The 62,539-nt window shown below is 46.8% G+C and overlaps 3 protein-coding genes across 4 annotated transcripts; 1 reads left to right on the forward strand and 2 right to left on the reverse strand.

The window, feature by feature from the left end:
• Nucleotides 1-3,246: 3,246 nt before the first annotated feature.
• Nucleotides 3,247-14,978, reverse strand: TMEM127 (transmembrane protein 127). Of its 2 annotated transcripts, none has more exons than XM_084777874.1 (4): nt 14,827-14,978; nt 14,117-14,434; nt 6,245-6,409; nt 3,247-5,626 (listed from the first exon to the last, which is right to left on the reverse strand). In XM_084777874.1, exons 2-4 carry the CDS (start codon nt 14,358-14,360, stop codon nt 5,319-5,321), a joined length of 717 nt encoding a protein of 238 aa, XP_084634000.1. In that variant the 5' UTR covers nt 14,361-14,434; nt 14,827-14,978; the 3' UTR covers nt 3,247-5,318. The 2 variants fall into 2 exon arrangements, with proteins under 2 accessions (XP_084634000.1, XP_084634001.1); XM_084777875.1 differs by having other exon boundaries at nt 14,117-14,430; nt 14,827-14,972.
• Nucleotides 14,979-15,119: 141 nt separating this feature from the next.
• On the forward strand, nt 15,120-20,240 carry CIAO1 (cytosolic iron-sulfur assembly component 1). The gene is made up of 7 exons (XM_084777866.1): nt 15,120-15,429; nt 15,745-15,893; nt 16,362-16,473; nt 16,578-16,666; nt 17,011-17,212; nt 18,378-18,465; nt 19,646-20,240. Exons 1-7 carry the CDS (start codon nt 15,291-15,293, stop codon nt 19,887-19,889), a joined length of 1,023 nt encoding a protein of 340 aa, XP_084633992.1. The 5' UTR covers nt 15,120-15,290; the 3' UTR covers nt 19,890-20,240.
• A 2,682-nt stretch (nt 20,241-22,922) lies between these two features.
• Nucleotides 22,923-54,328, reverse strand: SNRNP200 (small nuclear ribonucleoprotein U5 subunit 200). Its single transcript, XM_084777861.1, has 45 exons — nt 54,135-54,328; nt 53,545-53,708; nt 52,397-52,568; nt 50,432-50,624; nt 49,866-49,921; nt 47,457-47,555; nt 46,366-46,518; nt 46,113-46,212; nt 45,750-45,886; nt 45,192-45,275; nt 44,944-45,117; nt 44,143-44,280; nt 43,635-43,790; nt 42,916-43,086; nt 40,594-40,787; nt 40,272-40,395; nt 37,817-37,966; nt 37,297-37,407; nt 36,440-36,571; nt 36,088-36,276; nt 35,592-35,789; nt 34,857-35,009; nt 34,668-34,748; nt 34,330-34,413; nt 33,807-33,913; nt 33,377-33,495; nt 32,948-33,102; nt 32,666-32,855; nt 32,301-32,474; nt 30,456-30,616; nt 29,658-29,885; nt 29,144-29,335; nt 28,879-29,057; nt 28,571-28,722; nt 27,732-27,840; nt 26,975-27,083; nt 26,271-26,460; nt 26,017-26,181; nt 25,744-25,865; nt 25,237-25,380; nt 24,968-25,144; nt 24,557-24,717; nt 24,393-24,474; nt 23,436-23,528; nt 22,923-23,332 (listed from the first exon to the last, which is right to left on the reverse strand). Exons 1-45 carry the CDS (start codon nt 54,177-54,179, stop codon nt 23,189-23,191), a joined length of 6,411 nt encoding a protein of 2,136 aa, XP_084633987.1. The 5' UTR covers nt 54,180-54,328; the 3' UTR covers nt 22,923-23,188.
• Nucleotides 54,329-62,539: the final 8,211 nt, after the last annotated feature.

Raw genomic sequence — 62,539 nt, forward strand, 5'->3', positions numbered from 1 at the left:
GTTCAGTTTCCAGCACCCACATGGCGGTTTCCAGCTGCCTCCCTGCCTATTATCACTATCAAGCTTAATCATTCTTGGAAACCTGAAGTCCCTTCTCCTTCATGAAGCCTTCCTTTCTAACTTACGTATCTTTCATCTTTTGAGATAGCCTCGCCCTGTAGCCTAGGTTGGCTTGGAAATTCCCATGTAGCCGAGGCTCCTCTCAAATTTATGGCAATCTTCCTGCCTCAGCCTCCTTTCTGAGTGCTGGGGTTACAGGGCTGAGTCACTACACCAGGTAGAGCTTTCACTGTCAGGTTTCAGTCTCACCAGTTTCTCTCTCTCCTGGTAACCGGTCAAGAAAAGCCTTCAGGCCAGGCGTGGTGGTGCATGCCTTTAATGCCAGCACTTGGGAGGCAGAGGCAAGCGGGTCACTGTGAGTTAGAGGCCAGCCTGGTCCTCCCCAAAGCTAGTCCAGACAGCCAGGGTTACACAGAGAAGGCCAGCTTGGTCTACAAAGTGAGTTCCAGGACAGCCAAGGCTACACTGAGAAGCCCTGTCTCAAAAAACTTTTTAAAAGGGGGGGGGGCGGCTGGAGAGATGGTTCAGTGGTTGAGAGCACTGGCTGCTCTTCCAGAGGACCCTGCTTCAATTCCCACCACCCAATTGGCAACTCACAACTGTCTGTAACTCCAGTTCCAGAGGATCTGACACCCTCCTACAGACATACATGCAGACAAAACACCAATGTACATAATATAAATAGTAAGAATAAACAACTAAACAGAGGCCAAGCATGGTAGCGCACGCCTTTAATCCCAGCACTCAGGAGGCAGAGGCAGGCGGATCGCTGTGAGTTCGAGGCCAGCCTGGACTACAAAGTGAGTCCAGGACAGTCAAGGCTACACAGAGAGACCTTGTCTCAAAAAACCAAAAAAAAAAAAAAAAAAAAAAAAAAAAAAAAAAAAAACTAAACAGAAAAATGTATAACCCCTCCACCACCATCCCACCACCCCAACCAAATAAAAAGCCAAGCAGTGCCACACCTTTAAACGCCAGCACTTGGGAGGCCAAGGCAGGTGGATTTCTAAATAAAAGATCTTTGTGGTCTACAGAGTGAGTTCCAGGATGGTCAGGGCTGTTACACAGAGAAACCCTGTATCAAAAATAAACAACAGAAAGTATGACCTTCTGGCCTAATGAATTTACAATTTAGGCCTGCTAACATAACAACAGATTTCCTTTGCTCTTCTGTTACACTGTAAGGAGGCAGATGGGAAGAATAAGGGGTTATCCTCATTGTCCACACAAAAGCCCACCCACCACCCTGAGGCCTTTACAAAATAGACCCTAAAGAAAACAGTGCAGTTAGAGATGCCACCTCCAAGGAGGCAGAACAGGTGAACATATGGGGTACATGGTCCACCTCACCAGATTGTTCTCTTGGGGAGCTGGTTGCCATTTTCAAGCGACGGTCAGGACGAGATGGTTCAAATGAGGACCATGTGCAGGCCCTGCATGTAAAGAGTGGACTGGAAACTGCTTCTTTGAAAGGGCTTGTATTTTCTAACTCCTCAGACACGTGGCACTGAAGGCCTCTACCTCCCCTTCAATATCTGGAAGAGGCCCCCTCACCAGGCGCTGGGTTTTCCCCCTCAGCAGAATGGACAGGACAGTCCACCATGACTCTCTTCTGAGGAAATAGTCCTTTCCACCAGTCCTGAGGCCATGCATTTCCCACAGCTCCTAAGTGAGGAACTGACATCTTAATTCTCAAACCCTCCCCTAAGAGTTGCTGCCTCCCTTCAGGCAGACTCATCCAAAAGGGAGTCCTGTCTCTGTGTCCTGCCTGAATCCATCACAATGGCTCCCACAAGAAAGGTACAGGAAGAACCAGACTACTTGAAAACAAAGGCTATAAAGTTTATTAGTTCTTTTGTGTCTCCCCAGAGAACTTTGTATTTCATGCTGTTCTGGCCCAGGGCACGGCACAGGCACCTCTGAGAAACCAGCTGAAGATTCTGGGGTTACCTAGAGAGAACTGCCAGTTGCAACAGCTGCTTTGTGTTTCCAAGGCCTCTCTTTGCTGTCCCTCTTGAGCTACACAGCCAGTCCCATCTTCTAGAACATATGACAGGGATGGAGTTCCTGGGCTCCTACTCAGCACCTGGCTGTGATCATTCTCTTCCTCTCCTCCCTGGCCTGAGAGCCAGTGTCTACCTGTCCCCCAATGCCCACTCTCAGGTGCTTTACTGAACATCACAATCCCTCCACTCCACCACATCTATAAAACTGGATCCCTTTGCTTTCAGCGCTCTCCCATGACTTCCCACCGTTTTGAGGAACATCAGATGGGCCTTTACCATTCCATTTCGTACCACATTCCTGGCCATCACTGCCATTCCCTTAAAGGGAATAGCCCCTCCCCCAAATTCTTTTTCACACCAACCCAGCTCCACCTGCTCCATCACCCCCCACACACCCTCAGGAAGCTGTTGATAATTTCTCTGGTTAGATCCAGCCTCCCATTTCCAGCATAGGACTTTCCGGAGGTGTCCAGGAGACTGCTCATTTCACTGTTTCTCGGTGGGTGAGTCTGTCTTTGGAGCTAAGGAAATACAATCCTGGGAAACAGGGTCCTCTCACATCCTATTTCTTCCATGGGGCTCAGTGTTTTGTGCATAATCAGTTGGACTCTTCATAGAAATGTCTGAATGGACACGAAATGGGATGATCACCAGTTTCCAAGACAGACATGCATCTTGCTAGGAATGGGCAACTTCCGAAAGAGAGTCCTAATGTTTTCACTAAATACACACTGGGGCCCAGTGCACGGGTTGAGAATGAATAAACTGAGAGTGTGGGCAGCCATCAAGGTCTTCCCCATCAACTGCCTGGAAGAGCTGCTCTGCAGGCCCTGCCCCCAGAACCATCTGTACTCTTAGGCGTCTCCCAGTAAGCACCAACAGAGGTCTGAAACAGCTTTTCCGCAGCTAGTCAGGACACATGGAAAAAGGCAGCCCAAGGTTTATAGTTGAGATCTTGGGCAGAGCCACCTACTGTTTTTAGCTTTGGGAATTTCCTCTGAAAGGTGTCAGGAGTGGGAGGCTCCCAGAAATCAAAATGTCATGCATGTGCAGGCGCATGCCAAGTCCCTCCTAACTTTGCTCTGTTACAAGCATCATCAGTGAATGTCTCCTGCTTCTCTGAAAGGAAGAGAGCACACATCTGGAAAATTGTAACAAAAATAACAGGCAGCCACTGGCATTTGTGTTCTCATTTGTAGTTTCTGGTTTTTGTTTTGCCTTTTAATTTTTTTCCTAGAAAAGAAAAACACAACCAGGGAAGTTTATATGACAAAGTATCAGTGTCAGAATGGCAGGGGAGAGAAAAAGGCCAGAGGAGTGGGAAACTAGTAAAAAGTGGGTTCCAAGCCACAAGGAGCTGTCCACAGGGTCAAGTCCTCCTTCACTTTGGCATGCATATTTGGTGCCTGTTTTCTGGTCTGCTCCCTCAGGTGCCACGTTAGAGAGAGCTGGCCACACACTTCAGAAACCTGCCAAGGATAAGCTCAGGACTTCACAGAAAGGCAGACTTAACTTAGCTCCTTGATTTTGCACTCAGGCATCACCTGGCAGCCTTTCTTGCCTCAGAAGGGTCTATAAGAATGGGAGAGTCATACCAGGGCACGCTTTGGCATTACAGCAGGAACTCCAAGCAGATGGTTTCTTATGGGCACACTTGGTCTTCATCTGCATAGGCATCTGTCCATATAGTCACCACTCTTTTTGGCCAGAGAATGGGGAGGTGGCAGTCTTCTTGTGGTCACAGTGCAATGACTGCTGTCTTACAGGTGGGAGGGGACTGGGATTCACCCCCCTTTCAGCTAGCACTAGACTGTCACTCCAAAGACGCTCATGACTGATCAAGAGCAGCTTGCCTATCTGGATCCACGCTGCAGGCTTCTCAAGTCCCACCTACCTTATGCCCCAGGTCTCCAGGCAAAAAAGCCAAAAATTAAAATAAAACAAAACAAAACTGGACCCAAGGCGAACAGAAAAGCTAGCGTAACAGCCCAGTAGCACACCGCAAGACCAGCAAACATTCCAGAAGGGGTGAGGGGCATGCAGCAAGCTGTAGCCCCAAGCCACAGTCTAGGGCCACACTGACTCTGAAGGCTACAGCCAGGCCTGCACATCTGACAGGGTCCTGACACCAACCTGGTGGGCCTCTCGGTGGAGTACCTATGGAGAGTGGAGGGTCCTGCCCTGTTTAGCCCCTCCCTGTACTGAGGCCAGGTTACATCTCAGTGCCACAGTTCTGAGGAGCACCATGCTGGCCAGCCAGCCAGGCCATAGTTCTCAGCCCCCCGGGGGCCATGTGGCCCTAGCTCCACAGAAAGGCTCCAGGGAGCCACAGCTGCCTGGAAGAAGGAGCCAGGACAGAAAGCCTGCATTCTGTTGGAGAGACTGGGAGGGGTGACAGTAGGCTCAGAGGGAGCTATGGTCCAAAACACTGTGGAGCCGTAAGGATGGGCTACATTTCTGAACAACAACACCGTATCCCTGCTTTAGAAGGAGGGTATGGCTGCTATTGCTTGGTTTTGTTTTTCCTTTTAAAGCCACTCACATTAAAAGGTGAAGGGGCTGGGCCACTCAGTCAATTCACTGGGGTCCTCGATAGGATCAGTCTCTTGCTTGGTTCTGCTTCCCTGCCTGGTTCCAACCATGGGAAGCCAGGGCAGGGCAGGAGAGCACCTCTGCCCCCCAACAGCAATTCTTTCTCTCAAGAAAACCAGAACACACATGAGGAGTGGTCCCCAGACTAAAGTGCAGAGAATCCACAAAGTGGACGGCTGGGCCTGGGGCACTCTAAAAGGAATGGGGGGTCAGCCCAGAGATACATAAGTGGTACACACGCTGGGCCTGGCAAAGTGAACTTCCATGGCACAGTCCCCTTCCCCTTGTGCCCTGTTGGCACCTCTCTCAGGGACTGTCCACTACCAGCAGCAACCCAAGGAAGGTCCCAGTCCCAAAGACATGGCCCACGGAGAGAGGAAACGTATCTGACCATCCCTGGTTTGGAAGGAGCTAATGAGTAGGAAAGGAGCAGAGGGCGCTGGGAGGGGAAAGACTGCATTATATAAAATTAGAGCCCCAGCTCTACAGAGCAGGGACACGTGGACAACCCTAAAGCCACAGAGTGTCTTCTCAGGAAGGTTTGGTGAAGATGGTCAGGGTCCTACCGGTGAGACCTGCTGGGGGAAGTGGCTCCTCTGGGTGTGAGAGGAGCTGTGGCACTGGGGGGAGGGCTGCTGAGGAAGAGAGCCCCGGCTGGCATTAGGGTGTGTAGGCAGGGGGGGGCTGGAACTGGTTGATGACCTCATACTCTGCTGGGTAGGGGTCATTCTCCTCCATCTCAGATAGTAGCTCCAGTGCTTGTTCTTCTTCCTCCGTCGGGTAGTGGCGCAGGAGGTTGGCTGCAGTAGCCAGGATTGAGGCTCCACCAGCTCCTGCAACCAGGTAGAAGCTAACAGCAAAGGTGACGTAGACTTGGGAGCCGTGGTACTTCTTATGCTGTTGCTGCTGGGCCAGGATGAGCTCAGAAGCCCAGTAGGAAAAGCCAATGACAGTAGCACACTGTAGAACTGGAAGAGAAGAACAGCACAGAAGGGGAGGGTCAGCATTTAGAATGCTTAAGGAGCCAATCACAGCCTCTCACCCAGGTCTCAGAGGACTTGCCTGGCCCAAGGCCCTAAGAACTTTCTTCGTTATGAGACTCTTGGCTTGGGACTTTGGACAATTATCTGACCCATTCTAATAAACAGGATCTATCTTAAGAATTAGTCTTTAAGCCGGGCGCCGAGGCACATGCCTGTAATCCCAGCACTCAGGGAGGCAGAGGCAGGTGGATTGCTGTGAGTTTGAGAAACACTGTCTTGAAAAACAAAACAAAAAGAAAAAATGAGAACCACATGGCTCTCTAAAAATGGCAAAGTTCATGGAGATTCAGGGCCTGGTGTAAGCATAGTGTTGAGATTATAGGCATGTGCCACCACACCAGCCTGAGCCATGAGATTCTTACTGAGTTCTAACATTCCCTCTAATGCTGGGCAAATTATTCACAAATGACGGATGCCAACACTAAGGGACCCCATGCCCTGAAAGGCTGCAGCTTATCACACAAGCCTTCCATGGAGAAACAGTCCCACATACCACCATGCCCAGGGCAGGTCCTCTCCCACCGGAGTATGGCCTGGGCTTACCAGTGAGGATGTGAGCGAAGGCATAACGACGAGTAATCTTCAGAGCTGGATGCTTGGGCCCAAAGACATCCAAAAGGAATGCAGAGAGACTGCACAGGATGCCCAGGAAGCAGAAGGCAGCGATGACCCTCAGAAGCAGCACCGTCTGGGGGTTCATGCAGAAATCTGTGCACAGAGAATGGAAGCTTTGTGCTCAAGAAACACCAAGGCAAGCAGTGCACTTGGGAGGTTCTTGGTCCACTCTCCCAGTCTCTGGGAGACAGAAGCCCTGGAGGGCACTGTGTGAGCTCCTGCCACCAGCTGCTCTGGAGAGGCAAGGGACTTCCATGCCACAACAGGAGTCACCTGCACACCTCAAGTCCTTTTTCCAACAAGACTAGCCTAGGGTGACTGTTCCATTGCACTTGCCATGGTCTTCTGTTTTTATTAATTTTTTTTCTTTTTTAAGATTTATTTATTTATTATGTATACAGTGTTCTTCCTGCATGTACACCTGCAGGCCAGAAAAGGGCACCAGATCTTATTATAGATGGTCGTAAGCCTCCATGTGGTTGCTGGGAATTAAACTCAGGACCTTTGGAAGAGCAGCCAGTGCTCTTAACCTCGGAGCCATCTCTCCAGCCCCTTTATTTCTTTTTGAGACAGGATTTCATGTATCTCAGGCTGACTTCAAACTTGCTGAGAAGGGATGACCTTGAACTTGTGACCTTCTTGCCTCTACCTCTGAAGGGCTAGAATTATAGGCATATACCACCACACATAATTTTATGGCACAAGCCTAGGGCTTTCTATATGCTAGTCACTTTACAAACTCAGTGCCTACCCCTCCCTCCTCCCCTCCCTCCCTTTCGCTTGTGAGACAATCTTGCTGTGTAGCCCAGGCTGGCTTCAAACTTGTGATCCTCCTGTCTCGGCCCTCCGAGGACTGGAATTACAGATGTGTGCCACTAGACCTAGCTTCAAACCATTTTTTCAGATCTTGACAATTAATTAAGCTGGCACAGTAAGCTATTTTGCTAGAGGTTACTTTGGGCCAACAGAGAAAGACCATTGATTTCTGAACTGAAACAGCCAGAGAAACCAAGGCCAGAGGTCAATAAATGCTTATTTTCCACTTATTCACTCATTCCTTTCTTTTTCACTCCAAAACAGACATTGAACTTGGAGACACTGAGCTAAGTGAAGTAAGTTAAGGCAAAGACAGAAGGACAAGTAGTATATGATTATGTTCACATGATGCCAAGAAGTCAGGACACTGACACCAAGAATGAGATGGTGGCTGCCAGGAGCTGAAGAAATGGAGGAGTCATGGAAAGGTTCTGGGAATGGACAATGGTGAAGACTCACAATGCCGCTGAGCTGGCCAGTGGTTAACTCTTGTAGTCCCAGCACTTGGGAGGTATTGCCAGGATGTTCAAGAGTTCAAGGCCAGTTTCCGCTACTTAGCAAATCTACAGGCAGCCTGGCTTCATGACTCCCTGTCTCAATCACCAAGCCCAGAACCAACCCCAAACTCAAGAAGACTAGGGTGAAGACACTGATAGCTGAAACACAAGCCAGCGATGGAAAAGCTAAGAAGTATACCACAAGGCCCTAGAAGGTTCAGAAACTACAGCATGTATGTACTACCAAAATAGGGGAGTAAACCAAGGAAAAGGAAGTGCTAAAACAGGAGAGGCAACATTCAGGAGTCCCCAGGGTGACAATCATGCACCCAAACAGAGCAATTTGTATTTCAACACCCTTTAAAATTTTCAATTAAACAATATTGTCAATCTCCTTTGATAGCTATGCTGTGATGGCTTCCAAACCATAGAACAGAATAAAGACTGATCCAAATAGGAACCAAAGGCAGAGTGTACAGGCCCACACCTTTAATCCCAGCACTTGGAGGCAGATCTGTGTTAGAAGCTAGCCTGGTCTACATAGTGAGTCCCAGGCCAGCCAGGGGTATGTATCAAGACCCTGCTAGCTAAATAAATAATAAAGTCTCCATTTCCTCTCCCTTCTCTTACTCAGGCATTGCCAAGTGCTTTTGTTTGAGCTGGTCAAATTCACAGGCTACAGGCTCCTTTCTTGAGCACTGATGTCAAATTCAGAATCTGAAAGTAATAATCTTCAATTTCTAGCACACATGCCCATCACCAAAGTGTTGCTGCAATCATGTACCAGGCTCCTAGAAGGTCTGGGACCATAGAAACTCCCCATACAAGTAGTCCAAATCTCCAGTCCCAAAAAACACCAGTACCAGACACCAGAGGAAGGTAGGAAAAACCCAGAAGCTAAGTGGTAGACCCACTGCCAACAAAAAGGATTCATTCCAGCAGATGCTGGCCTTCATGGATCTTGGGCAGTGGGAGATGCCAAGCATTTTGTGACTGACATGTGTACCAGCCTCGGACTCAGGATTCTACAGGTAGATGCTAGCTGGGCCCCGACAAGACCCAGATGCCTTCATCTGGCTGCCTTCAGAGCTATCTGTCATGATATTAACTGTTGAGCATCTCTTTGGGACCAAGTGTCCAGCTTGGGTGATTACCTATTGCCATGGAGCTTGCTCATGCATGAGTTCTGCCAGAAGCCAGCATTAGGCCTCAGTGCATCCAGCACTGCCTACTTCAGACAGCATTCTGAAGGGGCTCAGGAAGAAAAACTAGGGGAAGCAAGGGCTGACTCCTGGCTCTGATTTGAGCATCACTGAAAACTGAACCAGTTCTTTTTGGGGTTAGCATGGCATGTGGGAGTGCTGGGGCAGGACTCAAGTGTTCCAGTGCCACCAAGAAGGCCTGCCAGAGACACACTGGGCCATCATAGGCCACTCTGCAGTAGTTCACCTGCATTCTCAGCGCAGCCAAGCACTCTGTGTGAAGACACAAGACGCTTCAAAGACACTGGGTTTTGATGATGGTTGAACCCAGGATATTCTTTTATCCTTGAAAATATGTACCTAGGACTAGAGAGAGGGCTTAGAGGTTAAGAGCACTGGCTGCTCTTACAGAGAGACCCTAGATTAAATACCCAGCAACCACATGGTGGCTCACAACCATCTGTAATGAGATCTGGTGCCCTCTACTGCCATGTAGTTGTACATACAGAAACAACATTGTATATATAATAAATCAATCTTTAAAAAAGAAAATATGTACCTAATATATCCACACCTATGTGCTTTACAATTTTAAAACACTTTTATTTTAATAAATAAGATATGCACATGGTAAAACACCCTCCTCCCTCATCTGCCCTACCCTAGAGGCAAACATGGGGGAAGATATAGGAGCCTGTGTACACAGGTGGTCAAGCATTATCTTTGCTAAACCTGACTGCCACCCTGGAAGTCATCACATGGCTGAGATGGGGAGTCAGAGGCTTCAGAAGATTAAGTGACTTCTTTCAGGTCACACAGTGAGTGACTCCCAGACACTGCACTGTGCGGCTTGGAAACCGCTAAGCACCCACTGGCAGCTTTCGTTTTTTCCTTGATGGACATAATCCATCTCTAAGGAGGAGTATTGAAAAGAAGGGTCAGACGAGCTAGTATGAGCACTGTCCAAGACAGCAGCTGCTGAGCTCACGAAAAAGCAGCTTAAGGACTCAAACTCTATCAGCAGCAGCAACAACAAAAAGGCAAGAAAGGGTGGACCACTGAGTGATGAGCAGTGCCCGTTCAGGGACCTAGGACACTGAGTGATGAGCAGTGCCCGTTCAGGGACCTAGGACACTGAGTGATGAGCAGTGCCCGTTCAGGGACCTAGGACACTGAGTGATGAGCAGTGCTCGTTCAGGGACCTAGGGCAAAACAAGCTCTTACGGTGTTTGAAACTCTGCACGCCCAAGGGCAGCTGAGTACAATTCCAATCAGGGGTCAGGACAGAAAAACTCCACACCTGGCCAAATGCGAGGCTTACCACACACCACAGTCAATCTTCAGCAACTCACTAGATGGCTTCGTAATGGCTCAAATGAAAGCAGCAACACTCACCTCACCCACCACAGACAGGGTGGTGAAAGAGGGAAAGTAGTCATCTGTTCAGCCAGACTGTGTCACAGAGGAACAGCTTCTGACACCAAAGTCAAGCATGCTTTGTTTCAGCTCCTTCTCTACTCCAAAGCTATAGGGCTTAAGTGGCCCTCAACCTTCCTAATGCTGTACTCTTTTCTACAGTTCCTCATGTTGTGGTGACCCCTAACTGTAAAATTATTTTTGTTGCTACTTCATAACTATAATTTTCCTATTTTCTAGTGGTCTTAGGTGACCCTTATGAAAGAGTCATTTGACCCCCAAAGGGATCATGACCCACAACTTGAGAAACACTAGCTTAAGGGAAAAGCCAAATGTGAACTTCCCTTTGGGTGATGCTATCATTCACACAGAGGGGTGGGGCGGGGCAGGTGTTTTCTCATGAGGTAAGACCAGAAGACAGGTAGTTAGCCCTGATCAAGAGCATTTCCTGGGGCCAGAGATCTTAAAATCTCCAGCTTTCTTTCTTAAAATACCAGTATGGTAGCGAGGGCAAATAGCACTCCTTTCCCCAAGAGGCCTTCCAGAGACACAAAAGTCCCCAAAGGCTAGGTAGGTAGGTGAGAAAGGCCATGTGGGGCAGGAGCTTGACTTTACATTTGAGCCAGTGACTTGGTACACTACATTCCAGACACACAGCATATCCTAGCCTTCCCTCCAGTTGTGTTCTGACCTGTTTATTTTGGTAAACACTGCTTGACTGTCCCTTCTAGTCATCAGGGAAGAAGGCAGCTGCTATGTAATAAGATCCTAAGGAGCTGACTTTGACCAAGGTCATCGGTGAGTCACGGGGCTGGATGTTTTGAACGCTCCAGCTCTTCCGTGTCTACCTGTCAGTGGCTGACGCCCTCCTGGCCCATGTGTGCTGAAGGCTTCAAAGCCAAAGTGGTTTCAGACCAGCTCCCTGCTGTTCTTCCCTGCCTCCCCCTTCACAGGCGTTCCTGTGGGCTGGAGGAATCCCTACCGCCCCAGCCCCTCTGAGCACCGTCTCCCCAGCTTTGCATGCCTTCCCCGAAACTCTTGGCTTTCAGCCAAACTTGACGCGGACCACAGCAGGGTGCCGTAGTGACCAGATGGGTCACCTTACAAATTTCAAAGGTGCCAGCGAAGCTACCCGGGGAACTTTCTCCAAGGGCCTGGCGGTAGCAGCCATATCTGTCACCACCCATCAGGTACACAAGCCCTCCCTGGAAGACCCTTGGTCCTCCAGTGGCTGTTGTCAATCCTGAGACATTTGACATCTAATCCCCAACTTCCTCATTCTCCAGAACTGCTTCCGGAGGCTGGTGGTTGGGGGCTGCCTTTTGCTGGCTACACTAGAGAGGTAAAGGGCTTTCAGAGTCTCTGTTCTAGACACCAAAAGTCTGGGCTTAGTGAGAGGATTCAGAACAGAATCTGTTGAGCTGGCATTTGCTAAAGGCTTCATGGATCTGGTCACACTGCAAGGGTGGGTGGCTCTGCCTCAGGTTCACCAAGTCCAGCCTGAAACCTGAGAGGCAGTGTGGGGGCTAAACAGCACAGCTCTGGCTAGGCTTGTGATAAAAACCCAACCTAAGAGGCTTCAGCTTCCCAAGCTGCTTTCTTTGTGTGCCCCTTGTGGTGTATGTGCATTCCCTCACCCCTAATAAAAGCAAACAAACAAATAAAACCCAAAACAATAACAACAAACAAAATCCAATTAAAACAGTAAATAGTAAATTGAAGATAGCTCTAACAGAAAGGAAAACAAAACAAAACAAACTCAGAGGGCACTAAGGTGTGGACTTTTAAGTCACTACTTGGGTCCACTGTGTCTCTGAGTAGATTCCCTAAACTGGGACCTTTGTAAATAAGGATGAAATGGAGGCAAATGTGAAGTGTGCTCAGCACCATGCGTGGTGCACAGGCTTGCTTCGAGCCTTCTGGCCCACCTTACTATGTTACTGCAGAGACCTGGCAGGGGGTGTTTCCCTCCGTAAGCATCCTTATTTGCCCAGCCCAGCTGTGTTCCTTCCTGGGACTGGACTAAAAACCAGCACCCCGCCCCCCCACAGGATACTACACGCCTGAAGTCCACCAGGCACCACAAAACACAGAAGAAGAGACGTGCCAAGGGAACAGATTCTTGCTTTCTGCAACGGCTCACAAGGCCCAACTGCCAATGTTCCTATTTATAGACAGGAGCCAAGTGATCCTGGCTTATAATGGCCAAGGAGATGGGCAGAGCAGGCAAACCACACAAAAGCTAAGAGCTCTAAACGTGAGGCAAACACAATGTAAAAGTTAAGACAACTTGCACTAGGAACTGAATTTTATTTTAACATGCCTTTGGCAGGGATGTACACCAAGGCAGGGTATCACGAGATCCTTCTTTACAACAGCTCAAGTGAAACAGGATATAAACTTAACTAAGGACCGTTTTATTCTGGCATCAATTGATGGGAGGCAGTGTCAGGAGGGCAAGCCTGGGGAGCTCGCTCACTTGTCTTCCTGGATCTCTGAAACAAGGATGTAAGACCAGCTTGCCTCCTCTCCATCATTTGAATGTTATGACCCTCCTACCCATGGATGACGTGCAAAGGAAAAGCAACTCCTGAAACAGAAACACCACAGCGTCAAATGAAAAAGGCCCGAATGAAGGCGAGTGCAGAGAAATGGAAAAGCATTCAGATCTCAACTATGTAGCTTCTGTGCCATCAGGTATATGCTAACAAAAAACTGCCTATCAGGAGGCCATCCAGTATATTCTTGGTCTTAGAGAGCCAAACTCTGGAAGAGGGTGAAAAATATCTCAAATTGGAAGCCTTCATACTGTTCTCTAGAAATCATCCTAAAGCTCTGAATGTGCAAATGTGCAGAGAAGCAAACTGTTAAGAGAACTCAACCAAGAAAGACAACACTAGGTGACTTAGTGACAACACTAAGGCTTTCCAACTTAGACCTACGACAGTGTTTTTATTTCAATACAGAGGGAGACACTGACATTTTCACCACACCCCAGGGCCTGAGCCCTTCATGAGACACCTTGCTCATATCTAAGAGGGATGTACCAGAACCAAAGAGAGGCAAAGAAGAAATGTGAGAACTTCTGATAATAGTTTAAAGGACCTGAGAGCAACTAGATGTGACCACCTGGGGACAACTGACCATTTTTAGGTTAAAGATCAGGAAGTTCAGTCCTGCTTTCACACCACACAGACTGTATCCTCAATCCTAGAAATGGAGAAGCTACGAGGCCCCTGAGTCAGGCCCTCCTCTAAGCTCTGGACTCCTATTTCACCCAATAAACAGAATAGTTGCTTTCTTCTGCCTGCTGGTCTGGGAAATCCACTGATGAATAAAGCAACCTCTCAGTCAGGCATACTTGTAAGGGCACGAAAAACCAAATTGCAGCTGTTGAGTGTGGCAATGGAACGGATATCCGACGGCCTGGGATGCCACACGTTCCTGCTACTGGAAGTCCAATTATCAGAGAACATCAAGATATCTTTTACAATTAATCACATTACAGCTCTGTTTTCTCCATCAGTTAGGCTGCCCCAAACAACTTTTCTGTATCTCACAGGTCTGTTTAATACCTAACACCTTTATTTCTTCTACCTGTAAAGTGTCTTTCCTAGGGCAGTAAACCTAAAATAGCAGCGGTTTGGTTTAGTATGGCGGTAAGGAATAGGTGCTTGGCTGAATAACATCAGAATTAATGAGGGGCTAGACCCCCAAACAGAGCCACCTGGTGGGGATGGGCACCAAGCAAGAATGGGAGCTGTTTCTTTTAACAAATGAATGCCTCTGGTTATCTATGCTTCAGCCAGACGCTTATCCGTTCTGCACCACCCCTCAAACCGGGAGAGCAGGAGCTCATCGGCCCTCACCTTTCAGCAGATCCGGGTGCACGTAGCCCAGCACGTCCGAGACCCCTAGCTCCTGGCGGGAACAGGTGCCTCCGTGGATGTGCAACCAAGCGGGCTCCGCGAGGGCAGTGCACAGCGCCGTGATGGACAGGGCTCCAGGCAGGGCCGAGGCCAGGCTCCGCTCCGGCTGCTTGGGCAGAGCGCTGCTTCCCGGGCTTCTCCGCCGGCGCCCTCCCGGCATCCCTGCGCCTCCAGGGGCGTACATGCCCGGGGCCGCCCGCTGTAGCTCTGCGGTCGCTGCTGGTGGCCGCCGACCTCAGCGGGGCGCGCAGAGCCTATCTGTCCCGGGTGGAGAGCAACGCAATGGGCGGCTGGACCGGAGCTGTCAGGGCCCGCACCAGGGACTGCGGGGTGGGACCCAGGGCTGAGCACAGACCAAAGGACTGCGGGAATTCGGGGGGCGGGGACCAAGGGCTCTGGATGAGGGGTGCTGGACTAGGGCTCGGAGAGGGCAGGCTACTAGGTGGGCTGTGGACATGCCAGGATGAACGGGCGCAGTACCAGGGGTCGGCTACTGGCGTAGGGGCCGGAGGAGACTTGGACCCGGGTTATTGGACAGAGAGGTCCTGAGGGGCGGAGGATGCGGCTGGGCCGCCGGGATCCGGAATCCGTACTTTGAGGTTGCGACCTAAGCCACAGTGACCCTCCCTACTCTAGTCCCTACTCCTCACCGGTCAGCAGGCCTCAGGGCTGGGATGACGCCGCTCCGCCCGGTCACAGGCTTCTAAGCTGCCCGGGCCAAGCGATCCCAGGCCCCAAACCCGCAACGCCCAGACCGACCCGGGCCGATGTACTTCCGGCTTCCTTCAACCCCACCCTATCCTGGCCTCCTCCTCCTCCGGCACATCGCCCTGCCCTCCGTGCGCGTCACTGTGTGCGCGCGCCTCCTGTTCTAGCGCAGGGCATCGGGGGACTGGTAGTTCCGGACTGTCCCGCGAGGCTTCACATTGCGGAGGATGAGAGAAGTGACTACAAGTCCCAAAAGGCCGCGCGGCCTCAACAGAGGGCGCTTCAGTTCCCAAAGCTACCCCTCCGGCCGAAAGTGCATCTGGCGGCCGCGGGGTCCTTTAGTGGCCACCGCGTACCGCGCGTTGCTTCTCTCGGCGTCTTCCTTCCTCACCCTGAGGCCGCCGCCATGAAGGATTCGCTGGTGCTGCAGAGCCGTGTCTCGGCGCACCCGGACTCCCGCTGCTGGTTCCTGGCCTGGAACCCCACGGGGACCCTGTTGGCTTCGTGCGGCGGCGACCGTAAAATCCGCATCTGGGGCTCCGAGGGTAAGGCCTGGCTTGGCTTTATGATCCTGGGGCCGAGGAAGACGCTACTCTGTAAAGGGTTTGTCGGGGGAAGGAGGGTGAAAGCGTCAACAGACAGGCTGGGATTGTTGCGGTAACTGGGATATTTGCTGAGGCAGAAAAAATGAGCAAAGTACTCTGAGGAGCAGTTTGACTGTGTTAGGATCCCTCCCAGAGGAAGTAGTTGGTTGCATCCTTGTGATAGTGATTGAGTTTGTGGCCGCAACAGGGTCCCACTTTTAGTACCAGTTATTGAATGGCCTTGATGGTGCTCCAGAGCCTGTTCTCTGCCTGTAGGTGACAGCTGGGTTTGCAAGTCTGTCCTTTCTGAAGGCCATCAGCGCACCGTTAGGAAAGTGGCCTGGTCCCCCTGTGGAAATTACCTGGCCTCTGCCAGCTTTGATGCTACCACTTGCATTTGGAAGAAGAACCAGGATGATTTTGAGGTAACCAGGCTGGATGGGAGCGGATTTGTTACCTGTTTGCACCCCAGGGTTTGGTCAGCCTGGACCAGCTGGGCTTATGAGGTACATAATTATGAGCCTCATAATTAGTGTATAATTTTTACACTATAGAAATGGTAGCTCAGGGCTGGAGAGATGACTCAGATGCCTGCTTTTCCATAGGTACTGAGTTAGTTCAATTCCCAGCAACCACATAGTTGCTCACAACCATCAATAATGTGATCTAATGCTCTCTTCTGGCCTGCAGGTGTACATGCAGGCAGAGTACTGTATACATAATACTTAAATAAATCTTTTTGTAGCCTTAGCCATCCTGGAACTCACAGAGATCTGCCTCCCTCTGCCTCTCAGGGTGCTAAGATTACAGGCCTGCACCTACCACCTCTGGCTTTTTTTTTTTTAAACCTAGGACTCAGATGCCATTAATTCACGATCTTTTTCCCTTTCCAGTGTGTAACCACTCTTGAGGGTCATGAAAATGAGGTCAAATCAGTGGCTTGGGCCCCATCTGGCAACCTCTTGGCTACCTGCAGCAGAGATAAGAGTGTGTGGGTCTGGGAAGGTGAGTCCGGGTGCCTCTGGGTACAGTGGAAACGCGTTCACTGACTAGAAGCTTTCTCCCCAGCAGGCTCACCTCTTTGGTGCTTTATTTTTGTTCTCCCACAGTTGACGAAGAGGATGAGTATGAATGTGTGAGTGTCCTCAGCTCTCATACGCAGGATGTTAAGCATGTGGTTTGGCACCCGACCCAAGAGGTAAGGGTCAGACAAGGAGCCAGGTGCGGTGTCACACACTTGTAATCTCAGGGCTCAGGAGAGACATCTATGAGTTCCAGGACAGCCTGGTCTACAAGAGTCTAATACAGCAAAGGCTAAATAGAGCAACTCTGTCTCCAAAAACCAGAAGCAACCAACAAAAAGCCAGACAAGGTAGAAAAGAACTCTGGTGTGGAGGCTTGTACCAGTCCTGCCTGCACGCCTTACCATCACCTTCTCATTCATAGGGATCCCTGGGCCTGTCCTGCCCTGACAGGGTTTGAACCGTGCTGACCTCCTAGACAGTACAGACAAATACTGCATCTCCTCTCTCACTCTTTCAGCTTTTGGCTTCTGCCAGCTATGATGACACAGTGAAGCTGTACCAGGAAGAAGGGGATGACTGGGTCTGCTGTGCTACCCTTGAAGGTCATGAGTCCACTGTATGGAGCTTGGCCTTTGATCCCAGTGGCCAGCGTCTGGCATCTTGTAGTGATGACCGCACTGTGCGCATCTGGCGCCAGTATCTACCAGGCAATGAACAAGGTAGGGGGCTAGGAGTTAAAGGAGACTCCTTTCCTTAAGCGTTTTGTAGTTTGCCAAGATATAGTCTGCCATGAATCACACAATGAATTCAGTTTGTCACAGGTTTCTAGAGACGCACAAAAGATAAGAAAGCTTTGTAAGACAAGACCCTCCAATCAGATTTGAAGATGGCGTGTAACGGTGTTAACTGGAGAACGTAACACAAGAATTCCCAGTTGGAAGTCCAGCAGCAAACCCCCTCCCTTCACAAAAAGACTTCCAAGTGTTAGTGGTGCACGCCTTTAATCACGGGACTCGGGAGGCAGAGACAGGCAGATCTCTGGGTTCGAGGCCAGCCAGGGCTACACAGAGAAATCCTGTCTCTAAAAATCAGGAAAAGGGGGCTGGAGAGATGGCCTAGTGGTTAAGAGCACTGGTTGTTCTTCCAGAAGTCCTGAGTTCAATTCCCAGCAACCACATGGTGGCTCATAACCATCTATAATGACATCTGGTACCCTCTTCTGGTGAGCAGGTGTACATATAGGTAGAGTACTCATATACATAAAATAAATCTTATAAACAAAAAATCAGAGAGGCTGGAGAGATGGCTCAGAGGCCAAGAGCACTGAATGCTCTCTCAGAGGTCCTGAAGGTGGCTCACAATCATCTATAATGGGATCTGATCCTACAGGTGTACATGGATACTTAGTAAATAAATCTTTTTTTTAAAAAATTAGGGAAAAAGAAAGGCTGGACATAGTAATGCATGACTTTAATTGGAGGCCTAAGGCAGCAGACTCTCTAAGGCCAGCCTGATCTCCATGGTGACGCCAGGACAGCCAGAGCTCTATAGTGGGACGCTGATTCAAACAGAAACAAAGAAAACCCAGCAGCGTGAGCTGGCTGTGGTGGGAATGTCTATAAACACAATGTGAAGAAGGGGATCCCTTGAGGGAGCCGTACAGTTGGTTGGGTTGGCTAGTGGGTGGCCTTAAAAGACAGCTTTACTGGTTAGATACAGCCTGCAGTGGAACAGAGATGTTTCCTTCTCAGAATTCTTGGGTGGCTATGGTGTGTAAGCCAGATAAGGAGGGTGGCAACACAGTTAGGCCAAGGTTTTCCTTTACAATAGTAGAGGTGTCCAGGACATAGAATGCCATGGGCTTAAGAAAAATCTATCACACAGGGGTGGCATGCAGTGGCTCTGACCCCAGCTGGAAATGTGTCTGCACTTTGTCAGGCTTCCACACCAGGACCATTTACGACGTTGCTTGGTAAGACCTCAATCCCATCCCCATCCCCACAGCAGCGCTTCTAGAGATGGCAGAACCTGGGCTGCTCTGCGTTTCTTCAGTTTAGGCCTGGCTTATAACTGGCTGGTTACAAGAGTAAGAAATTGATCCACATGGCAGCTAACAACCATCTGTAACTCCAGTTCCAGAGAGTCTGACACCTTTTTCAGCCTCAGTGGGCACTAGACACATATGGCACACAGATATACATGTAGACAAAAACACGTATACATTTATAATAAATCTTACAATAGCAAAGAAAAAACTCAAAAAAATAAACTTATGCCAGGCGTGGTCGTGCATACCTATCATCCCAGAATTTGGGAGACAGAGGCAGGCAGATCTCTGTGAGTTCAAGGCCAGTCTGGTTTACAAAGTGAGGCTAGGACTACAAGAGAAATCCTGTTTTGAAAAACCAAAACAAATAGTAAACTTCTCAGCGGCAAAGCTCCAGGACAGTCAGGGCTACACAGAGAAACCCTGTCTTGAAAACCTAAATACATAAATAAATGTCTCAAACATTCATTGCTAGACAATTGGAATTTTTGTTGGTTTTATAATTTACTAAGTGAAATAGGCAGTTACACATTCCAGGTTCAAAATGATTTTTTGTTGGTGGTGGTTTTGTGTTTTGGTTTTTCAAGACAGGGTTTCTCTCTGTAACTTTGGTTGTCTTGGACTCACTTTGTTTTGTTTTTCCTGGACTCACTTTTTAGATCAGGCTGTACTTAAACTCAGAGATCCATCTGCCTCTGCCTCCCAAGGGCTGGGATTAATGGCGTGGGCCACCACACCTGGCTATGGCTCAAAAGTTTTATACAGTGATGGGCAAAGGGGGGAAATATTCAGTGCTTAAAGGTCTTGACTTTAAAAAGGACTAAGTTATGGTAAAACTTGTTAATGTCAGTGTTAAAAGGAGGCTAAGGATTCTGTGACAAGAGCAACTGCTTATGCCAAGCAGGAAAAGTGATTTGGTTTCATCTGTCTTTGGGCAACCAGGTGGGAACACCCAAGGACTAGGAGGGCCTTTGTTGATGTGATGGATCTTAGTGAGGAAGCTTTTCTGAGACACTTAGCTGAGGCCTGAGACTGTGGAACACCTCTCCCTAATTTGCCAGGTTGGAGTCATCTGCTTATCCAGTGACATGTATATTCCTCTCAGGTGTCAGCTGACAGGGGCCCTGGCTACAGCTTGTGGAGATGATGCCATCCGAGTGTTTGAGGAGGATCCAGGCTCAGATCCACAGCAGCCCACCTTCTCTCTGACAGCCCATCTGCGTCAGGCCCATACCCAGGATGTCAACTGTGTGGCTTGGAATCCCAAGGAGCCAGGGCTCCTGGCCTCTTGCAGTGATGATGGAGAGGTGGCCTTCTGGGAGTATCATCACCAGCCTGCAGGCCTCTGAGCTGTAGCTAGACTTGGGAGTTTTGATTCCCACAGAAAATGTGCTAAGACTTTCCTAGTCAGCAAGATCTGAAGCATCCTTGACCTGTGTAGAAGACACAGGACCATTCACTGTTTCCCTTGGTTGATGTGAGGGAGCCATGGGACAGAGACATGGAACAGCAGTATGTCGTACTACAAAGTTTGCTTGATTTGGAGCATGGTGTTAAATTTGGTGGATAAATACAGTATTTGTAATCACAATGTATATAGGAGAATGAGTGTGTTTAAGAGCTTTCTGAAACAGCTTTATAGACATAATCCATCTGTGCTCCATTTCCTGTTTTATAAATAAGATCATTTATCATTTCTTTTTTTTTTTTTTTTTGGTTTTTCGAGACAGGGTTTCTCTGTGTAGCCTTAGCTGTCCTGGACTCACTTTGTAGACCAGGCTGGCCTCGAACTCACAGCGATCCGCCTGCCTCTGCCTCCCGAGTGCTGGGATTAAAGGCGTGCGCCACCACCGCCCGGCTCATTTATCATTTCTTATAATGCCACTGTTGGAATGGGTTCTACTTTTGCAATTTAAAAAAAAAAAAAAAATTACGTATACAGTGCTATGCCTGCATGTACACCTGCAGGCCAGAAGAGGGCATCAGATCACATTATAGATGATTGTGAGTCACCATGCGGTCGGCCGGAATTGAACTCAGGACCTCTGGAAGAGCAGTCTGTGCTCTTAACCACTGAGCCATCTCTCCAGTCCCCACCTTTGCAATTTTTACAGAAGTCCTTGCATGTAAGACATGCAAGCCAGCTATAGTGTCTTCCTAGCACTCAATCAGCAAAGACAGGGTGATCGGAAGCAGGTTATCATTGGTTACATAGCAAGTTTGAAGCTAGCCTGGGATAAGGGACCCTTACTCAAAAAACAAAGACACTCAAAACTGAAGGACTTCACCCCCTAAATGTCTTGAGACATCATACTGTGGTGGCAACTGAGGCTATGAAAAGAAACAAACCCCCCTAAAGAGAGAATTGGCTTTTAGTAAGGGACAGAAAACATTAACACAATAGCTTGTGGCCCTCTAAATGTCAACAGTGGGCTTGTGTGGTGCTGCATACCTTATTAACCAGCACTCAGGAGGCAGACTGATCTACAAAGTGAGCTCTAGCACAGATGAGAAGACAGAGACTGTCTCAACACACACAGATAATAAATAGCATGTGTACATGCTGCCAAATCTGTGGTGGTTTTCAGCCCAGAGAGTAATTAAAGTAAAAGAGTGCTGACTAGGAAAACTGAGAGATGTTTATTGGTTTGGGAATATGAGGGCTGTCTCCAAAGCTGGAGCACCCACTTAATTTTTTACACTACTACTGTGACCTTAAATTTCTTGAAAGACAGTGGAAACAATATCCAGAGAGGTGGCAGCTAGACTGATCTGCAGATCCCTGAGAGTCTCAGGACCCTTTCAAGGTCAACACGTTCGAGGAATGGCACCGTTAAATAGCCATCTGTCTTCACTATCTTGTGTCTATAGTGGGAATGGAGCCAGCTTCACTCAGACAAGGAAGATGACTAGCGATATTAAACACTGACCCCTAAGAACACTTCTGATACTGACAAATGAGAAAACTCCATTCAGTCTCTCTGCAATGAAGTAAGGTAGTCTTGGAAAACAACTGGATAGTTGTTGGAAGCCAAGTTAGCTATTCATGGCATGCCATTTCCCCCCAGAACTAGAATATTACAGCATCTAGGCTTGGCTACTTAGCTTTTTAAGTAGGGTTTCTCTGTGTAGCCTGGGCTGTCCTGGACTTGCTCTGTAGACCAGGCTGGCCTCTATTCACAGAGATGCACCTGCTTCTACCTCTGTGAGTGCTAGGATTACAGGCATGCACAGCTTTTAGCTGTGTTTCTAAAAAATGAACATACTAAACCTTTCACTGATAGTGTTTGCTGCTAATGGTAAATGTTTAAAAGACAAAATTAGAATTTCTGAAAACTTGTGTTGCAACAAACTCTAGTGGTGATGAAATTAGCAAATGTATGGATATCTTGAGATCTGTGGAATGTTGTGGGTCATTCTCTAAACGACCAGTGTACTGATGTCACAAAGCCATTCAGAGAGTGACTCTAAGATGGGGCAGTGGGTCTAGCAGTACAAGATGCACGACTGCAGCTGTGGAGCCACACTGCCTTAAGGAAACTTCCACACACACTTGCCACACAGTATCAAAGGAGAGCCACGGTTACTGGAAAACTCTTCTTCCCCAACTCTGAAGTTGACATGCTTCAGCTCAACACACAACAGAAGTAGCACAGAAGTGGCTAAAGTTCCTAACTGGTTTCTGTTAAGCCAGATGGAAAGTGATTGCAACACTGTACCATGCTACTCTTCTCCCGGATGTTAATGAAGTTGTTTTGAGATGACCTGCCTTCGTTTTTAATATAGCAAGTATCAGTGTATATAACCTTAGTTTTCTGAAGGGAAAGGTGTCTTGAGACCATCATTTGAAACTGCTGTTCCTAAAGAACAGAAAGCAAACATCTGAAGTAGTATGTCTGAGATTGTGATAGGACATTTAAAGGGACATTAAAGAGTCATACCTACCTGGTGCATCTCGACCACCCTACTGCTGTGAGGAAGGCTACAGAATTTCAGAACACAAATCATGAGAGGCCCTACCTGTTGGTCTCTGGCAAAGACAGAATCAGTCCCTGCTGCCATGCCACTAACTTTGCCACCACTCAGCAACATCTATAAAGGAGGCTGATATTATTATTATTATTATTATTATTATTATTATTATTATTATTATTATTATTAATTTTGTTTTTCGAGACGGAGTTATTCTATGTTATCTTGGCTGTCCTGGACTCAGCTGAGGCTAAGATTATTAGCATGAGAGGAGTTTGTCCTTCAGACAAAACCCAAGTAGAGGGCAAGTTTGTCCTCTGTACTTGATAGGAAGGTTCAGTGCTCAAAGGGTTTTTCTGGCCAAGACATTTGGTTGAAGAAAATTAAGTATCACTGTTAAGGACATGCGGTTTCTCCAAATTATTTATTAGAATGTCTGACTCAAGGAACTACAAAAAGCATGCCTCCAACTATATACACAGTTCATACTTGACATGACACTTGAAAATACTGGACCCAGAACTTAAAAGGCAAGGTAGGTCCAAAGTGGGGAAGTAACTGGACATGGACTGGGGACAGCAGCAGCCAGACCTGGTCTCCAAAACAAGTTCCCCCTCAACTGTCCGCATTACTGTTTTCAATTCTGTGCCCATACACATGAGAGAATGCCTTAGGCTCAATCTGAATCACTGTCTGTCTCAGCTTCTTTCACATCCACACTGAATTTATACTCCTGGTCACATCCCATGTAAGCGTCACTCATGAAGTACAGAGTGTAGTTGTGGCCACCTGTGGCTGGGGCCACAAAGTCTAGCTTCACCTAGAGAGAACAGACAGAAGTCACTCAGGTTAGTGGGCGCCTGGGAGGAAGCAATCCTGCTGTCCAGCTTCAGGGATAGATGTGGGGTCTTGCACACACTCACCTTGGCTTTCTGCTGCAGGGTCAGCCTCTTGATAGAGATGAGGCTGTTTGACTTGGCGTCTCCAATCACAACCCACCAGCCCTCTTCACGTTTCTACAGGAACCAAAAACCAACAACTTGAGCATGTAAAACTTGATGGCCACAAGTAACTGTGAGTGGTTATGAATTAGGGACAGAACTCAAAGCTCCTGAAACACGACTTGATAGACTTCAGGGTTATAAAGCACTCTAAAGATGTCCCCAAAGGGCTTTGTCTTCAAGTACACAGATGGACCAATTTTTCAGTTCTAGCCCAAGGCACCTTTTTTATTTAATGCTTGTCCCTGAACCTAAGATACATTATTAAAGATTTAGCCTTGGAGCATAGGAACTTCAAGTTCTTAAGAAACTTAGTTGCAAGGCAAGTTAACTGAAAAATCCTAACGTGGAGATGGACCTGCAACAGAGAGAATACAAAACAAGCCTGGGGGCCTCTTCCAACATCTTGTCTCTCTGGAGGAACCCTCTTTGTGGCCCAGGAGAGCCCATGTGCCCCACTGGCACTTTCCTAGAAACCTGAGTAACTTGTCTATAGAAGGACCTGAAGCTTACACAGCATCTGTGCCCAACCTTCAATTCTCCCACATAAAGATTAGATTTCCTTTCTTTTGATTTAAAAATAAATATGCTACTAGAACCAGAGTGAAATGTAATTGCGGAAAGACCAACTAGAAAAGTTCAAGTGTCCTGGAGCCATTTATAGATATATATCTTAAAAGTTAGATATTAACACTGTCTGATGTTAACAATGACCAGCTATCTAAATTGTTTAAAAACAAAAAGGAAAATTATTCATAGTCCCAAGACTAGTACTCAGCCTTGTGAGTTCACTCCTCCTAGACTACTCTCCCCTGGTGAGAAATGTACCCTGACCCAAGACCTAGCCATGAGCAGGTAAAGCCAGCGGCTAGAACATACCTGTGGGAAGAGAGGTGCAATAACAGGGCCTGTGACTTCCTCCTCTCGCTCCAGTTGCACTAGCACCACAACTGGCCCACCACTGGTAAAAACAAAATAATACATGAGCACTGTGGTTGTGGTCAGAGACCCCAGGGCAGGGCTCCTGGCACTTGCTGGCTCACCTGCGAATGCTGTCTTTATCCACCACTTCATAGGACAGTTCAATATTCGGGTAGCGGTTACAGAATCGGGCCACATCCGCAATCTGGCTGTCAGTCAACTGAAGCAACGCATTCCGTTCTTCGTCTTCCATTTCCATGATGTCAAAAACACTCTCCACTCCCTACAGCGAGTGTGCAAAGGTCAGGGGAGAAGAGAACACAAGCCACAGGCAAGTAACACTAGCTCCAAAGAACTGTTCATCTTATCCCACACTGCCAAGTCATCTAAAAGCAGCTTCAGAAAGAATGCAGACCACTTTTGGCCCCTTTCAGCATCGTAGTTTCCCTGCTAATACTTGCCACCCACAATCCACCTACAGATTAGGACTTCTGTTCTCAGGCTCATCAGCCAACACTCTGGTCTTAGCTTACCTTATCTGTGCAGCGTTTGATATGCTCTGAGGTGAAATGTGGCAGCTGCTTCAGGTAAGAGTCCTTAGACCACATGGCTTGGGTGACCATCTGAGCCAATTCCATGGCTGCCAGAGCAGGACTGAGCCACCCATTGCTAGAGAGTACATCCACACAGGCCTGAATGAGCCGGATTGCCTGCATGAAGAGGGAGTATAAGAGCAAGTAAGCTGGGAACCCAGCCCTAGGAGGCCCCCACAGCAGTGGACCTCCAAACCCACGCACACTACCTTACTGAGGATCTCCTCTGTGTCTGACTGTAATTCAGCACTCAGCTGCATGCGGGACAGGTGAGCCTGCAGTAGCAGGTTGGTCTTCACATGTGGATCATTGAACTTGGGGTTATTCAGCTTGTGGGGGACCTTCTGAGCCAACTAGAATGTGAAAGAAAAAGAGCCATGATAAACTGAGGATACTACCTGAGAACTGTTCAGGCCAAACACACCATGTGGCCCAGCCAGACTATAGATGGAAGGATGTATAATAAGAGTGAGAGGGCCAGGCGTGGTGGCGCACGCCTTTAATCCCAGCACTTGGGAGGCAGAGGCAGGTGGATCACTTTGAGTTCGAGGCCAGCCTGGTCTACAAAGTGAGCTTAGGACAGCCAAGGCTACACAGAGAAACCTTGTCCCAAAAAAAAAAAAAAAAAAAAAAAGAGTGAGAGAGGTGACAGGAAGCCATGTGCAAGCAGGCCAAATTTTCACTCCTGAATGGTCTTCTAAAGCAAGTGCCCTCACCTGGCGCAGCAGGTTGTCTTCATGATGTCTGATTGGAATGTTCTCATACTCTGCCGCATTAGAAATAATCTCAATAAGTCCTCGGACCTTGGTTTTGGCATTCAGAGACATGCTGAAGAGCTCTGAAAGAAAACAGGAGAATGTGAGAAGAGCTAGTGGCAGGGGGAGAACGGAGTAACAAGAATCCCTGCCTGGGCTAACTGTTTTCCTTGGACAAATACTGGTGATCACATGTCATCCCAACAGACCCTAGAAGCAAGCACCAGGCCTCACCGATGGTGGTGTAGTTTATGTAATAGTAGGCAGCAATCATGCCCAGGTTCAGAGGGGCCACGTCCATCTCGTCCTCAATGCTGATGCACTTGGACTGTTCCAGGTCACTGAGGGTCTGCTCCACCAGCTCTGACAAATGGTCAGACAAATGGCGATGGGATATGCCTGGGGGATGGAGAGGGGAGTCTCAGGGTCCTGCCTAGCAAGGGCCGTGAGACCCTCCAAAGGCAGTGTGTACTCCTGAGTTCACTGACCCTGCAGGTTGTAGTAATTGGGGTTCTGTGTCATTCGGCGATACAGAAAGGTCCAGGTGAGGTAGTCCACAGCATCCTGCTTGTTCTCAATGGTCTTGGTGACAATCTCAGCATTGAAGTGGTCATGCATACAGTGGTCCAGGTGAGACTCTACTGGCAATGGCTCATATAAAAATTTTTTGAAAAAATCCTGTGGATTAGGGGAAGAGGAGGCATTAATAAAGAATCAACAACATGGTAATAAAGGGTCAAGGGCAATCCAACAGGAAATGGCCTCTGTGGGATATACATATAATGGTCCAAGAGAAGAAACACTTAGAAAACAGTATCATATAATACAAAGCAGGAATGGGACACACCAAGCCACACAGATAGAGCAGTAAGCAGTGTGTGAAGAAAGGTAACAGGTGGGTAGAAGACACGGGCAGTAACATAAATCAACAGCAAATGCAAAAACGAGGAACAAACTTCTGCGTGGTTCCAGTGGAAAGGAGTGAAGTTTATTAAAGACATTAAAAAGAAAAAAGATTCGCCAAGTGTGGTAGCACATGCCTGTAATCTCAGCACTTGGGGAGGCAGAGGCAGGTGGATCTCTGTGAGTTAGAGGCCAGCCTGTTCTACGAAGGACAGCCAAGGCTACACAGAGAAACCCTGTCTGGGTTAAAAAAAAAAAAAAAAAGGGATCAAAATTTCCCGTAACTGACCTTTTTAGAGCCCTGGCACATGATGACGCAGCGGCCCTCGTCATCCTGCAGCGGGCGGTTGGCATGGCCCACCATCTGAAGCACATCGTAGATGGGGTAATCTACATAGCTGGGCAGGAGAGAGATGAGGAGCAGGTCAGGAAGCCTCCTCGCCTTCAGTCACAGGGACAGAGGATGCAAAGGCCGGGAGGTAAGGCTGAACGATAGCAAACTGCTCACAGACCTGAGTGCTTAGCAATTCACCGCACTTGCTTATCCACACATTATTTTAGTTTCTGAGTGAGAGTCATGACTGTGTTACTCAACAAACGTGAACCCAATCTGAGGCCACAAGCAAAATAACATCCTACTAAAGGCCAAACTTAAAGTCAAACATAAGGGCTGTGTATTTCACAAAATAAAAACTAATCTAAAAACCAAAGGAAAAACCAGACTCAGACATTTTACACTCACAAAACCAATTTCAAAATACCCTGCATTTTTGGGAAAAAAATAAAATTATTCAGGCTCTGAGAAACACTGAACTTTGCACTTTTTGTCATGACAAAGGCGAGACCTCAACCAATCCACATTTCCTAGCATGGGAAGCAGGTCAACAACAGCCTCCATCCTCCTGGCTGTAAGCTCTGACCTCTCCAGACTGCTGGAGAGAAGTACCACAGCCTAAGTCCCGGGACCCAAAACTAACACAGTCTGTGGGACTCTTGCATTTGCAGATTCACACTGGTTCTGGGAGGGGCCGCAGCAAGCTACTCACGCGTGGATCTTGCCATTATAGTACTGAGTGTCCATGATGATCACAAGATGAGCAGCAACACTCATGCCCCAGCAGAGACTTCGAGAAGCCACCACCACCTGGATAGCCCCTGAGCAGGGAAGGGAGAGGAGAGCTAAGGCAAGGGCCCCACTGGCAGCTTGTGCTACATTTCAGAGCTCACAGTGAGGCTGTCTAGGAAACAAGGCTGAGCCTAATGAGCGATTGTGAGACCTTTTGCTCTGAGACTACCCTAGAAGAAACAGCAATTTGAGAGAGCTCAAAGCCCAGGGAAAGCAAGACCCACACTGCCTGGTGGATTGGCCCTCTGATGATGAAAGCTAACACTGACTCAACTGTGGAGTTCAGCCCACGGCAGGAATACCGCATATCTAAACCAGGCTGGTTCTGAGTCAAAGACTGACAGCGACTCTGGCAGGAGCAACTATACCAAGGCTCTGTTACGCAGTGCCAGAATAGTAGACAATGCATAAAATGCTACAGGTCAACAAAGGACAACAGGCAAGAGGCCACCAACCAGAGGAGAATCACAGTCCACAGCTGTCTCTTAAGTTCTAACCCCATACAGAACCTAATCTACTGGCCAATGGCTCCCAACTCCAGAAAACCAGGTTCTGAAACAGTGCCAGCTCGTTTTCTAATCTAGCAGGCAGGGAACGTCTGCCCCAATTACATCCTAAGTGTTTTAGAGGACTCTATGATGACACACAGTAGGCTGTTGGCATTGTGAGGTGAGTACTATTCCTTAAGGCAATGGATCTGCATGCTCAGGTTTAATACACACAACTGTCACGGCTTTGGGTGTTCTGAGGTTTTCTTACCTGAGCTGAAGAGCTGCTCTACCAGGCGCCTCTCCATGGGGCTCAGCCCTTCATGTAGGTAGCCCACCCCATTTAACAGTGTTTCCTTGAGCGTGCTGTCACTCAACTTCTCCAGGTAAGGGATCAGATCCTTCTCAGTACAGTGCAAGAACCTGGGCAGAACAACAACATGCACGAGTCAGGCACTGCAGTCTGCAGTGGGCCCCAGCCTTAGTCCCTGCCCTCAGCCAGGACACCCAGGGCAGGGGCAACTTCACTGCACACGACCTGCAAGCACCCACCCATCCCAGAAACCAGTCCACACTCACCTCTGCCGCTGGATATCTGCTGCACAGGTAGTGAGGATGTCTATTGCAGTGAGGCGGGTCTGCTTGCGAGATGGGACAAAAACGATGACAGGCTTCTTGGGTGAGTGCTTGGTGATGGCATGGTACACAGGCTTGGCCATCGACAGCAGGCGAGTCTGTGTGTGGCTGATGTTGAAGCCCTGGAGACAAAGGGGCAGACACCGAGGTCACCAGACCTGGATAGCCAGGGACCCCTGAGGTCATGGAGGAATAAAGACGGTCCTACCTGGATATGCAGTTCCAAAGGGACAGGGCGCACATTAGGGTGGAAGTTGAAGGTGGAGGTGGCACTGCAGCCGAGCCAGTGAGCCACATCCTTGGCATTGGAGAGTGAAGAGCTCAGTGCCACAATGCGAATGGGCCGCTCAATCTGGGAGGAAATGTAGCGCATCCGGGAGCAGATCACTTCCAAGACAGGCTGGGAAAAAAAGGAGGAGTCATTCCAAGTGCAGGTTTCCCGATCTATGCCTGAGCTTCCCTCTGTGAACCGCTTCTGCCAGCCCCAATCACAGGCTCTCTTGTCTGTGGTTCCCATGCCCCAAAGAGACGACCTTTACTAAGCAACATTATTTTCTAAGAAAGAAAGAAAGAAAAAAAAAAAAGCAAGCAGACAAACCTCAGGCCACCCTTTTGGAATTAAGACAATGGGCAGAAATCTTTGTGGAGACCCTCGTCCCCGGCTTCAGGCCCAGTATAACTGGTGGGTCCCAACCCTCCTCTCTGCTGCAAGCCAAGCATACCCCATTCTCGCCCCCAATAAGGTGGACTTCATCCACCACAAAGAGGTTTATGTTCTGGACGTTCTTGCGCTGCTTCCACCTCCTGGAGAGGATGTCCCACTTCTCTGGGGTGCTGATGATGATGTTGCCTTTGCCCAGAAGCTTCAGGTCTGTGCTGGTCTCCCCTGTCAGCAGCACCACCTTTTTGTTGAGCCTGTCCTGAAATTTCTCATACCAGTCCATGTACACCTGAAAGGCAGGGGAAGGAGACGTAAGAACAGCAAGCCATACCTGCATCTCTTACTTGCTAGGAGAACTAAGATGCTACAGAGAACTGCTGTGAGACCTTACACTACTTTTTTTGTTTTGAGATGGGGGTCCAGGCTGACCTCAAACTTTTTTTTTTTTTTTTAACCTCAAACTTCTTGTGGGTTAAAGCAAAGCTCTTGTGTCAGCCTCCTACGCAGCTGGGATGACAATTACATACCACCATACTCTATTCATGATATTTATTTGATCCACACCAGTTTTTAAACGACAGGGAAGCATTTCTTTAAGAAATGATAACGTGAGTGGGCAGTGGTGGCGCACGCCTTTAATCCCAGCACTCAGGAGACAGGTGGATCTCTTGAGGTTGAGGCCAGCCTGGTCTACAGAACAACACTAGCCCAGCCAGGCCTACACAGAAACCCTGTCTTCAAACAAACAAACAAACAAACAATAATGAAAGAAATGAAAATGCCGATGAGAAAACCTTCATCTAGAGGCACAGATGGAATGGCTTCCAGGATGTTCATAGCCCCACAGCACAGTACACACCTGTTCTGCCAGAGCCTCCATGGGGGTAATGTAGACACACCGTCCCTCAGAATTCTGTAGTAGCATCCGCAGGATGGCAAACTCTGCACAGATGGTCTTCCCACTGCCCGTGGGGGCCCCCACAAACACGTTATCATCACTGTTGTACACGGTATTAAACACTGGAAACCAAAAGGTGTGGAGTAAACACAGGGGTGGAAGAGTGAAACAGACCATTCATCAAGATTATGAACATCATGGGACACAAAGCCAACCAGCTATATAGTACAAAGGAGGCCTGGAACACTGGCCTGGCTGGCTGTGTCTCACAATACTTTCTCCTGCAAAGCAGGAAAGAAAAAGGCCAAGACCAAGTTCATGTATCTTGAATATTTATAGAAAGAAAGAACAAAGAAATCGAGCATCTTTTCCTCTCAAGGACCATGACACAGAACAAAAAAAAGACAAGACACTTTCTCTGCTCCATCAGTAGGTCTCCTATATTTTCTAGAAATAGTAAAATACAGAAGGTAAGCCTTAGCCAGGCATGATTGCTCATGCCTTTAATCCCAGCACTCAGAAAGCAGAGGCAGGCGGATCGCTGTGAGTTCGAGGCCTGCCTGGTCTACAAAGCCAGTCTAGGACAGGCAAGGCTACACAGAGAAACCCTGTCTTGAAAAAAAAACAAAAACAAAAACAGAAGGTGAGCCTTGGCATCAAGACTTCGCTAATAGGCCAGAGAGATAGTTCAAAGGTTAAGAGCACTGTCTGCTCTTCCAAAGGTCCTGAGTTCAATTCTCAGCAACCACATGGTGGCTCACAACCATCTATGAGATATGGTGTCCTCTGGTGGGCAGGCACACATTCAGGCAGAACATTGTGTACAAAACAAATATTTTTTGTTTTGTTTTTTGTTTTTTTCAGACAGGGTTTCTCTGTGTAGCCTTGGCTGTCCTAGAACTCGCTCTGTAGACCAGGCTGGCCTCGAACTCACAGAGATCCACCTGCCTCTGCCTCCTGAGTGCTGGGATTAAAGGCGTGCGCCACCACCGCCCAGCTATACATAAATCTTTTTTAAAAAAGAAAAAGAAAAAAAGACTTGGCTAAAAACCCAAGCTCAGTTATTGGTTTAATTAGGGCTCCTTCCTACACCTCAGTTCCGTCATCATGCAATGCAAAATTAACTGTGGCACCAAGCAGTAACCCTTTCTAAGGGCTGGTGGAAGAGGAGAGAAAACACTGGTCCTGTGCTCAGCCAAGTACTTAGAACACAACGCCTGCTCTGGGAACAGTCACTGTAATGATGGAGTGAGGTATCCATCAAGTCACACTCTGGCTCAACACTGAGCAAGCATCAGCACCTGGAGCAGGAGGAACGACAACACACCAAGGGAAGACCTTCCTCTTCTGACCCTCCTCAGGGGGATATGCAGAGCAGCAAAGCAAATCTAACATTGAGTAAAGATTTCTAGAAGAAAACCGTTCTGGCAGGCCCCCGCAGGCTGATGCACTCCTTTAATGCCAGCACTTGGGAGGGAGGCAGATAAGTCTCTGTGCGTTAAGAGGCCAGGCTGGTCTACAGAGCAAGTTCCAGGATAGCTAGGGCTACAGGGTTACACAGGGAAACCCTGTCTCAAAAACCCAAACGAAACAAAACCCAAACAACCAATCAAACAACAACAAAAATAGCATGCAGAGAAGCGGGGCAGTGGTGGTGCACACCTTTAATCACAGCACTTGGAAGGCAGAGGCAGGCAGATCTCTATTGAGTCCAGCCTGGTCTACAGAGTGAGTTCCAGTACAGCCAGGGCTGTTATGCAGAAAAGGCACACATGGGAACCAAGTATCTGAGACTCAAACACCTACCTTGAGTCTGGATGGGATTGAAGAAAGGAAATTTATCTTGGTAAAGGCTCTCAAAAGCACTGTTTCTTAGAGCAGATACAGGCAATGGCTGCAGGTCCAACAATTCAGTCGGAGGTGGATACTTCTCTGGTAGGATCAGGTGCCGGAAGGAGACAGGCAGCTGGGTCTCACAAGCTGTCAGGAAAGAAATGGAAGGCTAGGAAGCAACCCTCTAGCAGACCTCCAAAGCCCCACCCACGATTACTAGAGACTTTACATTGTGTCTATGTCACTCTTTGAACAGAGGCAAAGCTTTGACAAAGCAAGAAGCCCTCTACCATCCTTGGAAGCTATGTTCCTAGGGGGCACGGAGAGGAGACACTCACAGAGCCAGCGATCAGACACCACTCGGATGAAGTACTGAGGGGGCAGTGGTTCGAAGACTGGTACAAAGAATGTGATGAGGTGCTCATCCTGGGCATACTTGGCCTTCAGTAGAAAATATTCGTGGTGTAGAATCACCTCGCTATCCACATCCTCTACTAGAATCCAAAATGCCTCTGATGAGCCATGGACCTGCCAACCCAAGCATGGTCAAAATAAGAATAAGCCAGTGAGAGGACTCAACAACTCCAACTCCACCCATCTGACCTTTAACAAAGCCTTGCCTTTTCATCCCACTGGAAATCTGGGGTGATAGTCAGCTCTACTTTCAGGGTAGAACGTGTAATAGGCTGCAGGTGCACTGACAATTCCAACTTGGGGAAAAGATGGACATACTTGTGGATGGTCTTCCCCATCTTCGGCATTCGTATAAGCTCACCTATGAGGAATAAGAGCATTGGGGCTGTTGTCTAGCCAGCCTAGCAAGTCTGCAATCAGGGCTCAAGGGCAACTGTGGGAAAGGAGCAGTGGACAGGTTCCCCACTTCAGCCTCAGTAGAGTACTAACAGTTCAAAGTCCTGAGTCTGAGAGTGAGCTTGTACAACAGTAGGTTGTAAGCACAGGTAGCTGTGCCCAGGGCCTAGGAACTGGGGAGTAGGAGGCTGGCAGAGACATGTGCCTGGGATGCAGGACAGGACAGGAACTGCACACACCTATCTCATTATGATTCAAGTCATACAGCCGCTCAAAGGGGAAGTTTTTCTTCTCAATCTTCTTCACTACTTCCTCAGGAAGTTTACGGAACTGGCGAAGAGGACACATGGACTGCCACCTATTCAGAAAGGACAGAAAGCTGGTTCATCCTTTCTGTAGGGCTGGGAACAAACTGCCTTCATCACAGCTTCCAACAGTTTGAAATAAGCACACCACAGATCCTATCTTTAGAGGAAGATGTCTGAAACTGCCAGCAGAAAGACCAGAGAGCCAAGACCAGCTGTTGCTCCCCCAGCCCTATATTCCAGAAGGCCCTTCCACCTCCCAACCTTCACCCAGGTTCAAGGCACATCTCAGCCACCCAGACTGAACATCAGATGCACTGAGGACCAAATTTAGTGACCAGCCTCTAGCTCACTGAGCACTTACATGCGTTTGTCAATCATCTTGCAGAGATTCAGGGTCTTATCTGTAAGCTGTGCCCAACCTCGGTTCAGGACAATTTCAAAGATTGCACGCATCAAGCGACCAGCTGACTGCAGAAAGACAAGTATTCCCACTGAGAAATCTCCATAGCCTGCCTACCACAGTCTGATGATCTCAAGATCTGATGCAATCACTCATACCAATTCAAAAACAAAAGTTTCTCTGTCTCCTACCCTTTCAGGTTAAGACTAATTAATATTTTCTTGAACACTACAACTACAGAGGGAAATCATCTCTCTTGGAGAAAGTGACATGCCCAGGGGATCTTTCTCTACAAGGTCCTACAGAGAAAAACCCCCTTCATCATCTAGCACTTCATAAGGACGGCCCCTCCCACATGCTCAAGGTCAGCACAGCAAAGTGGTGAACTGCATTAGCAGTGTCAGGCCTCCTTTCCTCAAGGAAGGCAGCACAGAGGGCACAGGAAGTATGTGGACTCTGCTCATCACTCGGCGCAACTCCTCACCTGTGTCACGTACACCATGTCAGCCATCAGCGCAAAGCCTTCCAGTTTCAGCTGTGAGATGAAGGCTTGGAGAAGCACATTGATCTGCAAAGAAGCAGGGGCAGCTAGCAAAGGCAACTACTGACTAGTTCAAGAAATTATTTGCACTTCTGCCCTGGGCACATGTTCCAGAAAGGATCTGCCACAGTTCCTCATTTACGCGTTAACTAATTAGCATGCCATATAAAGCATATGCGAGGAGGAAGTAGAGTAAAAAAGTTGGGGAATAGAATGAACTGTGCATGTTACCATGTATGAAATCAAGTTCAAAATTCCTCTGAAAGTGAAGACATGCTCACCTTAGCACTGGGTTCTTCGATGCTCTCCTTCACAGGGATGGGCACCCTCTCCAGCAACTTCTGCAGCTCCAGTTTCTCCTCCTGTCTCAAGGAAAGACAGGTCATGGAAAATCCACAGGGCAAGGGTCAAGTAAGGAAGTAACCTAGCAGTGGGTCCCAACTGCTGTCCGGGCACACTCCTAAGCTCACCTCTCTTACAGTGATGTTCTTGAACTCCGAGGACAAGGAGAACACTCGGAAAAGCTCAATCTCACTCAGAGTAGGCTTCAGCAGCTGGTTGTAGGTCTGCACAGTATCATTGGTGATATAGTAGTGACTAGCTATCCGGCCAAGTTCTGTCACCTAGAAAGAAGGAAGACTCAGGACAAGGCTGACCAGTGATCAGCCCAAGCTTCTAATATCGAGTGACTGTCCTGAGAGGACAAGTGGATGAACTCCTTGTGGTACAACTGCCTGACCAATACAAGCAACACAGGACAAAAAGACGGCTCAGCAACCTGACCTATGGAGAACTGATGCTCACATAAACCAAAAGGCCAAATGACCTAACTCAACTCAAACTCTGAAAACTAAAAACTTTGAGACAAGGTTTCTCTGTGTAGCCTTGGCATGGTTCACACCTTTAATCCCAGAACTTGGGAGGAAGAGGCAGGTGTATCGCTATGAGTTCGAGGTGAGCACAGTCTACAAATCAAGTCCAGGACAGCCAAGGCTACACGGAGAAACTCTGTCTCAAAAAAAACCAAAAAAAAAAAAAAAAAAAAACCAAAAAAACAAAAAAGAAAAGAAACAAAGAAAGAAAGAATGCTCATAGCTCAAAGGGCACAGTTTAATCCCCAATCTAGACAACAGGTTAGACAGGCAATACATAAATCAAGGCCTAAACTTTTGCTAAAACTTTCTGAAAAATCACATGATAATCACCTGAAAATTGCCTGTCTTCTTGTCATACTTAACCAGATTGTTCTTGTCCAGCATCAAGGCAGCAGTGTGAACAAGATCTAGTCGTCGCTGGTCCAGCAAGGGGTCTCCCTTGAGGTCATCGTGAGAGATGCCATAGAGGGTTGGGGACCGGAGCATTCGGATGTATAAGTAGGCATAGCCCAGCCAGTTCACTGCATCCTGCAAGACAAGCTGCTAATGTCCAAAGAGAAGCCGCAGATCGCTTGGACACTAGTTCTCAAGCACAAGGACAAACACAGCAGTGTCCTCTGGGGGTCTTCAGTATTTCAATTAAAAAACCTTTGCAAGCACCTTACACATAAAAGCAACTATCTGCCACAAAGAAGCTTGCCCTGCATGAGATGTGATCCAGAGCTCGAGACTGCTGGCCTTCAACACCCTCACAAAAGGCATACCACTCCAAGTCTCTCAAGGCACTGAGAAAAACGCAAAGCTCCAAGGACAATGCCTTCCCTACCTTTGCGTTCTGGACATTCCCCAGCACAATTTCCGCATTGAGCATGTCAGGCAGCTTTGATACCATCTGGCTCTCAATAGGAAGTTGCTGGTTGAGAAGGGAGAGGTAGTATTGAAGTTCCCCATGCGATGTGATGAGTATGCCTTCACCCTTGGTGTCATACTGAGGTCGTCCGGCACGGCCCAGCATCTACGTCAGAAGCAATGAAAGAAGATGTTATAGCAGAGCTTTTGGGTTTGACTCAAGGAATCTATACACTTAGAATTTGGCCTTGATCTGCCACCTTTGCAACATCTTTGCACTCCAGGCACAGGATGCCCAGCCCACTGGGAATCACCTCAGAGGCTCTTACCTGCAGAATATCCAGTGCTCCCAGCTCTGTCCAGCGCCCCTTCTCTGGGCTGTACACTTGGGTACCTTTGATGATGACGGTATGTGCAGGGAGATTTACACCCCAAGCCAGAGTTGCTGTGGAAACTAAAACCTGCAGAGGTAAAGGAGGGTAATGAGGGCAACATAAACCACCACAGCAGGGCCGCATCCCTGGCTCATCTGGCTTCTGAACTAACTGGAGGCAGGAGTGGATGTGTGTCTCAGTACTCAATGTGACAACAGAACAAAAAGGAAAGTCTCCTCAATCCCTTATATATTTGGAAATTAACATAGCAAGGTTCCTGAGACACTTATATGTCAGAAGCTTAAGCTTGTATTAATCAACTTATAATTATAAAACATTTGAAATCTGCCATTCTAGAGAGGAAAAGAATGTGGTCTCGACCCTGTGAATTACAGTGTAGAGGTCTATGAAGCATCCATCTTCCCTCATGCAGTATATGGAGGGCTGGGCGAGACAGCATAACCATCCCAAGCTTCCAGCCTGGGCTAGCTCAGCCAGATATCAAAAAGTCTAGGGATGAGAGTGGGTCAGTGGTTGGTGCTGCTCCAGCATGTACTACTCTCACAGAGGACTGGGCTTCAAGTCCCAGAACCCACACCCTGCTCACAACAATATGTAACTCCAGTGCCAGGGGATCTAGTCCCCTCTTCTGGCCTCTGAGAGCCCCTGTATGAATGTGGGCCACATAAACTCATGCAAACCACACACATACATATAAAAATAAATGAATCTTAAAAAGAAAATGGCTAAGGACCGCACTCAGGGCAGAGCTACTGACATCAGCTGCTCCAACTAGGTTTGCTCCTCTTTACCTGAATATGCTTGTCAGCAAAAAGATCTTCTACAAGTGTTCGGTCAACTCTGGTCATGCCTGCATGATGAATAGCAAAGCCATAGGGCAAAAGATCCTTCAGCTCCAAGTTCTATGAACAAAATAAACAACAAAAACACAGAGTGAGGCCAGCCTCTCTGTGGGACTCCTCCAGGACCAAAGGAAACCTTTCCACAGGAACCCCAAGAACCACACAGTCCCTTTTACAAAAATGTATGTACTTGTGTTTGTATATATGCCTACATGTAGCACGTGTGTGGAGGTCAGAGAACCTGTGGAGTTAGTTCTGTTCTTCCACTGAGTGGGTCCTAGAGACTGAACTCAGGCCATCAGGCTTGGCAACAGGCACCTGTGTCTGCCGAATCATCTCCCAGGGCCCAGACAATTACTTTTAATCTTTCTGAAACAGCAGCACTCAGTGCATATGGTCCCAAAGGAATCTATCCAGCAATATGGAAGCAGTCACCAAGCAGGAGCCAGAGACAAGGGCCCTTTCTTACCTTGCACTGTTCTGCTTCTGTACGAAGGACTTCGGTAGAGGCAGAACCCTCTCGAAGAAACAGACCCAAGGTGTCCTTCTCCAGGCACATGTCACGGATTGCCCTAGCTGTCTTCCCAGTTTCTTTTCGAGAATGGACAAACACCAGCACCTAAGGAGAATCAGGCTAAAGCTAAAAGATGCATCTTCAGCAGCTCCTCTCATAGCACCAGCTTCAAGAAGCAGAGGCCGCTGCCCTAGACCAGAAGCCATGGTTTAGGACTGACAGGACCCACATGGAAGCTGGGCGTGGTGGCACTCAGGAGGCAGAGGCAGGCAGATCACTGTGAGTTCGAGGCCAGCCTGGTCTACAAAGCGAGTCTAGGACAGCCAAGGCTATACAGAGAAACCCTGTCTTGGAAAAAAAAAAAAATACAGTCCTCCTAAGATTTAGTGTCCTGAAGCCATCCCTTGTCATAGAAACTCCAGAGCTTTTTATAAGAAAAAGAACTGCATAACCTCTTACCTCCTGCTTTATTTAACATGCTAACTTCTGTTCAACTAGAAAATAATTTTATTTTTTATTTTTTATTTTTATTTTTTGAGACAGGGTTTCTCTGTCTACACAGATCTGTCCTGGACTCACTTTGTAGAACAGGCTGGCCTCAAACTCACTGATTTTCCTGGATCTGCAATTAAATTTTTTTATCAAAGTAATTTCCAAATAAAATGAAAATATTTAAGTAAATAAGTAAAAATATTTGACGGGAGGTGAAGGTCCATGCCTATAGTCCCAGCACTCAGGAGGCAGGGGCAGGTGGAGCTCTGTGAGTTCAAGGACAGGATCTCTACAAGTTCCAGAACAGTCAGGGCTACACAGAAAAACCCTGTTTCAAAAGCTTTAAAAAAAGAAAAGAAAAAGAAAAAGAAAAAAGCTATCACCGAGACAAGATTTCACTATGTATGCATCCCTGGCTAGGCTAGAGCTCAAAGAGCTGGGATTTGACGCATGTACCAATATGCCCCCTAATTTGTTTTAATAATTTTTTTTTAGAGGGAGTATTTTGGAGACAGGGTTTCTCTATGTAGCCTTCGCTGTCCTGGACTCTCTTTGTAGACTAGGCTAGCCTCAAACTCACAAAGATCCACTTGCCTCCCGATTGCTGGGAATAATTTATTTGTGTGTATGTGTGCGTGTGTGTGCGTGCGCGCGCGTGCATGTGTGTGTGTATTGCATGCCACAGCACACCTATAGAGGTCAGAGTAGTGATTGGTTCTCTCCTTCCAATAACTATGTTATGGGCATCAAATCCAAGTCACTATTCTTGGAGGCAAGCACCACAACCTGCAAAGCCATCTCCTGGCCTGCTTTCACTAGGTTTTAATTTTCAGCTTTAGTCTTGCTACCTTATAGACACACTGATTTTCTAGTTCCGTCAATTTGGGGAAAGGGAGTATTAATTATAAAATTATTACAGGACTATTCAAATTATGTTTCATCTAGGCTTCAGTAATAGTTTTCAGGAAATGATCTGTTACCAGTTTATTTATTTACTCTTCATTTTTGTTTATGTGCATGAATGTTTTGTATACATATATCTGTTAACCATGTATGTGCCTGATGTCCAGAGGCCAGGAGAAGTCAGATCACCTGGAAATGGAGTTAACAAAATGTTCTGAGTTTCCCTGTGGGTGCTAAGAATGGAACTTGGAGCTGGGCAGTGGTGGCGCAAGCCTTTAATCCCAACACTCGGGAGGTAGAGGCAGGCGGATCTCTGTGACTTCGAGACCTGATCTACAAAATGAGTCCAGGACAGCCAGGCTACACACAGACAAACCCTGTCTGGAAAAACAAAACAAAACAAAAAATTTAAAAAAAAGAATGGAACTTGGATCCTTTGCAAAAATAGCCAGTGCTCTTAACCACTGAGCCATCTATCTCTCCAGCCCATATGTTGGCCAGTTTGAGTGCAGACTTGCTCACAGTATTGCATATTCTATTTATGCAGTGATGGACTGAACCCAGGGCTCACACATACGATGCATCTGCTATACCACTGAGTTCCATCCCCAGTCCCCAGTCTTTTTTGGGGGTGATGGGTGGTAGTGCAGTGTCACTGTATAGCCCAAGCTGGCCTGATCCTCCTGCCTCAGCCTCATAGGCTGTGGTCTGTGGTATTAGAGGCCTGTGCTGACTCTCCTAGCTCTTCGTCTCTCTCTCTTTTTTTTTTTTTTTATGTATATAGTGCTCTGCCTGCATGCTACCATGTGATTGCTGGGAATTGAAGTCAGGACCTTTGGAAGAGTAGTCAGTGCTCTTAACCTCTGTGCCATCTCTCCAGCCTCCTCCTCAGCATCTTTTAAAGCTAGTTCGGTAGTAATAATTCATGCATTTGTAATTATTGGTGATTCACGCTGTTACCTTGTCAATTTGGCTTATGTCAAAAATGGAAAAGGTTCAAGGACCATTAACACACCTGATTTTTTCCAGCATGTTCCATGATTTTCTCATAGACTATTTCATTCATGATCTGGAAACGTTTGATAGCCTTTTTCTCTGTGATGCCCACATAGGTCTGCTCCAAAGGCACTGGGCGGAAGCTAGAAGTTCAACAGTTAGACAAATGAGATTTCTGGCAGAGAATACTGTAGGGAAACACTATCTTTCCATTGACCTAGAAACAATAATGCTTTTAAAAATACACACAGAAACCCTAAAACTCATTTAGTGTGCTTCTTAGAAAAGGGAAGGGGACAGGAAAGCTGCCTTGGTCACAAGTCTCTAGTCTCTTCTTATACCTGTTGTCAAAGTAGAAGAGGCCCTTGGCAGGGTCAACACGAAGAAAGGTGGCCACATCTTCATAGTTGGGTAGTGTAGCGCTGAGCCCAATGAGCCGGACATCTTCTTGGGTCATCTCAATGTTTCGGATGGCCCTGGCCACCAAAGCTTCTAAGACAGGACCTCTGTCATCATGCAGAAGATGGATCTCATCCTAAGGAACAGAAAGACACAAACTTTACCAGAGATATAGCCTCCTCCCTTGAGACTAGTCTGCTGTAAAAGTATATAGTCTAAGATACCGAATGAAGGCAAGAAAGGGAGCCTCAAGCCAAAAGGTCCTGAAGAGCAAAGGCAGGTTTTAGTAGGAATGAACATTGAATGCATCCGCTGTGACACTTGTGAGTCCTCCACTTTACCATAAGTCTCCGTACAAATCTATGACGGTTCTGACCAGCTTATATCAAACAAGCCCCCACTTTTGGGCAGGTCTCCTCATCAGGATCAAACTATCAGGCTTCACTTATAGTAAGTTTACATTGCCAACAGCAGCGCTTCTCAGGTGAAATGGAACTAAAGGGTGTGGGCAGGCCGGGGACTCAGCACTGCCGGGGAAGAGCTGTGTGGGTGCTTGTAGGAGGGGCATGGAGCAGCAAGGCTCTAGAGAAGGGGTTAGCACACCTTTCTTAAAGGGCTGGCCATACAGTACCCCACATGCAATACTGTAGCTTGTGAGCCTTATACTTATACCCTTGTTACAAATACTTAAGAGAAGCTATAACAGTACATAAACCAATCTGTATGACTGTGTTTTGCAAACTCCCATTGAACACAAAATATGAACTACTTTCTTGCTTTCTTAGACACCTTAACGAATCAATGCTCAGAGGCCAGTGAAATGGCTCAATAGGTAAAGGCACTTTGCTGCTAACCCTGATGGCTTGAGTTTGATTCCTACAACATGCAAGGTAGAAGTTGTCCCCCTGCCCCTACCCAACGCACTGTACAATGTCACAGAAAATAAACAATGCACTTTAAAAAATTCTACGTAAATGGAATGCAGTGTCCTAATTCCTTACTTTTCCTTTGTGATACTGTATTATTTATAAAGAAACATTTTCAATGTTCTTGGAAGAACAGAATTATTTTTGTATGTTTCCATTTGATTAGAAATATTTCAGATTTGCTGCGTGGTGGTGATGCATGCCTTTAATCCCAGCACCCAGAGGCAGAGGCACGTAAATCTTTGTGAGTTCAGGCCAGCCTGGTCTACAAAGTGAGTTCCAGGGCAGTCAGAGGTGTTAACACAGACAAATTTTGTCTCCAAAAACCAAACCAAACCAAACCAAACCAAAACCAACCAAACAAAAAGATATAAAGAGCTATGAGACACATGGCAAACTTCATGCACTGACTGAGAAGCTTCTGTTACATGCAGGTTTAAGGGCTTTTTTTTTTTTTTAAAGATTTATTTATTTATTATGTACACTATGTTCTGCCTACATGTACACCTGCATTCCAGAAGAGGGCACCAGATCTCATTATAGATGGTTATGAGCCACCATGTGGTTGCTGGGGATTAAACTCAGGACGTTTGGAAGGGCCAGGGCCATCTGAGCCACCTCTCCAGGCCCAGGTTCAGGTTTAATGGCAACAGTAAAGCTCACAATGGCTCTTAAGAAGGGAAGCACATATAGAAAGGCCTTAAGGAACAGAACTGGTAAAGACAACAGCTCCTCCCTTATCAGAACACAGTCCAAGAACATATTCATGTGAGAATTCTGAATGCTTGTAAGAAAATAAGACAAGAGCCTTATGACCTCAGTTTCTCCAAAAACATGAAACTGGAGCCGGGCATGGTGGGACACACCTTTAATCCCAGCACTTGGGAGGCAGAGGCAGGCAGATCTCTCTGAGTTCGAGCCCAGCCTAGTCTACAAAGTGAGTCCAGGACAGCCAAGGCTACACAGAGAAACCCTGTCTCAAAAAACAACAATCAAACAAACAAAAAATCCCATGAAACTCTTCTTGGAATGTTTTTGTGCTCCTCCCAGATATAATGGTTAGAAATGAATTTATGGCAATGGTTGTTATTCAGCTGCTTCTATGGGAAAATGTTTCTGCCACATGCGGCTTGTCCTTGTGATTGAGCGCCCTACTCATGTGCTCCTTCTTAACCCTAGAGTATAAATTTCCTGATGCTCAGAACAAAGCTGGCTACAACATGAGACTTTAGTTTGCCTCTTATCTAGGGCACGCTCTCCCAGGTTCACAGTGTCCACTAGAGTGGCAAACTCCCTGACCACAACTGGTCTCTCCTTCCCACTACTCTCCCCACTCACCAAGACAATGAGCCGCACCAGCTGGGTATAGGTCCGCTCCCCACCCTTGCGTGTGATAATGTCCCACTTCTCAGGGGTGCAGACGATGATCTGTGTGGCACTGATTTCTTCCTTGCACAGCTGGTGATCCCCAGTCAGCTCAGCAACAGTAATGCCATATGTGGCCAGGCGCTGGGGAAAGAAAGGACCATCAACAATAATGAGAGATGCGGCTGGAGGTGCAGCCCAGTGGCAGGGAGCTTGTCTACGTGTGCAAAGTCTGGTAGAGGGAGCTGGAAGGAACTAGCAGCAAGTTCCTGTGCTGGAGACTAGGAAAAGTTAAGTATCTGGTTAATCAGGAAAGACAAACAAAATTACTTCAATTTCACTCAGGCAAACAAGGCAAAAGATCTGTAGGAGCCCTACAAGACGCAGGAAAGTGATCACACTGGGAAGTGGACCTGGAGTAACAACCCACAAGCCATCAAGCATAGTCATGTGCCAGGAATCCTGTAAGATGCAATGACTCCAAAACCACTATGGACATGATCTAAGAAAAATGGAGTCTGGGTAAGAGAGGCCACGACATTTTTGTTTCAGAAATTACTTGGGTCAAGTTCTACCTTGGAAATGGCAAGAAACATACAGAGATTCCCTAACAAAAGAAGCAGTGATACATAGGCCTCTCCCCACTACATGGAGAGCTGCAGCCAGCATCCTCAGGAGAAGTTATGACTTACCTTGCCAAAACTGCCCACCATCTCCTGCACCAAGGACCGCATAGGAGCTATGTAGATGATCTTGAAGTCATCCACATTGATAGTGCCATCCATGTTGATGTGTTTCCCTATCTCTCGGAGCATACACATCAGGGCCACGTTGGTTTTCCCAGCACCCTAGAGATGGGTCAGAGATAAGGCCTGTTCATCTACATATGGCTACTGCCCTGACTATCATGGGCCCCATGGAACCGGCCCCAGCGGACCTTCCATCACAGAATAGACAATAGCCACAGGTGGTGTGCCACATGTCATACTTCAGAGGAGAGGTGGGTAGATCTATGTGAGTTTAAGGGCAGATCGGTCTACACCGTGAGTTCTGGGACAGCCAGGGCTACATGGAGAGACCTTGCCTCAAAAAAAAACCAAAAACAAAAATACCATAAAGAATATGGCCTGGTGAAAAGATTAAGATTCAACTTGCCACCAAAACATTCCAGGAGAGAGGAGCAGGCAAGCCAGTACTTACAGTCGGAGCACATAGCAGCAGATTCTCATCTGTCTCCAGGGCAGCACGGTAGAGTTTACTTTGGATCCGGTTCAGTGTTTTAAAGCCCTCAAATCCCGCCTGGGCATACTTCGGCAGCTTCTCCACTGGGAGCAGTTGCTGGAGGAAGAATGTTCCGAACTTTATGCTACTGCATTCTTCAGCAGGCTGTTACAAGACTACTATGATAGCATTTTATCATTCACCATGGTTTCATTGGCTGGCAATCACCACTCATAATTTTTCTTTTTTTTTTTTTTTCTTTTGGTTTTTTGGAGACAGGGTTTCTCTGTGTAGTCCTGGCTATCCTGGACTTACTTTGTAGACCAGGCTGGCCTCAAACTCAGAGTTCCACCTGCCTCTGCCTCCCAAGTGCTGGGATTACCGGCCTGTGCCACCACACCCAGCTCATAATTTTCCATTATAAACCTGTCCAGAGAGCCAGGCGGTGGTGGTGCATGCCTTTAATCCCAGCACTCAGGAGGCAGAGGCAGGCGGATCTCTGAGAGTTCAAGGGCAGCCTGGTCTACAAAGTGAGTCCAGCACAACCAAGGCTACACAGAGAAACCCTGTCTCAAAAAACAAAAAATAAAAATAAAAAATAAAAAAACCTGTCCAGAGAGGTCATTATTGCTTCCTGGTCACAGATTGGGAAAACTCTTTGACAGTTTCCACCTCTAGAATGAACTATCCCTTGAGACCAGGTGACATTTTAGTCAATAGCTAAAAATCAAATTTGGAAAGAGGAGAAGAGCAGAGACTCAAGAAAGGCAATCCACTCACTTCTTCTGAGCCAAAGGGCTTGGGCTTCAAGGCAGGCACATGCACCTCTTCATAGCCCTTGCGCTGGCGTCGGAAAGACCCATCAGGGAGCTGGCAGCGTTTGTTGGCCATGAAGTGGCTCCCTTGGGTGAAAACAAGGTCCTCCAAATCCAGAACCTGCCGTGGAGCCAGAGCCTGGAAGAGGGAGAGCAGCATGAGGCTGAGCAGGGGTTTCCTGCCCACCACAGCTGGCAACAGCCGGCACTCACCTCTCCACCCTGGTCCAAATCCATCGTTTCCAGATCTGTGTCCATTCGGGACTGGCGGACTCGCTCTCTCCGGGACCTTTCTTCCTGCAGCACGGAGAGAGGAAAGGCACAATGATCTACATCACACTCCTGGGCGCTTGTCCCTCCCAGTCCCTTCTGGGTTGGGCTGAACTCATAGGTGCTAACTCATGTGTCCCCAAACTCAAAAACATCCCTTTATTTTGAGACCTGCAAAGACCATTAAAAAACAAAAACAAAGGAGGAAAAACAAAAACAATGAAATGCAATGTTCTGAACAGGAATGTCAGAAGTGGACAGTCTACAATGAACCAGCAAGGCTGTTATCTAAGGCATGGGAGAACGGTGTTCTGTATTAGGCAAACATGCTCTTTTCCTGGATTGTAAGAAGCAGCTCCCCATGGGGCTAGATGAAGACAGTGCCTCAACCATAGCAAAAAGTATGCCAGTTCTAATTTGCACCTTGAAAACTCAGAGGCATGTCATACTACCTCAGACACTGAAAGAGGAGTGAGAAAGAAAAACTAAATCAGTCCTTACTCTGATCAGATCTTCCTTCTCAGTCTCATGGAGCTGATAGAGGAATTTGGAAAGCTCTGGATCAGCTTCCATCTTTCCCATGATCCTTTCCTTTTCAGGTTCACTCTGAGCACTGGCCAACAAGGTACAGTATAAAACTGACAAACACAACAGAAACAGAGAAAGTGAAATAAAATCAACTTTTATTCCTGAGCAAAAAGAAGGTAATTAGATGCTGAAGACAAAGAAGCAACACAATCTGGCTACAAGTGAATATAGTGAGAGAGAGACACACACACACAAATACATGTACACACACCCACACCCACATGCACACAAACACATGTACACACACACAGCAAGGAAAGTGCATGGTCTACTCACTCATCATCCTGTGCTGCCGCAACACTTTAATGAAGTCAAAAGTGTTGAAACCAAGGAGCAGAACCAGTTGGTTCTCACATTCTCGGTCATCACTTGCTGTCTGGAGGGAGGAAATAAGACCAGTGAGAACACAGCCATCTGCTACCTCAAACACCATTTCTGCACTGGTGGTACCGCAGTTACCACAGCTGCCTTCCAAACACTCACCCTGCCTGACAAGACACATGGAATAGAAATACCATCTTGGCCATACCTTCAAAATCTCCAGCACCTCATCTGCCTTCTTCTGCGACACAATGGCATCATCATAGAAGCGACTGAGCTGTCGCTGCAGCCAGAACGCATCAATGTCCCGAGGGTGCAAATCCTTCTTCTTAGAGCTCATCAGTTCACCTGAGGCTACAAGCTAAGAAGGAAATCAGGCACTTGGCTTACTAGGCTCTTCATCCCGTAGGCTACCTTAAGGCCTTTCCAGAAGGAAGAAACTCTATTACACTGAATTCAGGTGGACACCAACCTAAGATTTCATTAACACACATCTTGAGGAATAAAACACTAGACTGACTAAAGTCCTAAGAAGACCAAAATGCTAAACATTTAATAAGGCTTGCATCAGGCTTGGTGGAACATCTGTAATTCCAGTACTGAGGAGGCTGAAGCAGGAGATCCCAAATTCGAGGTCAGTCTGAGCTGGTCAGCAAGTTCTATCTCAGCAACAACCACCCAAGCCAGGGCTGGCGGCACAAGCCTGTACTGTTACCCCACTTGAGAGGCAGAGGTGACAGAGCTGCAAGACCAAGACCTGCATGGACTACAGGGGTAAGTCTAAGTCTAGCCTGGGCAACTTTGTCAAAGTAAAAAGGTTTTGTTTCTTTAAAGCCTGACCTATAAGTGTTAGAGCATTTACCATGCACAAGACAGTAAGTTCAACCCTAGGACAAGAAATAAAATACTCTAATATTGCTGTCACTGCAGTGTTATCTATATATCAAATTTGAAAAACAATCCAAATACCCATCAAAGGGAAGTCTGGAAGGCAGGGCTGTGGTACATGCCTATAATCCCTGCGCTTGAGAGGAAGCATGAGGAAGACATATCAAAAGTTTGATGCCAGTTTGGGCTACAAAACAACAAAATTCCAAACAACACAAAAACATGAGAAAGGTGAGAATAGTTCAGTGGTGGAGCACTCGCCTATAACACCCTAAGCTGGGTTTAACTCCAGTAGCCCCCCTTCAGGCCCCATGCCCGCCCCCCAAAAGCAACCATGACTCAGTGAGGTTTTCAGTGAGAAGTGCTACACCCAGAAATAAGCTGGCCTACAGCAGGACAGAGCGTACTTACATTAGCTGAGAGGGTACAGCGCACAACAGCCTCATCCCCTTCCATGTCATCATCAGAAGCTTCTTCTCGGACTTCCCCGTACACATCTTCATCACCTTCCTATGGAGACATCCCCAACCTCAAAACAGATGTGGAGCTGCTCCTGTGTCATACAGGCCCTGTCCTTCTACCACTCTAAGTGAGCGCAGTCGTTAGGCAATGGCTCTGGAGTGAAGCTAACTGTGTATTCAAGGCAGGATCACCATATTCCAGGAAACTGATGGAATGACCATTTAGAATGGGCTTATTAGATGGGCCTGTCCTCTTTTCTGCATCTCAACTTAGCTGCCAGTGACAAACACCTGGGTCATATGCTTTTTCTGAAACACAGATAATCTAAACTAAGACTACTGGCTAACAGAAGAGCTATGAAAAGGCAGAAACAGAAAAGCAGAATGTGAGCCAGAAATGTAGACACCATACTTAGTGAGCTCACCACTGCATATACTCATACTGTTGACTGTGTGCTTACAACAGCATCATGTTCAATAATTAGCATTTATTAAATATATTGCTATGAGCAGGGAAATCTGCGAGAGGTTGTTCCTAATTAAAACTACCAATTAAGGGGGCTAGAGAGATGGCTCAGACATTAAGAATACTGACTGCTCTTCCAAAGGTCCTGAGTTCAATTCTCAGCAACCATATGGTGGCTCATAACCATCTGTAATGAGATCTGGTGCCCTCTTCTGTACATTTAGGCAAAGCATTGTATACATAAGAAATAAATTTTAAAAATTGCCAACTAAGCAGGGTGCAGTGGTACACACCTGTAATCCCAGCACTCAGAAAGCAGAGGCAGGCAGATCTCTATGAGTTTGAGGCCAACCTGGTCTACAAAGCGAGTCCAGGACAGCTGGGGATATACAAGAAAAGCCTGTCTTGAAAAACAAAACAAAAACAACAACAAAAACCAACCTACCAATTAACAGCTGGGCTGTGTTGGCACACGCCTTTAATCCCAGCACTCAGGAGACAGAAGCAGGTGGATCTATGAGTTTGAGTCTGGCCTGGTCTACAGAGCTAGTTCTAGGACAGCCAAGTCTACATGAAACCCTGTCTCGAAAAACCAAACAAAAAACTGTACCAGTTAACTATTCTGTAGACAGGGACATAATAGCCGCCTACATCAATCATTTTGTTTTACTAAAGAAGAAACTGAGCCAAAATGACCTGTGCAAGCTGCAGGCTTGGACTCTGATGCTGTGGCTCTCTGCTCAGTGCTCAGCCCCACTCCTGGCGTCACCCTTCTTCCTGTCTGGGTACAAATCTCAGCACTGGCACTTTCTTTTTCAGAACATAAACTCACCTACTGAAAACTCTAAAGTAACTACATTGGGTTTTTTTATGTTTTAGAGATATTTAAAGAATTTTACTATGTAGCCTAGCTGGCCTAAACCTCCTGGAATTGCAAGCATTGTGCTACCATTCCTGGTTCAACTTTTCTGTTTCAACTGTCCTGTTAATTTCTATTAGTTTTATCTAGAAGTGGCAATCATTAACCCCAGGAGCTGCTACAATGCCAAGTGCAACTATGTTCATACTCCTACTAGGTAAATATACTTTCTTTTGAAACTGGCAGTTGACACATAGTACTAAAAACATAGTAAACTACTATAATCTGATCAAAATGCTACAGCAGGCCACATCCTCACTGTGGTTATGCTGTTATCTTTTTTGTTTTCTCTTTATTGTGTTCTCAATAATTTCAAACATGTACATAGTGCATAGTGATTACCCTTACTGCCACTGTCTTGTCTCCCGTCAGCTCCATCTACCCCCCTCTTCCCCACACACCTGTTTATTTTCCACATTCATGTCTACCTTTTTTATTTTGTGACCCTCTGAATTTAACCAGGGCTGTCAGTGTAACTGTGGGTTTGAGGCTATCCATCAGAGCCTCAAAAGTGGTTACACAACTGAAGACAATGACCCTCTTTCCAGAACCTAACAGTAGCCAATACTTAGGCAGCAGGAAGTAGGGGTCCCTCCCCCATCCCTGACTGGCTGTTGAGAGGGCCAATCTTGTACAGATGCAGAGTAAGTCCCTGCAGCTGCTGTGAGTCCATGATTGCAGCAGCTGGGCTGTGCCTACAGGGCCCATCTCTCAGGCCTTCTCCCACTTTTCCTGGCCTATCTGGTCTATTTTAAACTGTTAACTTACATCTACTATTTTAAATTAAATTTTAAAATACCTAAGTTAATCACAGTCACTTTTTTTATTTTTTTAGCAAAGTAACACAAGATTTCTAAGTCTAACACAGTGCACTATAACAGGTACTAAGCAAGAGATTTCAGTACCTGAGAAGAACTCCCACCTTGGTAATGTCACAAAACAAAGCTGATGGGATCCATTTAAAAATCACTCACCTCCTCATCAGACTCAAACTGCACATTCACACCATAGGTCTCATCAATGTTGTCATCTGAGGTGATAAGGAATTACAAAAGGGGCAGTGGTTAGTGTGGAGGCACACAGCCCATTGCCTCAGCTGCCTGGCCTGCTCAGTCTCAAGCCTGAACACACACACGCTTAGCATGAAAACCACCACAGTCTCTGGAACCTGCAAGCTGGCTTCTGCCCTGCTCTGCTTCTTCAGCTCCTAAGTCCTCCCTGCTCTCTCCCACAGTCTACACAGTAAGTCTCAGGAAGAGATGACAGCCAGGCCTAGAGAGAGCTCAGCCATTAAAGGCTAAGGCTCACAAGCAATGGCTTAACCTTTTATTTTCTTAGATGGGCTTTTGCCATGGAGCCTGGCAGCTGGAACTTGCTGTGCAGACCAGGCTGACTTGCTGGGCTAAGCCTGTGCTAACCCACCTGCAGATCAACCATTCTCTTCAACCAACGCAAAATAGGTTATGGAAACAATGCTATTCTGAAATGTTAACAGTGATGCTGTGTGCTCATCAAGAAAGGCCACAAAGGGCTCCCGTACCCATGTTCTGGATCTCCTTGTCTCCGCCGTAGTCTGTGATCTTCTTGCCCAAGTTCACCAGCACGTGGTACCTGGTGTCGTCTGTCTGGCCCAGCAGCAGGTCAATCTCCCTTCTTCTCTCCTTGTCACGAAGCTTCTCGTTCTTCAGGACGGCCAGGACTTCATCAGCCGCCCCACAAAGGATATCACGCGGCTGGAGAAAAATATGAACACCACTTACATCAAGGAGATGGAGAAGGACAACACCCAGCTTTGTGACACCAGGAAGGAAAGAAGCATGTATCTTCAAAACCTTAGGCGCTGGAGAGGTGGCTCAAAAGGTAAGGGTGCTTGCTGCTCTTGCAGAGGACCTGGACTCAATTCCGAGCACCCATATGATACCTTCAAAAACCGTAACTCAATTTCAGGAGATCTGATGCCTTCTTCTGATCTCCAAGGGCACCAGGGACACATGGTGCACATACATACATGTAGGGAAAACAGTCGTACATATAAAAAGCAAGCAAGAATATCTGCAGCATCTTGGTCTTTGACAACACTCATTAACAAGACACAGTGGCACATGCCTGTAATCCCAGCACTTGGGAAGCAGCAACAGAACCAAAGTTCAAGGTTATATTTTTTTTAAATCTTAACTTATTATAGTTTATTCAGACTGCATCCCAATTGTTTCCTCACTTTTATCCTCCCATTCCCACGCCCCTCTTTTGCCCTATTCCCCTCTCCTAGACCTCTAACAGAAAGGGACCTCTTCCCCACATATGACCACAGCCCATCCAGATAGCCTGCTTCTCCTTAAGGTTATTTCCTCCCTCTCTTTTTTTTTTTTTAAATGGAGTCCTTTTTGTTTTGTTTTGTTTTGTTTTTAAGATTTATTTAATTATTATTTATACAGTATTCTGCCTACATGCACCTGCAGGCCAAAAGAAAGCACCAGATCTCATTATAGATGGTTTTGAGCCACCATGTGGTTGCTAGGAATTAACTCAGGACCTTTGGAAGAACAGCCAGAGCTCTTAACCTCTGAGCCATCTCTCCAGCCCCCGTCAAGGTTATTTTTGAATACACTGTGAGTTTGAGGTCAGCCTGAGCTACATGAGACCTAGTCTAACACAAACAAACAGGACTTCAAAAGACTAGAGAGAAGCCAGGAGTGGTAGCCATGCCTTTAACACCAGCACTCGGGAGGCAGAGGTGGTTGGATTGCTGTGAGTTCGAGGCCAGCCTGAACTACAAAGTGAGTCTAGGACAGCCATGGCTACACAGAGAAACCCTGTCTCAAAACACCAACAACAAACAAAAGACTAGAGGGAGCTGCTGAGGATTTAACTCAGTAGTGCCATGTGTGCTTAGAATGCCTGCGATCCCGGAGTCAGTCCCGGCATGGGGAGGTGTGGGTGGTCTTCAAAAGCAGCTCGTCACACATGAGCTCCAGGTGAGAGAAGCACTCAACAGCCTTCCTCTACCCTCTACTCCCCCTGTACTCATAGATCAGAATAGTGGTGGGTATTTGGATATGGACCACCTGGACTCACATTCTGACTGACAAGTACTATCTCTTTGTCTTAGGAAGCTCATGTCTCTCTTCTATTAAATAGAAAATGAATAGCACTGATCCATAGTTCAGGTGCTATTCAGTATACACTAAGTGCTCAGAAGTATTAGCCACTTCTGCAAAGTAGTACTGCCCTCCCCACCCCGCTGGGGAAATTCAGAGGTAGGAGTCTTCTGATTGGACTAGCAAGAGAGCTCCATTTCTGCCACACCCAACAATTGAAGTTTGATCCCCGAGTCCCACATAAAGAGAGGACCAACCCTGAAAGTTGTCCTGACTTCCACATACATGCTGTGGCACACATGTATGCACACACAGAATAAATATATATAATTAATGATTTAACCATAATTCTTCTGCTATTCCCTTTCTCTTTCCAAATACAAGGTGCCGTCTAATGGTTGCCTCACCTGGTCTCCAAGAGCAGCCTGGATGAAGCTGAGCAGCACCTCATAGGTCTCGCGAGTCTCCTTAGTTTTAGGCTTGTAGATGATGCCCACCATTTCATCAATGCCCTCGGACAGCAGTGTGTAACCTTTCATCTTGTTGATGTCGTGCCGGTCCTCGTCACGCTTTCGTCTCCTGATGGACACATGATATGATGCTGAATGGGAGAACCTTCTGTTCCCAAGCCAAGTTTACCCTTTCCATATATCTAATATATGAAAGCAGGAACAAATAACTCCTACTGTACCTTAATTTTTTGAAGAAGCATTACTTTATGGGGCATAGTTATAGAAAGAAAATCTGTCATCTTCTCCCTGATACGCTATTACAATGAAATACAATTCCCATTATCTTAAAATTTACACCTTTTTATATCCATATGAGACTATATAACAGTATTTATACTTTTTTTAACCTTAGATGCATCCATCACCTTTTACTGGCCAGAGAGACTAGACTCCAGTGAAACTTTCTAGTGACTTCCAATAAATAACTAGAAAAGTCAGACTCTGAAAAGTGCAGGACCAAGGAACAATGTTTAAACTCTTCTCAAAGATAACCACTCAAATTAAACAGAGCCTGGAGACTGTTAAGACTTCATAGAAAGGGAGAGGGAAACACACACACACACACACACACACACACACACACACACACACACTTTCCCGGGAGGTGGTGGCACATGCCTTTAACCTCAGCACTTGGGAGGCTGAGGCAGATGGATCTCTAAGAGACCAGCCTGGTCTACAAAGTGAGTCCACAACAGCCAATGCTAAACAGAGAAACCTTGTCTCAAAACAAGACAACAAAACAACAACAACAAATAAAATAAATAATAAATCTTTAAAAGACAGCTCTAAGAAAACTGGCATCTATTTATGAATCAGAAATGTGTCGGTAAAAAGCATCAATAGATTTTGTTCCCCTTCACTGCACCTAGGTCCAAAGAAGCTTGAACTCTCGAAAAGGGTTTTTTCCCTACGCTGTACACACACCACTTCAGCTGAACTAGTGCTTGGCTGATCTTCCACACGAACTTCAGCAAAACTACTACTCAGATGCAGTATGGGCTTTAGGTTAGAAGGAAAAATAGAATTCCCTGGGCACCTACTTGGCCCGTCTTTCCTCCTGCATCTGTGGTTTGGTCCGTTGAGCTTTATCTCCCATTCGGGTTCCCTCCAACTTCCCAACAAGGGACAGAACTTCTCCTGTCGGTTCATCTCGGCGGGTCCGGTCAATGAGAGAGCGGTCAGCTTGAAGCACAAGATTTGAGTTCTGAAAAGATGGTAATTTATCAAAACTTTTGATATATTAAATAGTTTCAATTCCTGTTACCACAGTAACACCAGAAGATGGAAAAATACTGGAATAAACGAATAATCCCCTTAAGAGGAAACAGTATCTATCATATAATACTACGCAAGCACGAGCGCTGGGCTGTCTGATAAAGTTAACGGCCAGCGTTCCTAACAGCATCCATAATAGCCGACATTTGGGTAAAATGTTAAGCAAATTGGGAGTAACAAGTGGAACGGGCGGGTTTATCGCTGAGGGGATTGGGGGGAAAAAACTCCAGAGTTCTCACTCTCCCCCAATTCCATCGGGATTAATCCAGCCTTCCCCCAGATCTGATTTCCCCTCTGTACTCGTAGCTATCCACGGCCTCCCTCGCCCGCAGCCCTCCTCTGAGACCACACGCACCGCCTTGTACTCGTACTGCAGACTACGGGCAGTCACATCCGCCATGGCTGCCGAAGCTCCGGGAACTCAACGTTCCACTCCTCTTGACGCAGCGAACCGCCTCAGCAAACCGTTCCGGTCCAGCAGATACAACGCGGGATAAACGTACGGGACTAAGAAAAGAAACGGACTCCCTTCCGCTTCCGGGACGCACTCTAAACGTGAGCCCTTCCGGTTAATCAGCACGCCTTCTGGGCAGAGTTTGCGGACAGTAGTACATCCGGGTCACAGGTTCCAATGACCGACGAGACACAAGCTGGTGCAGACTATGGTTCCGGGCACTTATATGTACTGCAGAGCCAAGGCCGACACGGCTTAGACTAAGATGTTAAAAGTACCTTTCTGTAATTCTTCTGGTTTCTCGTACCAGCCGTCCTGTGAGGAGGGCAGGCATGCAGGCAAACGGAAAGTAAGGAGCTCCATTTCTGGATAAAAAAAGGTTCAAGCAGCCGGTCGTGGTGGCTCACGCCTTTAATCACAGCACTCGGGAGGCAGAAGGCTGTGTGCTCGAGGCCAGTCTGGTCTACAAAGTGAGTCCAGGACGTCCAAGGCTACACAGAGAAACCTTGTCTCGAACCCACCCACCCCCCTAAAAAAAAAAAAAAAAAAAAAAAAAAAGTTCAAGCAAGTTAACATGTGCGTCCAGTAACTAACTGGATTTCTCTTCCGTATTTAACTAACTGGATTTCTCTTCCGTATTGAGAAATTGGGGAAACGCTTCCTGTCCTATTCAACTCATCCCAAATCCGTTTCCACACGGCTCTCCCATGTGTCAGCTGACTTGACAGTGAAGGAAGAAACATTTAAGCCCAACGACCTGTCACAGCCTGTGTCAGAATTACAGGTGTGCACAATCATGTGGGGAATATGGAATGTGGAACGGCTGTTTTACTAAACAAATATATGAAGCCGGGCATGGTGGCGCGCGCCTTTAATCCCAGCGCTCAGGAAGCACAGGCAGGTGGATCGCTGTGTTCGAGGCCAGCCTGGTCTACGAAGTGAGTCCAGGATAGCCAAGAAACCCTGTCTCGAAAAACTAAAATAAAATAAAATAAAAATAGGAAAAATACGTCATATGTATGGATATACTGTTGAGATTTATTAAGCAGTAGTGGTACATTTATATAAAGGTGGTATGTAATTACACTAAATGGAAAGCAAAACAGAGAATTCTACTTTTCCTCTATGTTTAATAAGCATGAGTGAACTTATTCTTATTAGTTGTAATAAGTCTGTTGTAATCCATCGAGCCATTTTGCTGGCAATTTTTTGTTTGGTTTATCTTTTTAATTTTATTCTATGTATATGGGTGTTTTGGCTCCGTATGTCTGCGTCTGGACGTATTTTTGTGTATCTTGTACATGCAGACCCCAAGAAGGCCAGCGGATGTTAGACACCCTGTGACCGGAGCGACAGATAGGTTGTGAGTCCCCATGGGAGTGGTGGGGTTGGAAGCCAGGTCCTCTGAAAGAGCAGCCAGTATTCGTAACAATTAGGCCATCTCTCTAGGCCCTGTCTGGTTTTTTGAGAAAAGATTTCTTAGATTCCAGGCAGGCCTCACACTTGCTCTGCAGACACTTCTCTTGCACTCTTCTTTGGTTTTCGAGACAGGGTCTCTCTATGTAGCCTTGGCCGTCCTGGACTCACTTTGTAGACCAGGCTGGCCTCGAACTCGCAGAGATCCGCCTGCCTCTGCCTCCCAAGTGCTGGGACTAAAGGCGTGTGCTACGATGCCCGGCTTCTCTTGCCCTCTTGATCCTCCTACTTCTACCTCATAGACGCTGTGGCTGTAGCTATGCACTGCCTTGTAACCAGCACATGTATCTTTTTGAGACAGGGTTTCTCTGTGTAGCCTTGGCTATCCTGGTCTTATTTTGTTTTGTTTTGTTGGTTTTTGTTTGGTTGGTTGGTTGGTTGGTTGGTTGGTTTGGTTTGGTTTTTTTTGAAACAGGGTTTCTCCATAGCTCTAGCTGTCCTGGACTCACTTTGTAGACAAGGCTGGCCTCAAACTCACAGTGATCCTCCTGCCTCTGCCCCCCTGCCTCTGCCTCCCGAGTGCTGGGATTAAAGGTGTGTGTCACCCACCCAGACAAGAAACCCTCTTATTTTCAGTATAACATTGTTTTTAAACCAAGGAGGACTTATTTTAAATCCTCCAAATGGAACTCCATTCAGAAGGTTACTACATTTGAAATGCAAATTCTTAGAATCTTAAAAGATAAAACTTTTTACTAATAAAAGAAGAAAAAAAAAAAAGCAACGGAGTCCAATCTAGATTACTATGCTGCTATTACTGTTAAACATGTTAAGATACTTGTGCTGAGCTGGGCAGTGGTAGCACACACCTTTAATCCCAGCACTTGGGAAGCAGAGGCAGGTGGATCTCTGTGAGTTCGAGGCCAGCCTGGTCTATAAAAGCAAGTCCGGGAAAGCCAGGACTGTTACACAGAGAAACCCTGTCTAGAAAAACCTAAAAAAAAAGAAAAAGAAAAAGAAAAAAAAGAGGGTTTCTTATGAAAATATTAACATTTTTGAATGATATTTATAAAATATTTACTTATATTTTATGTTCTATGGGTGTTCTGCCTGCCATGTATGTATGGGCAGCACCACATGAGTGCCTGGTATCCATGGACGTGGAGGTCAGAAAAAGGCACCAGAGTCCTTGTACCTACAGTTATAGATAGTCGTCAACTGCCAAGTGGATGCTGGGAATTGCACCTGGGTGTTCTGCAGGAGCAGCAAGTGTTCTGAATGGCAGAACCGTCTCTTCAGCCCTATTTTTGTTATTCTTAAGCAAGAAGAGTTACTTTAAGGAAAGGCTATCTAGATAAGCAAGTAATTATAACAAAAGCATAGTTAATGAGAGATAGTTTTGTTAAAATTAAGATTAGTACTATTTAAACTTATTAATGGGTATCTACGTGTTTGGCGTGTGCAAGGCAGAGTATGACGTATGTGATGGCACCGTGTATGTGTGATGCTGAGGGGACCAACTCTGTGAAGTCAGCTGTCTTCACTTCTATGTGGCCTCTGGTAAATTGAACCCGGGTCGTCAGGCTGTGCAGCAAGCCCCTTTAGCCACTGAGCCAGCCCACCAGCCCTACATTATTTTATCATTTAGGAAACACATGAAGGAAAATTCCAGCTTAGATAATTTTTAAAATATATAAATACAAAAGGGGCTGTGAGCTGTAGGAAGAGAGATAAATGAATATTGGGGGAGTGGCTGGAGGTCCGTTAGTATGGTGCTCAGTCATCGCTGAGGTTGAAGAGGAGCGCCACCCAGCTCCATTGGAGTCCATCTGTATGTGGCCTTAGAAGTGTACGCAAGCTTGAATAAATCCAAGACGTAGCTCTTGAGCTTGGCAGCACAGGCGGTTGGAAGGGGTCCTTTCCATGCAGCCCGAAGACACTCTGTGATGTGGTGTCCTCTGTAAACAGATGAAATAATCAGTGGTCGCTCTTGCTCACTAGTTGCCTGCCTCTTAGGAGGCCACTGTGGGAAATCTAGAACTAAGTTTGAATTCTTCACTTATAAATTTTTTTTTTCTTTAAAAGTTACATTTTTTTTTGGCTGGGCGTGGTGGGCTTGAATCCCAGCACTCGGGCGGCAGAGGCATGTGGATCGCCTTGAGTTTGAGACCAGCCTGGTCTATGAAGTGAGTCTAGGGCATCTAGGACTACAAGAGAAACCTTGTCTTGGGAAAAGAAGGAGGAAGAGGAGGAGGAGGAGGAGGAGAAATAGGGCTTTATTCAGTGTCCCAGACATCTGAGAAGGCAATGAATTAACATCCCCCAAAATCTGCCATATATCTCATCTCCAGCCATCAAACTTTACCGTGGGAAAACAAAGGCATCTCAGTGTTTATTCTTGTCCCTCTGCGCCTTGGCTCCAAGATTCATCACATTGCCACTTCTCCCCTTCTTATCTCCTGTCCCTTCCCCCTGTTACTGTATTTCTCCACACAGCATGGACATGGACCGCATGCTCTGAAGGTCACAGTGACTTGCATTCCTCCTGGTATTGCCACCTGGGTTCCTGGTTAACTCAGAACACGGCTAGTAGTGCGTCCGTGCTGAGCTACTTCAATGTGTAAATGCAAGATTCTTTTCTACAACACGAAATACAAAAGTACTCTTTTACATGATGTAGAATATGATAGTGGCCCAGCCATCACCAATATCCCCTAGCATTCCCCAGAGCAGGTAGTAACTTGTGTGTCTCAGGTCTCTCTCATGTGTAGGTGGCACCCTGCCACCATGTGTCGGTATCATGGCTTTTTATCAGTCAGATACTTTTCTGGCATAAAAGTGTAAACTAAGCAAAACCATAAGCAGTGACAGGCAGTTGTGCTGATTTAAAATAAGAAAGGGAGCTGGAGAGATGGCTCAGGGCTTCTTGCTCTCTGAGTTCAGTGCCCAGCACCCACTCCCGCATAGTGGCTCACAAGCCTCTGTAATTCTAATTCTAATTTTTTTTCCAGGACAGGGTTTCTCTGTGTAGCCTTGACTGTCCTGGACTCGATTTGTAGACCAGGCTGGCCTCGAACTGACAGTGAACCACCTGACTCTGCCTCCCAAGTGTTGTGATTAAAGGCATGCGCCACCACGCCCGGCTTGTCATTCTAATTCTATTGGATCTAACACTCTCTTATGGCCTCCGTGGGCACTGCACAAACGCAATACATAGACATGCAGGCAGGCGAAACACTCATACACATGAAATAAACGTAAATCTACAGCAAGATGGTAGTAGTTGTATGCACCTTTAATCCTAGCTACTGTATTAGCTACTGTACTCAGTTACTGTACTCAGGAGGCAGAGGCAGAGCATTTCTGTGAGTCTGAGGCCAGTGCAGCCAGAGCTGATACACAGAGAAACTCTGTCTTGAAAACAAACAAACAAAAACAAAACAAAACAAAACAAAAGAATCCAAGAGAGGTGTCTGTATTTCACCAGAGAATGTGTGACACTTAAAAACAGGCTGTAGCCAGGCATGGTGGCACACATCTTTAATCCCAGCACTTGGGAGGCAGAGACAGGCAGATTGCTGTGAGTTCTAGGCCAGTCTGGTCTACAAAGCGAGTCCAGGACAGTTAAGGGTACACAGAGACCCCCTGTCTGGAAAAATCCAGAGAGAGAGAGAGAGAGAGAGGGAGGGAGGGAGGGAGAGACATGTAACACATCCATGATGGAGAGGTTGTCAGAGTTCTCAGCACTTGAGGAAGCTAGCTTCACAGACAGCATTTCAAACAATAAAGTAGGTAGGATGACAGGATTGTTTCTAAATCAAGAGGGACACTGGAACATGTCACGCACAGAAGTGGGCACTCCTACATGTTCTGTATCCAGGAAGCACTGTTTAAAAAGTTTCACCCTTCAGCCAGGTCACGAAGATATTTCACCTTAAAAGGTCCTAGAACAGCTACCACAGAGGCAAGAGAGTGGCTTGAGAATTTAGTGGGTTGTTTTTGAGACAGGGTTTCTCTGTGTAACCTTGGCTGTCCTGGACTCACTTTGTAGACCAGGCTGGCTTCGAACTCAGAGATTCACCTGCCTCTGCCTCCCGAGTGCTAGGATTAAAGTGTGCACCACTACACTCAGCAATGTGTTGTTTTTTATGATGATATTCTGCCTGTAAGCCATGTACTGTTCCATCTGTAGCAGGACCGGGGTCTGGGGTGATTACTATCTTGTGAGCCAGTAGCACTTATTAAACAGTATGTGGGGTTGGGACCAGAAAAAAAGAAAGAAAGAAATCAAGACAATGTGCAAACCAAAACAAACCAAGCAGCTAAGCGACTGTCAGGGAAACACACCAGCACCGAGTCAGAAGCATCAAAGACCTCCCTCTCTTCGTGGTTTCCACAGAAAGGTGCAGGCAGGTGTCATTTTCTTTAGTGGTGTAGCACTGGCATGCTGCCATTCTCGTACCAGCAACTCTAAGTCAACCAGTGTTCTTTAGAGAAATGAAAATATAGGATAAATTGGGGAGATATCTTCTTTCTTCCTCATGGGCAACGGTGAATATGACCACAGTATATTGTACATATATGCAAAGTTCAAAAACAGTAGAGTAGTGGGACAGCTAAGCGCAAGTCAAGGAAACCGTTTCAACCACTGTCTCAGCACGGTTTCCACAGAAGAGAGCAACAGTAGGTGGGCACAGGCTGGCAACACAATTCCCTGTGTCCCCTCTGGCAACCCGAGATCTCTTTGAGATCACTGACGAGTACTCTTGGCTTTCCTGCAGAAAATAACTTCAGGAAGAGCCAGTATGAAACAGTCCTAAGGCTCATGAAGAAGAGATCGGAACAGTGTGTCAATATTGGCAACAGCAAATGTTGTCCACTGTGCTGAAACTCTTCACAGTCCAGTCTCCCAGGCTTTGGGGTAAGAGGCTCCTTTCTTCCCTCCTCACAGGACTTACATAGCATTGGAATGTCTTCTCCCTCTGGGTTTTATCTTAAAATAGACCATATCAATCTTTTTCTCTGATCTAGAATTGTGTTGTGCTTGGAGGTAAATAAAGAAGGAAAGTCATGCCAGAAAGCGCTGGTTGGAGGTGAGACTAACTAGAGGCTTCACAATTTATTTTTACTCCTGATACAACCTCTAAGGCTTTTTTGTTGTTGTTAATTTCCTAACTGTTGGATTTTTTTTTTTCGAGACAGGGTTTCTCTGTGTAGCCTTGGCTGTCCTGGACTCGCTTTTTGACCAGGCTGGCCTCGAACTCACAGCAATCTGCCTGCCTCTGCCTCCTGAGTGCTGGGATTAAAGGTGTGCTCCAGCCACTACGCCCAGCCCTTGAAAAATTTTTTCAGCCCTTGAATTTTTATAGCTTCCAAAAATTTTTATTTTTTTAATATCTGTTATTTTGTGTGTGTGCGTTTTCTGGTTGCATGTATGAACATGCACTTGCAGGGTATCTGGTGCCGACAGAGGCCACACGAGGACGTTGGATCCCCTGGAACCTGACTTAAAGACAATTGTGAACCACCATGTGGGCGCTTAGGACCTGTTCAGAACCACTGAGTTTTCCTCCAGCCTCAATTTTTGTTTATATTTTAAAGATTTATTATTTATACAGCATCCTGCCTGCATGTGTGCCAGCAGGCCAGAAGGGGGCACCAGACCTCATTCTCATTACAGGTGGCTGTGAGCCACCATGTGGTTGCCGGGAATTGAACTCAGGACGTTGGAAGAACAGCCAGTGCTCTTAATCTCTGAGCCATCTTGTCAGCCCCTACTTTAACTAATTAATTTAGTTATTGGTTTTTTGAGACAGAGCATTTTTGTTTTTTAAAAGATTTATTTATTATTTATACAGTATTCTGCCTGCATGTACACCTGTCCTCTAGAAGAGGGCACCAGATCTCATCATAGATGGTTGTGAGCCACCATGTGGTTGCTGAGAATTGAACTCAGAACCTTTGGAAGGAGAGACAGTGCTCTTAGCCTCTGAGCCATCTCTCCAGCCCAAGACAGGGTTTTACTATGTTATCTTGGCTGTCCTGGACTCACATTATAGACCAGGCTGGCCTTGGACTCACAACGATCCACCTGCCTCTGCCTCCCAAGTACTGGGATTAAAGATGAGCACTGCCATCACCACCTGGCTTCAATTTTTATTTGTTGCAAATTAGAAATTTCATCATTTTCATTCTTAAACATTTTAAAATTCAAATTAAGCTAGGCCTTTATAATCTTTAGCTCTAGTCCAAGTACTTCTAGCTTATAACATGCAAAAAATAATCAGCTGTCTGGTTGGAGAAATAGCTTGGTGGTTGAAATCACATACTACTCTTGCCGGGGGACCCCAGGCTTGATTTCTATCACCATTATAAGACTCACAATTGGCCGGGCATGGTGGCGCACGCCTTTAATCCCAGCACTTGGGAGGCAAAGGCAGGTGGGTCGCTGTGAGTTCGAGGTCAGCCTGATCTACAAAACAAGTACAGGACAGCCAAAGCTACACAGAGAAACCTTGTCTCAAAAAAACAAAAAAACAAAACAAAAAACCAAACCAAACAAACAAACAAAAACAAATAAACTAAGAGAAGTCCCAAGGTCCAGAGAAAACTCACCAATATCCAACCAATGGGCCATCATGAATAAATGGTCACAGAGCACCCCATGCTGGTAATCTGGGGTTAATCTGGGTGAGTTCTCTGGTGAAAGTGCATCTTCCTTGGGACCTGATGTTCAGGTGCCCAAACTGTCAGAATGCTCTTACCTCAAAGGTAATAAAAAGTATTTTTATTTGTATATTTGTTTTGGTTTTTCAGAGACAGAGTTTCTTTGTGTAGCCCTGGGTATTCTGGGACTCTCGCTGTAGATCATGTTGACCTTGAACTCAAAT

The sequence above is a fragment of the Acomys minous genome, assembly GCF_964271855.1.
Source record: "Acomys minous genome assembly, chromosome: 3".
In the NCBI taxonomy this organism is placed as follows: domain Eukaryota; kingdom Metazoa; phylum Chordata; class Mammalia; order Rodentia; family Muridae; genus Acomys; species Acomys minous.

Bases quoted from the DNA above. Each gene is read 5' to 3' on its own strand.
- TMEM127 (XM_084777874.1), bottom strand. From the start codon at position 14,360: ATGTACGCCCCTGGAGGCGCAGGGATGCCGGGAGGGCGCCGGCGGAGA. The intron at 6,410-14,116 runs GTGAGGGCCGAT...CTCTGTGCACAG, and splicing joins GCACCCGGATCTGCTGAAAG to ATTTCTGCATGAACCCCCAG. The intron at 5,627-6,244 runs GTAAGCCCAGGC...CTTCTCTTCCAG, and splicing joins CTTCGCTCACATCCTCACTG to TTCTACAGTGTGCTACTGTC.
- CIAO1 (XM_084777866.1), top strand. From the start codon at position 15,291: ATGAAGGATTCGCTGGTGCTGCAGAGCCGTGTCTCGGCGCACCCGGAC. The intron at 17,213-18,377 runs GTAGGGGGCTAG...TCTATCACACAG, and splicing joins TCTACCAGGCAATGAACAAG to GGGTGGCATGCAGTGGCTCT. The intron at 18,466-19,645 runs GTAAGACCTCAA...TATTCCTCTCAG, and splicing joins ACCATTTACGACGTTGCTTG to GTGTCAGCTGACAGGGGCCC.
- SNRNP200 (XM_084777861.1), bottom strand. From the start codon at position 54,179: ATGGCGGATGTGACTGCCCGTAGTCTGCAGTACGAGTACAAGGCG. The intron at 45,118-45,191 runs GTGAGTGCCGGC...TCCCTCTTCCAG, and splicing joins ATTTGGACCAGGGTGGAGAG to GCTCTGGCTCCACGGCAGGT. The intron at 25,145-25,236 runs GTAGTGTGCGTG...CTCTTCATGCAG, and splicing joins CAGAGGAGATCCTCAGTAAG to GCAATCCGGCTCATTCAGGC.